The 72,089-nt window shown below is 38.0% G+C and overlaps 1 protein-coding gene and 2 non-coding genes across 3 annotated transcripts; 1 reads left to right on the top strand and 2 right to left on the bottom strand.

The window, feature by feature from the left end:
• The first annotated feature begins 10,385 nt into the window (after positions 1–10,385).
• On the top strand, positions 10,386–12,560 carry LOC112721564 (zinc finger BED domain-containing protein RICESLEEPER 2-like). The gene has a single exon (XM_025772616.1). It carries the CDS (start codon positions 10,386–10,388, stop codon positions 12,558–12,560), a length of 2,175 nt encoding a protein of 724 aa, XP_025628401.1.
• Positions 12,561–28,142: 15,582 nt separating this feature from the next.
• Positions 28,143–28,249, bottom strand: LOC112724363 (small nucleolar RNA R71). The gene has a single exon (XR_003163529.1). It is a non-coding gene; the product is annotated as a small nucleolar RNA R71 (small nucleolar RNA).
• Positions 28,250–34,344: 6,095 nt separating this feature from the next.
• On the bottom strand, positions 34,345–34,451 carry LOC112724209 (small nucleolar RNA R71). The gene has a single exon (XR_003163383.1). It is a non-coding gene; the product is annotated as a small nucleolar RNA R71 (small nucleolar RNA).
• Between the last annotated feature and the right edge of the window lie 37,638 nt (positions 34,452–72,089).

Raw genomic sequence — 72,089 nt, 5'->3', positions numbered from 1 at the left:
CAGAATCCAACAGCATCTGTAGTCCTTTTTCAGCCTCTGAATCAGATTTTTGCTCAGGTCCCTCAATTTCAGCTAGAAAATACCTGAAATCACAGAAAAACACACAAACTCATAGTAAAGTCTAGAAATGTGATTTTTATTTAAAAACTAATAAAAATATAGTAAAAATTAACTAAAACATATTAAAAACTATGTAAAAACAGTGCCAAAAAGCGTATAAATTATCCGCTCATCACATGGCTAGATCTTTACATTATTATACTCTGATACTTTGTTATGTTATATCTATATCTTGTGCTAAAGTGTGTAGTTTGTGGGTACGTTTTACATTTTTTAAATCCTATTTTTGAGTTGTATCCTTCATCGGGCTTCTAGAATATACTACTTTTCCTATATATAAATATGTATTGATGAGGGAAAAATGATTCCACACAAACTCACCGGCAAGTGTACCGGGTGGCATCAAGTAGTAATAACTCACAAGAGTGAGGTCGATCCTATAGGGATTGATGGATCAAGCAACTTTAGTGAGTGATTAGTTTAGTCAAGCTAACAGTGGTGAATTGGGTGAAATTTAACAAACAGAGAGTAAATTGCAAGAATTGTAAATTGCAGAAAGTAAATTGACAGAATCTTAAAGAGCAAGAAATGTAAATTGCAGCAAATGTAAAGGGAATTGGGTGCAGGGATATTTAAATTCCATAGAAATGTAATTCAAGTTCACAGCAAACTCAAATGTAAAATTTCAGAGGAACAGAATTGCAGGAAGGTAAATCGAGCTCAATGTAAACTGAATTGTAAAATTGCAGAAAGGAAAATTTGCAGAAGAGAATTATCAGAAACTGAAATTGCATAAGCTAAATTGAATTCAATACTGAAATGTAAAAGTGCAAAAAAATAAAAGTGTTTCAAGAGAACCTTCTATTCTACTCCTACTCCTACTGCTGCCTACTACTAATGCAGCCTACTGTCCGTGAGAGCTCTCTAATGAAATGAAACTGATGCCTTTATATAGGATTTATAATATGAAAAATGAAATTGCAGACAAATTACAAATAAATGAAATTCCTATTCTAACTGTGTCTTGTGCCTTTGAGTGATGTCAATGGGCTCTGCTTGCTTTGAATTTTCAATTGGGCTTGGAATCAGATTAATTGAGCCAGAGTTGCACTTCCAGGAGAATGGAGCGTTTTCAAATTGAGCGCAGCATTCATTCACCCACGCATACGCGACCCTCACGCTTAAGCGTGCTTTGGCAGTCTGGCATATCGAAGCGTGCACGTCATGTATAATAGTATGGGGTGAACATCAAGTTTCGGCCTCAGAAGTTGGCGCTAAACTTTGGCCTCCAAACAGCCAGCGTTCAAACAAGTGAGCGCCACGTTCACTTTAGTGAGCGTTTTTGGCCTTCCAAACAGTGCGACCATGCCTTCTTTGAAGGGCCATAACTTGAGTTACAGATGTCCAATTGATGCGCTTCTAGTTGCGTTGGAATGCTTACATTCAGAGCTTTCCACCGATATATAGCAATTCATATTTGACATGAAATTGAAGCACAAGTGAAAAGCATCTTTAAGGCCCAAAAATCAACCAAACATGCGCTGGCCAAGGATCGAAGGGGGAGCGCTCAATCAAAAGCAAAGTGCTGCACAAGGGGAGCTTATGGAGTGAGCGTGATAAACCCATATTTCATGAGTTCATTTGTGCTTAATTAGAGTGATTTATTCAACTCTTCACCTACTTATTCACATTAATTGCATGGTTTTACTTTCCCTTCCTTATTATGTCATGATGTGAAAAACATGTTTCCTAAGCTTTAAAAATTAATTATTTTAATTACCTTTATTTCCATTCGATGCCGTGATTAGTGTGTTGAGTAGTTTCAGATTTTCTAAGGCAGAATGACTTAAAGGATGAAAATGGGAACATACTAAAATGGAAGGAGAAAGCAAAACGGAGCTTTAAAGAAACTGGTATCCACGCGATCGCATGGATGACGCGATCGCGTGCCATGCACGAATCAGCAGCGATGCGGCCGCATGACTGACGCGACTGCATGGCAAGGAAAATCTCCGAAGGATGCAACCACGTGACAGAGGCCACGCACCAGAAATTACAGAATACACCCCAGCGAATTCTGAAGCCCTTTTTGGCCCAGATCCAAGTACAGACAGCATAGACCAGAGGTTATAAAGTGTGGGAATGCTTCCTTTCAAGGAGAGCTCGCATATTTTTACCTTTCAATGATTTAGATTTAGTTGAGAGGGAGATCTTCTCTCTCTCTCTCTTTTAGGATTTAGGATTTCTTCTTGTTTTAAGAGTAACTCTGGATCCCAGGTTTAATGTTATTTTATTTTAGTTTTACTTTTATTTATTTATTCCAACATTTGAATTGATCATTATAATTTATGAATTATTCCATGTTACAGACTGTTATTTGAATTAATGATAATTGAGGTATTTTCAGTTTATGATTGTTCTCTTTGATTTAAGTTACCATTGCTTCCCATCTAAGGACCTCTTTATCATTGCAGCAATTTTACTTTTCCCCTTTTGGTTCAGGTTAAGAATTTAGTAACTCAACAGTTATTAAACTCAACATAATTGATAATCGTTATCTTGCTAATTGAGCTGAACTTAAATAATCCCAACCTTTTCTGAGGAAATAATTAGGATTCGAAAGTCAATTTAATTAGTCCCTTGACTTTCCTTTGCCCTGGTGAAGGTTGACCAAGTGGAGTTTAGATTCAACTTTCATTATTGTTGAGAGAGATAACTAAGTTGGACCTCTAATTTCCTTACCTTGCTAAAAGTTGCTTTACAGTTATTATTTATTCTTAATTGCCATTTAATTCACTCGTCATTTAAATTACTTGCTTCTCACCTTCTAAACCCCGATTACAACCTTCATAGCCAATAATAAGAACATACTTCCTCGCAGTTCCTTGAGAAGACGACCCGAGGTTTGAATACTCGGTTAAGAATTTTTAAAGGGGTTTGTTACTTGTGACACCCAACACGTTTTATGAAAGGACTTTTGAAGGTTTAGAAACTATACTTGCAACGAGGATTTATCCGCAATTTTCTAGACCACACAAAAGTTCTCTCATCAAAAATGGCGCCGTTGCCGGGGAACTGCTAACGTGTGCCTTATTATTGGTTATTGTAAATATTTTTTCTTTTGCTTGTTTATTTACTTTTGTTTTTCCTTTTTTTATCTTTATTTGCTACTATGAACTCTCACCCCTCTTGCTTTGAGTTTGGTTCTAATATTATTAAAGGAAATAGAAGTTACAGCAGGAATGTGCATCAAGGTCAGACCAATCAAGGATGGATGGAACCAAGAGGATCTAATCAACCCTTCTGGCAGCAACACCCTCCGAGATATCCTGGATAGAGACCATTCTACCGTGCATACCCAGCTGAAAGACATGGTGGACAACCTTGTAATTACCAACAAGCCCCACCACGTGCATATGAACCATCCTTTCAACATAACCTCGAACCACCACACTCACAAGCTTTTCTTCACCATTCGCCATCATATGATCCTTCCTTACCCCAATACCAATCCAATCGTTCCCAATCATCACCACTTTCCTTTGTATCATGTCCAAGTTTGGCAAACCGCAAAGCAAAGGATCGCCTAAAGGAAACAGTAATTAAATTTCAAACAACCATTCAACAACTGGAGCAAGCACTAATTCAATGGGCCACTAGGCGCTCAAATATACAAGGATCAACCACAGCCCCATGTGGACAGCCCGATGAAGAGCGTAGCATGAAAGAAATACTAGAGACTCCAGTGGACAAGACAGAGAATGAATTCGTACTAGAACAAGTGGAAGAAGCTGTCATTGTTCAAGAAGAAGAGTTGGTTGAAGATCTAGGCGATGCTGAACTTCCTTGGGAATCCAGAATTGAGGAAAACTCCGTCCAAGATGCCACAGTTGATGCTAAGGAGGATACCGTACAATCTCCAAGGCAAGTCGTTTACGAAGAATCAGACGGAATAATCCAAGAAGCAAATTTCCTTGATGATGATAGTCACAAGTCTAGTTCTCCTAGTGATGAACTTGCGTCCGCAAGTGAATTCTCTGAGATCGAAGAATCTTCCCCAAGTGAATATGAAGATGATACGGAGGTAGATTTCTCTCAACCTCCAATCTATGACTCGAGTGATGAGGAAGACATAGAAGGCTTTGACCAGGATACAGATACAATTGAAGATCTTTGCAAGGAAGTGGAAGAATTCACAGAAGAGCACAAGGAAACGGAACTTGCAGAACCACCAAAAACACCTATCCCAAGGCCATTACCACCCAATACAAGCTTCAAGTGGGTACAATCCTTAACTTATAATTTTACTTATTCACTTGAATATGGTTTGCTTGAAACAGATGGCCAACTTAGAGCTCTCTGCGGCTTTAAGAATAAGAGGGAAATAACTCGTATTCAAAGCTGGTGCACTAGGTTCAATAAGGTTCCACGCTTCACCTTGAAGTACACGGATTGGTATCATGCTCAATTGCATGGACCACAGAGAACGTTTGGTCACCACGGTGAGATTCTACTTTTTAAGCCGCCCGGATGGAGACATGTAGACCAAGACGGAGGCGGATTTAAACGCAAGGCTTGGAATCCTGAGGTTTATTCTGACATTTGTTACCCCAGGAGCCTAAAAATTTGTTTGAAGCTGCTCAAAAGCTTTACATGCCTAGTTTGGGACCCCGGAGGCTATTGGCATTCCAAGCACTGGTGGAGATTTTTGGACGAATTTAAACACAAGCCACCATAACAGGATACTCTTCCAATGTCCAACTTAAGGACTTTAACTAAAAGTGCTAGGTGGGAGACATCCCACCATGGTATGGTCGCCTCTTTTTCAACTTATTTCTTGTTAATTGCTTTCATTTTTCCTTTTTCATTTTAATTTATTAAACCTGGAATCATGCATAGAATTCATGTCCATCACTGCATCCTGCATTTTTCAGTAAAAAAAAAAAGGGTTGCACGACGCGACCGCATGCCCCATGCGATCGCGTCATATCGCGAAAAACACCACCCATGCGACCGTGTGACCCACGCGGCTGCGTGATATATATCGGTGTAAGGATCCAACGAACAGAAAGTTGGGCTGGAATCTTGCGGCCCTTGTGCATTTCGCACAAAATAGCCCACGCGATCGCATGCCCCGTGCGATCGCGTCACTTACCCAATACCAATCCCACGGGACCGCGTGAGCGACGCGATCGCGTTGCATTGATTGCACATCACCCCAAAAGGAGACAGAGAGTTGCGCTAAAACGGCGCTGGAGTCGTGCGTTTAGCACAACTTCCAGCAACGCGATCGCGCGACCCATGCGATCGCGTCACCCTTCTTTCCCCCCTCTCATGCGATCGCGCATCCCACGCAATCGCGTCACTCCCATTCTCGTCCCAACCACGCGACCGCGTGCCCCACGCGGCCGCGTGGATTCGAAAATATAACCCCCCCCAGCCCGCGAACCCTATCAGTCGCGAGCCCCCTCCCACCCCCAACCCTCTTCTCCCTCTCTGCTCCCTCTCCCTCCAACCACCACCCAGCACCACCCAGCCGCCACCGCCGGCCACCCAGACGCCGCCGCCACCCCGTACGCCGCCGCCCCAACCCCCTCCCCTCCCTTCTTCTCCCTTCCTCCTCTCCCCTCTCCGCCACTGCCTCCGCGACCACCGCCCCCCACCACCGCCACCCAGCCGCGCCTCCCCACCACCGCCACCCAACCACACCCCCCTTCTTCTATCACCAACCCAAAACCCTCGCCGCCACTGCCCCCTCAGCCACCACCACGTCTCCGTGCACCACCACCACGCCGGACGCCGCCGTAGCCACCTTCTTCCCTGTTCCACCCCTTCCGCTTACCAGGTTCCGCAACACGCAACCTTTTTATCCGTTCGTCACTTTTCTGTATTTTTTATTCCGTTTATGTTCATAATTTGGATAGCTAGACTTGCATGTTGTAGCATATTTTTAGGTTGTTAGGTAGCTTAGGCTGTGGTTAGTGGATCTAGGTCTGTTTACTTGCACTGTTCTTACTTCTGTTTTATACTATGTGCAAATCTGTTGCTGCTATAATCATGATTCACATGCTGCTTTCTTGTATGTTGCTGCTGTTTACATTGAGTTTTTCTGTTTATTTTATATCTATGTACATGCAGCTTGCTTTCTTTTAATTCATATGAACTGATCTGATTGTTGTTTATTTTCCGGGACAGTCCAATTTTAGCCGGAATGCTGCCCAAATTTTTTGAAAATTGTTTTCATTCTTGTTTTGGTTTGGCAACTCTGTTTTACTCTACTTCCCCCAAACTATTTCATGAATGCTAAGGGCCACCTTCTTATCCTCTTTTGCTTTCCTGGTTCATAACATGCATTTGTGATTCACTGATTCCAATTTCTGATTTCTTTATTTCTATTCGAATCAGCATCACCCTGTTTTCTTTATTCAATTATGAGTACTTCTATTCTTACCTGTGAATCCTTGTTATATGGAATTTTTCTATGCCACTTACCTTCCTAACTCACTAATTTTAATTTACCAATTTCTTTTTCAAATCCTAACCATACTAACCCTTTTGATCTCTTTTCTGATTATTTTCACTTTCCTCTAACTTTCTAACCATGGCATATTGCTTATTTTTTTCCATTTAACATAAATTCAATCACATTTCATATACTCATTTTCCTTATTCTATTCATCCCTTACCGCTTTGAGTTTCCTTTGTTTAAACTGCCTATTTGCTTTCCTATTTTTTTTATCCATTCCTGGTTTTCTGTTTTTCAGGATGTCTGCCTCACAGAGGAAAGGTAAAGGCAAGGCTACTGGCAAGCGTAAGAGAGGAGATTCCTCCCAGTCCATCATTTCTCTAATGCACGATTCCTCATGGCGGGAGAAGAATTTCACATAGCAGAAAAAGCTGACCAGCTGCTCCCTTCGACTGATCCTATAAAATTTGCAAACCGGTACTGTGAGCTGAAGTACCCGACTTTTGCAAACTCCAGAAATCTATACCTGGAACGTACCTTGAAGATTCCTGAAGCCCTCCAGCAATACACTACTGAGCAAATCAAGCAAAGGGGCTGGTTCTTTCTGGAGAGATCACTGACAGAGGTCAATGCATCTTGGGTCTGGGAATTCTATTGCAACTACTACCTTACTACCCTAGATGCAGTGAACCTTTTAATTCACGTCCGAGGCACCCTCCCCTTTCCTTACCTGGTTACACGGCTAGGCCGTCAGGCTGATGTGCCTTGGGAGGTTGCCGATGAGCGACCACCAGCAGTGGACTGCAGGAAGATCATCCCGCACAGCAGGAACTTCCTTGCCTTGGGCTACAGACCACCACCTATCACTGCTACTGATGAGACAGCCCCTCCATCTGCTGGACCCTCTTCATCCACAGCTGCCCCAGCTACCCCTGCTGCCACCACTGCACCTCCACCCGCCTCTGAGCCAATTTATCGCCTCGTGCACCGTCTTTTCCGCCAGCTTGATCAGATGGAGCGCCGTAACAGGCGCCGGTATGAGAGATTGGAGCACCGTAGCAGGCGACGCTATTCCCATCTGAAGCTGATGATCAGACAGGGTGCCGACATCCCCTCCGAGCCCGACACCCCTTCAGAGCCATCAGAGGAGGAGGAGGATGAGCACGAGGAGGAGACTCATTCCCAGGCAGAGACTCATCAGCAGGCAGCCATAGAGCAGACTGTCCCGCATCAGGAGGTTATGCCCCAGATTGAGGCTGCAGATTCGGAGATCCCGATCCAGTTAGTCCCCTCTCTACAGCAGCCAGACTCTTCGTCCACCACCGCCACAGAGACCCCAGCTACCATCCCTACCAGTGATGACACTCCTTCACACCCGGCTTGATTGAGCATCGGGAACGATGCTTCCCTTTAAGTGTGGGGAGGTCGCCATCTCTGGCGTTTATTTTGGTGAACTACTACATACTTTTTCTTTTATTTTGGATATTTTTCTTTTACTGTTATTTTCTGAGTACTTATACATTGCTACTTGTGTATTTTATTCTATTTTCTGCATTTTGCATTTTTTGTTCATATTTTAGTCATTTAGTTCATGTTAGTTATTTAGTTTAGTTTGCAATTCTGATTTATTAGTGGATTAATTAGTATAGTTTACCCTTTTTAGCATAAGATAGTATAGTTTAAATAGAAAAATATAAAGGGAGTAAACTAGAAACTTTAACAGAATCAAAACAACCCACACCTTGTATATATAGCATTACATGTTAGTTGACAACATTTCATCAAGGAGGAACATTAAAACTTTAAAAGCTACCCTAAAATAATTTTTTTCAAGAGAATAATGGGAATTTTTAACTAAACCTGCATACAATATATGAATGATATATGATGCTTGAGTTAGAGATCACACAGCCTGTGAGTCTTGAGCTTAAATTGTATGGTTGCATTCAAACCATAATTTCATTTCTGTGTGTTACATTTCTTTTTATTCTGATATTCTTTCCTTTGCTTTAATCTATATGTCCAATTATAGAATATAGAATAGATACATACCAAGAGAATGATTGAGGCCATCATTTGATTTTAACTCACTCACTCCAAATCAGCCTACCTTTTACATCACCCTTGTTAACCCCCTTGAGCCTTTTAAAACCCCTTTATTCTATTTAGCCAAATTACTAGCCTTAAGCAGAAAAACAAAGGAAAATCCCAAGTGAATCCTTAGTTAGCTTAAGATAGAAAATTATGAATAGAGTTAAATGTGGGAAACCTTTTGGGAACATGGGTAATAGAAACAAAAAGGTAGAGAAGTAAAAGGGAATAAAATAAAATTTGGGAAGCATACTCATGAGAAAATCTAAGTGATTCAATCATCATGTGCATAAAAAAAATTTATTTTTCAGCATCTAAATAAAAGGGGATACAAAAAGAAATTCTCCGATGAAAACAATGCACATGGAATAAAAATAAAAAGTGAAACATGAGCATGCAACAATAAGTGGGAAATATGGGAAAATAGGTAAAGGAATTTTATTTTACTAAATATGTATGTTAGGTGAGATCTTAGTCTAATTAAGGATTCACTTATTAGCTCACTTAACCATATACATAAATCCTTACCTTTACCTAGGGCTGGAAGTGAGTCAAGTCAGCTCATGAGCCAGCTCGAGCTCGACTCGTTAACAGCTCGATAAGCTAAGCTCATGAGCTGGTGAGCCAAGCTTGAGCCTGAAATTGAGCTCATAAATTAAATGAGCCGAGCTTGAGCTTGGATAAGCTCAGCTCATTAGCTCGTGAGCTGGCTCGATTATATATATATATATATATATATATATATATATATATATATATATATATATATATATTAATACACATATAAAATATCTTTTATATATTTAATTTATATTTTAATATTATATATACACATTAAAATAATAATATATAATTTTATATATATTTTTTGATTTATTCGTTTGTCAATACAAAAAAAATTGTGAGTTCCCAAAATGAATTTTTATCAAGTTCCTAGTTTCTATTTTTTAGGAACAGAAAATATAATTAATTATACGGTCTACTCATTTAGATTTTTAATAAATTAGAAACCAAAAGACAAAGAAACCTAAAGGGATAAAAATCATGAAATAAGTATTGTGAATTCCCAAAATGAATTTTTATCAAGTTCCTAGTTTCTATTTTTTAGGAACAGAAAATATAATTAATTATACGGTCTACTCATTTAGATTTTTAATAAATTAGAAACCAAAAGACAAAGAAACCTAAAAAGATAAAATCATGAAATAAGTATAGTGTACGTACTACATTTTTTTAAAACAATGGCCAAGCATATTGAACCGAGGAGTAATTGTAATGAGTGCATTACCATAAATATGAAGTTTTTTTATTTAATCTTTTTCTGAAGATTATTTAATTAATATTATAATTGTTTGGTCATTATCAGCTGGATATAAAACTATAAAGACGAAGTTGAAGCGAGTCGTTATAGCCACGAAGAAAATTAGAGGACGCTTTTTGAAAGGTATTTCTCATCAAAATAATCACTCGTTATTGAACAGAGAGGAATAGGAAGAGTTTTTTCCAAAAGAAAATCTCTTTGACTTGCAGTGAATTGTTGATTTACTTCATTCTCTCAAATAGTAAATTGGTTTGTCCATCAATCTACTTTGAAAAATTCGGTTACTTTGAAGTTTGATCTTTCTTTTTCTGGGAATCAATTATCAAGTAAGTTATATTTTTTATGTTCTTTCAATTTTTATTTTTCTGTTTTTGTTGATTTTTTTTAATCTTTAGAGTTCTTTTTTTATTGATTGTTCAACACATTTATTTTTTTACTGACAGTATCATGGAAATTTCTGAACTTGAAAATCAATTGTTAGTGTCTGCTTCCAATGAAAACGCAAATAATATACAAAATGAAGAACTACTTCTTCCTATTGATAGAATATCATCACCAGAAATACAAGTTGAACTTGAAGCAGAAGCATTAGACAACAATGAAGGAGAAAATCAAAGTGGAGAAGATGAAGAGGTAGAAGACAATGAAGATGAGGGTGTTATTCACAAAAATAAAAGGAAGAAAACCTCCTTTGTCTGGCAACATTTTAAAGAAGTGAAATTGTCTAATGGGGTTGTGAAGAATCAATGTGTTCATTGCAAAAGAAAATATGCTATAACTGACTCAAAAGCTACAAGTCAATTGAATAGGCATTTGAAGAATAATTGTCCTGGCTACAGAAAAATGGTGTTGGCAAAACAAAAAAAATTGAACTTCTCTCAAAGCGATTCAGCAGAGCATCCAAATGTCATTGGTCCTATGTTAGTAACTCCTGGTGGAAAGTATGATCATGCAAGACAAAGAGAAGCAACTGCACATTGGTTAATGATGCACGAGCATTCATTTAGCATTGTTGAAGAATTTGGTTTTTCATTGATGATGAAGTGCAATAATACAGCTTATGAGAAGATTGGTAGAAAAACGCTGAAAAGTGATTGTCTCAAAGTATATGAAGCTGAAAAGAAGAAGTTAAAGGCAAGTTTAAAAGATGTGAGTAAAATCAGTTTAACTACTGATTTGTGGAAATCACAGAACCAGAAAATTGAGTATATGGTTATCACAGGTCATTACATTGATACAGATTGGATATTGCAAAAACGAGTTCTTAGTTTTGTTCATGTTCCTCCACCTCGACGTGGTGTTGATATTGCAGATGCCATTTTCAAATGTCTTATTGAATGGGGTATCGAATCAAAGATTTATTCTATATCTGTAGATAATGCATCCTATACTGACTCATGCTTAAGGACATTGAAGGACATGATTTCAAGGCATAGAAAATTGCTTTGTGGAGGAAAGTTGTTTCATGTGCGATGTTGTGCACACATCTTAAACTTACTTGTTCAAGATGGATTGGGGGAAATAGCAGGAACAATTGAAAATATACGTGAGAGTGTGAAGTTTATCAATCAGTCTGAGGCAAGGTTGCGTACATTCTCCGAGATTGTTCAACAATTGCAACTTCCTGGAAGAAAATTGATTCTTGACTGTCCTACACGATGGAATTCAACTTATCAAATGATATCTACAGCATTGCACTTTAAGGAAGTCTTCCCTCGATTCCAAGATCGTGAGCCAAATTATAGATATCTTCCTGACCACGAAGAATGGGATAAAGTTGAAAAAATAGCTGAAGTTCTACAAGTGATCAATTGTGCAACCAATATCATATCTGGAAGTGAATATCCTACTGCCAACCTTTATCTTGCTGAGGTATTTCGCATTAAATTAATTTTGGATGAAGCTGTTAATAGTGGACCTTTTTTCATCAAGGAAATGGCTGCCAAAATGAAACTGAAGTTTGATAAATTTTGGAGTGAATGTAACCTTCTCATGGCTGTTGCTACTGTTTTAGATCCCAGATGCAAATTGACAGGTCTTAAAATGTGCTTTCAGCAGATATATGGGCAAGAAGCTACAAGAAATATGACATTGGTGCATCAAATCTTGACAGAAATGTATCAAGAGTATGTCATTCTATCCAACGAGCAAGAAGGATCAACTTCACTGAGTGCAAGTGGCGAAAGTAATATCAACTCTACAATGCAAAGTTCAAACTCCTCACAAACAGGGTGGTCAATAATGATAAATTTTGTAAAGGATGAAGAAGCAGTTCCAGCTTTAAAATCTGAGTTAGAGACTTACTTGGATGAACCAAAATATTTTCAAAGAGAACATGATGTAACTAGCTTCAGTGCTTTAGAATGGTGGAAGGTAAATCGTGGAAAATATAGGATATTATCTAGAATGGCAGCTGATGTTCTTGCTATTCCAATCTTAACTGTGGCTTCAGAGTCAACTTTTAGTGCTGGTGGAAGGGTAATTGATACATTTCGATCCTCACTAAGTCCGACTACAGTTGAAGCTTTAATTTGTGGAGGAGATTGGCTTCGAGTTTTTTATGGCCTAAGAAACAAGTCTAAGGTTGAAGATAGCTCTGTGGAGATTACATTACCAATTTAAGTTGTCAAATAAATATTCAAAACTTGATAGCTGATAGTTATAAGATGTAATGTTTTAAGTTTGTTAAATATATGGATGCATTGTTTTTTATTTTGTTATATTAAAATTATAATTTTTATATAGAACTATAGATTATGTTCTAGTTATTTGAGCCAGCTCGTGAGCTTGAGCCAGCTCGTGAGCTTTCCGTGAGCTGAGCTTGAGCTTAAGAAATAGGCTCGATTGTTAATGAGCCGAGCCGTGAGCCAAGCTCAATTTTCGTGAGCCGAGCTTGAGCTTTGTCTGGCTCGGCTCAGCTCGGCTCACTTCCATTACAACCTTAATTAAGACCTCATGACTTTTTAGTATGACTATATTCTATAATTGTTGATTGGTTAGATGAAAAACAAAGTTATAGAAAGTAAGAAAAAAAAAAAGAAAAATAGAGTGAATAAACCCAATAAACACTGAGTGACTAGAGAGTAATCATAAAATCCAGTGAGGGTTCAACAACTCATCAACATATATCTGTGCTTAAAATTTACTAATTGTTTTGCAAGTTTATACAATGTTTTCTTTCCCATCTCATTTGCTAAAATGCTTTATTATTTAAGGGTTAGCTATATGTATATACATAACTCCTTGAGAATGTGAATTAACTTAGCTACATGTAAGCTTTATATATGAGTAGATGAATTAGAATTGCATGACCCATTAGGTAGATGCATTTAGCATAGGTTGCATTTCATAACATTCCATCACTTTAACCTTAATTATTTACCATGGATTTAGCATGAGGACATGCTAGTGTTTAAGTGTGGGGAGGTTGATAAACCCATATTTCATGAGTTCTTTTGTGCTTAATTAGAGTGATTTATTCAACTCTTCACCTACTTATTCACATTAATTGCATGGTTTTACTTTCCCTTCCTTATTATGTCATGTTGTGAAAAACATGTTTCCTAAGCTTTAAAAATTAATTATTTTAATTACCTTTATTTCCATTCGATGCCGTGATTAGTGTGTTGAGTAGTTTCAGATTTTCTAAGGCAGAATGACTTAAAGGATGAAAAAGGGAACATACTAAAATGGAAGGAGAAAGCAAAACGGAGCTTTAAAGAAACTGGTATCCACGCGATCGCATGGATGACGCGATCGTGTGCCATGCACGAATCAGCAGCGATGCGGCCGCATGACTGACGCGACCGCGCACCTTAAGCAGAATGCATATGACGCGGTCGCATGATTGACGCGACCGCGTGGCAAGGAAAAGCTCCGAAGGACGCGACCGCGTGACCCATGCGGACGCGTGACAGAGGCCACGCACCAGAAATTACAGAATACGCCCCCAGCGAATTCTGAAGCCCTTTTTGGCCCAGATCCAAGTACAGACAGCATAGACCAGAGGTTATAAAGTGTGGGAATGGTTCCATTCAAGGAGAGCTCGCATATTTTTACCATTCAATGATTTAGATTTAGTTGAGAGGGAGATCTTCTCTCTCTCTCTTTTAGGATTTAGGATTTCTTCTTGTTTTAAGAGTAACTCTGGATCCCAAGTTTAATGTTCTTTTATTTTAGTTTTACTTTTATTTATTTAATCCAACATTTGAATTGATCATTATAATTTATGAATTATTCCATGTTACAGACTGTTATTTGAATTAACGATAATTGAGGTATTTTCAGTTTATGATTGTTCTCTTTGATTTAAGTTACCATTACTTCCCATCTAAGGACCTCTTTATCATTCCAGCAATTTTACTTTTCCCCTTTTGGTTCTGGTTAAGAATTTAGTAACTCAACAGTTATTAAACTCAACATAATTGATAATCGTTATCTTGCTAATTGAGCTGAACTTAAATAATCCCAACCTTTTCTGAGGAAATAATTAGGATTCGAAAGTCAATTTAATTAGTCCCTTGACTTTCCTTTGCCCTGGTGAAGGTTGACCAAGTGGAGTTTAGATTCAACTTTCATTATTTTTGAGAGAGATAACTAAGTTGGACCTCTAATTTCCCTACCTTGCTAAAAGTTGCTTTACAGTTATTATTTATTCTTAATTTCCATTTAATTCACTCGTCATTTAAATTACTTGCTTCTCACCTTCTAAACCCCGATTACAACCTTTATAGCCAATAATAAGAACATACTTCCTCGCAGTTCCTTGAGAAGACGACCCGAGGTTTGAATACTCGGTTAACAATTTTTAAAGGGGTTTGTTACTTGTGACACCCAACACGTTTGTATGAAAGGACTTTTGAAGGTTTAGAAACTATACTTGCAACGAGAATTTATCCGCAATTTTCTAGACCACGCAAAAGTTCTCTCATCAGAGCGCTACGTTCACTCTTTTTCACTTTTTCGGGCTTCCAAGCCAAGGAAGCATGGCAAGGACATACCAAGGAGCACTAGGAGCACTCAAATGTTGCAACGGAGCACCCAAGAGGAGTGCTGGCCAAAGGGAAGCTAGGCGATGTTCAACAAGTTAACGTAGCGTTCACTAATGCAATGCTAAAGGAGGCAAGATGCACACCAACAATGCACGTGAGGAAGCATGCTTGGAGCAAGTGAACGTAGCGTTCACTTTCCTAACGGAGCGCTCCACTGGAGCCTCACTAAAAACACCCTGACCCACCTGATCCAAATTCATCCAAGGCCAAATCCAAATCAATCCACTCTTCTTCAAGCCCAAAGCAAGCAAAACTCATGGACATCACTCAAAGGCACAAGACACAGAGAAGCTAGGATAGGAATTTCATTTTGTAATTTGTTTTTAATTTCAATTTCATTTTCTTTTTTGAAAAAGCCTATAAAAAGGCATCTGTTCCATTTTAAAAAGGAGGCTGGCTCTAATAGAGAGCATTAGGAGTAGGAGTAGAATAGAAAGCTCTTGTAAACACTTTTATTTTTCTGCACTGAATTCAATTTCGCTTATGCACTTTCAATCTCTACAATTCTCTTCTGCAATTTCTTTTTCTGCACTTTTACAATTTTCTTGAGATGAGTTTACTTTCTGTGAAATTTAAATTCTCTGCCTCCTTGCTAATTTCCTTTCTGAAATTTTACATGAGTTTGCTGTGAGCTTGATTTACATTTCTAAGCAATTTAAATTTCCCTACACCTCAATTCCCTTTTCTGTTGATGTAATTTAGTTTTCTTGTTATTTAAGATTCTGTCACTTGTTCTAAGCTTTGATTTACTGCCTCTTTAATTTCCAGCACCAAATTCCCTTTACATTTACTACACTTTACCTTTCTTGTCATTTAAGCTTCTGAAATTTACATTCCTTGCTCTTTACGTTTCTGCTTATTTACTTTCTGCAACATTAAATTTCTTGTCATTTACATTCTGTTATCAAATTTTCATTCAATTTACCAATGTTAGCTTAACTAAACTAATCACTCACTAAAGTTACTTGATCCATCAATCCCTGTGGGATCGACCTCACTCTTATGAGTAATTACTACTTGATGCGACCCGGTACACTTGCCGGTGAGTTAGGTGTGGAATCTAATTTTCACCCATCACTCTTGCAGCGTTCTCTATGTGAGCGTAGCGTTCTTCAATTAAGTGCTCCCCACACGTACGCGTGGGTCTTCAAACATGCCACTTTCACGCTGCCGCTCAGCCCACTTCTCACTCAAATGCTTATTGCCTGAAAATGCATGAAAACCAAGTAAAAACTAATGAAAAAGCTTGTGAAACTAGCCTAAGATGACTTGTCATTATAATACCAAACTTAAATCTTGCTTGTCCCCAAGCAAGCAATAAGACAGAGCAAGAATGAATGAAGACAGAGAAGAGTATGAGTCTTTATTTGCAAAACATTCAATACTGGTTAATGGGGTTTTCATGCATGGTATCTTAGAGATTTTTGTTCTGTGGCTGAGACACCAACACTTCTTTGGATCCTTACTTCAATTACACAAAAAAATGAGACTTGTTATTGCTTGGTCCTTGATTTTTCTTACTTTCTTTCTTTTGACTGAGATTTATTGCTTAGCTGAGGCTTAATGCTATGTGATAAGGCAACTTTTTAGAGTAAGCTTTCAGCTAGCATTCCTGCTCCAGTTGGTTCAAGATGCTAGGTGTTGAAACACCCCTATGGGCTTACTTGCTCAAGCCTCTCCTTAGCACACACATATCACAGGCATTTAGCTCATTTTGTTCTTTTGGAAATTGATGCCCAGCACCTCTTTGGGTCACTAAATGCCTTGTCTCAAAGTAGCTCTTGATGGTGGACTTTCGGTTGGCAATCTCGGGTTAGTTAACCCAAGTTTCCGGGTGATGAAGCACCCCTTAGAGCGTAGTTATCCAAGCTTATCTTTGTACAAGAACATCACAAGCATATATCCAAATCTCAAGCCATTGGTGCCCAGCCTTGTTTATTCCTTTTCGTTTCTTTCTCTTGTATTTTATTTCTTTTATTTTAGACCTCTTTCATTTGTCAAGTCCCATGAACTGTAACTCAAGTTCATATCTCAAAGTCATGCCAACTTCTAGCCTTATTCATAAATCAACTAGTGAACCAGCACATACCACCACATAACCTTATTCTGTCTCATATTAAACCAGACTTTTACTCTTTCTCTGTTTTACAGTAATTTTTCTCTTATTCAAGCATGAGGAACAAAGCATATAATTCAAGCAAGATGAGATGATAAAAGCATCTAGACTAGCAAGCCACTACAGCATGAAATCAAACAAACTAACAGACAGTAAAAAAATCTAAGAAGACACTAATCAACAGGGGATATTTGCACTTTCAATTAGCATGTTTAAGCTAAAGTCAGTCAGAGAACAATACAACCTCTTGGAGTCCATTTGTCTCCTGTGTCATCATCATTGTTGGGTTTCATGTCCTCCCTTTGTCCATCCACATGATGATGTGTCTTTTCCTCCAAAAGATTGAATGACTTCCTACAAGAGATATTGAAAGTTGCTTGTTCCCCAAGCACTTGAGAAATGGTTAGCATGCATGTATGCTTGTGATTCTCTGAACTTAAGTTGGTATGGGAACACCAAACTAAGTTCCTTGCCTACTTCTATATGCAGCAGAATAAATACATGCATGAAACATCAAGTACTTTTATTAGGAAAATAAACTATGAACTAGAAAACAAACTAAAAACTAGAAACATAACAATTATTAAGTAATTTCGCTGATTATTTGGAGCCAATACTAGTCATGCTGAGGGTGCAATGTGTTCTTAATGAAATTTTTGGTGGAACACCAAACTTAGCATCCAACATTCACCCCTTAATTACTTTGGTGTACAACACCAAACTTACCTCTTTGCAATACAGAGAAATCTACTTAACTCCTTTATTGAAATAACTAAGAAAGGAAAACTACTGACAAGTAGCTGATGACTTTCTACCTCTTCTTTCAGTTTGTCAAGAGGAATGACCACAAGGGTAAAGAAGAGCCAGTCAGTGCCCCCTTTCTTGGCCTTTTCCCAACAAGCTTCTTTTTGTAAATGGCTTGATTTAGCTTGCTTGCTGGTGGTTCAGGGGTTGGATTGCTTGTGGTTGCCCTCTTCCTTTTCCTTGATATGATCAATTGTAGCTTAGTCACAATCCTCTCGTCGGTGCTCTTGTTGGTTGCCTTCACTTCTTGGATTTCAAGACATGGTTGTTGTGTGATTGGTGGAGTGTTCTCTTCATCAAAAGCTTCTTGCATTGGTGGTTCAATGAGCCCTTCTTCTATGCAACTTTCTGCCTCACTTGAGTATGGACTTCCTTGATTTTTTCTTCCTCACTTTCTTGTTCTTCCACTTCCTCCTTTGCACTCAACATTTTATTTAATAGCACTTTCATGGAGGAGGTCTGTTGTTCTTCCCAAGATTTCTTCATCTTCTCTTCATATCTTTTAATCACAGATTCAAGTGTTGAGAGTCTTTGGTTCAGGGAAGTTTGTGGGGGTTGTGAGTTTTCATGTTCCTTTGTCGTCTCAAGTGGCTTCTGTGGATATGCAGTTTTAGGGTCAAATACGTCCACCACCTCATTCTTCATTGAAATTTTGCTTGATACAGGGGCCTCTTCATTTTGCTTCTCCACTTCCTCCTTTACATCCACCAATTGATCTTCATCTTCCTTGCTTAGCAATTCTTTGTTTTTCCTTGCTTGCTCTAAATATCCATCCATCTTATTGCAGAGGGTTTCTTGTTCTTTCCAAGAGTCTATGGATATTTGTAGGTATTGTTCAAATCTAGCTCAAGGGATGAAAGCTGCGAATGAGTTTCTGGATATGTGGGCATTGTGGTGAAGTCATTTTGAGAAGTATAGAAAGAATTTTATGCTGAGGCATACTCAAGTGGTGAGGAGTTTTCAAATAAAAAACTGAGAGGTGAGGTTGGACAATTTTGCATGAATGAGTTGAAGGTATGATCAAGTGATGATGGCTCTTGATAAGTGGAGTATGAACTGTCAAATGCTTTCTGGTTTTGATCCTCCCATCCTCAATGTGAATCATTGTTGAATTCATCGAAGTGTGGATCATGTTGTGGCATCGGGGAGCAATCTTCCATGTATGTATTGACAGCACAATCAAATGATGATGTTTCTTGACGAACAGAATATGAAGCATTGAAATTCCCTTCCCAGCCATAATTTATGCCAGTATCATAACAATATGAGTCACTTTGTGGCTTTGGAAAGTAGTTCATTTCACTTGATTGTTCATACTCTCTCATTCCTTGTTGATATTCCCATCCACCATTAGCATAATGACATGAATCATTTTGTGGTGTTGGGCAATATCTCATGAAATTGTCTTGCTCATCTTATGGCTCTAAAGCATATCCTCATTGATTGGATTGCTCAGAATCTGTGACCTTTTGGTGATATTCCCAGCCTCCATTAGAATAATGACTTGAATCATATTGTGATGGTGGGCAATATCCCATGAAATTTGTTTGATCATTCTCTAGAGCACATCCCCACTGGGTAGATTGCTCATAATCTACTAATTCTTGGTGATATTCCCAGCCACCGTTAGGATACTGATATGAATCATTTTGTGGTGGTGGGTAATATCCCATGAAATTGGCTTGATCAAAAGATGAATTGAACTCCATTTGAGTTTTGTAAAACATAATCACCAATGAAAACTGGAATTCATGTCTCAGATGAGATTTGCTTAGTGAGGCAAAAACACAAAAACCTTTGTATCAGCAGAAAACAAAAAATTAAAAGGACAAAAATAAAGAAAATGCTTAATCTAGACTTATCACCCACTTAATCATTGTCGATCTAAATCAATTCCCGTCAACGGTGCCAAAAACTTGATGAGGGAAAAATGATTCCACACAAACTCACCTACAAGTGTACCGGGTTGCATCAAGTAGTAATAACTCACAGGAGTGAGGTCGATCCCACAGGGATTGATAGATCAAGTAACTTTAGTGAGGTGATTAGTTTATTCAAGCTAACAGTGGTGAATTGGGTGAAATTTAACTAACAGAGAGTAAATTGCAAGAATTGTAAATTGCAGAAAGTAAATTGACAAAATCTTAAAGAGAAAGAAATGTAAATTATAGCAAATGTAAAAGGAATTGGGTGCAGGGAAATTTAAATTGCATAGAAATGTAATTCAAGCTCACAGCAAACTCAAATATAAAATTTCAGAGGAACAGAATTGTAGGAAGGTAAATCAAGCTCAATGTAAAGTGAATTGTAAAATTGCACAAAGGAAAATTTGCAGAAGAGAATTATCGAAAACTAAAATTGCATAAGCTAAATTGAATTCACTACTGAAATGTAAAAGTGCAGAAAAATAAAAGTGTTTGAAGAGAACCTTCTATTCTACTCCTACTCCTACTCATACTACTGCCTACTACTAATGCAGCCTACTGTCCGTGAGAGCTCTCTAATAAAATGAAACTGATGCCTTTATATAGGCTTTACAAAATAAAAAATGAAATTGCAGACAAATTATAAATAAATGAAATTCCTATTCTAACTTTGTCTTGTGCCTTTGAGTGATGTCAATGGGCTCTGCTTGATTTGAATTTTCAATTGGGCTTGGAATCAGATTAATTGAGACAGAGTTGCACTTCCAAGAGAATTGAGTGTTTTCAAATTGAGCACAGCATTTATTCACCCACGCGTACACGTCCCTCACGCTTACGCGTGCTTTGGAAATCTGGCATATCGACGCGTGCACGTCCCTTGCAGCGTTCTCTAAGTGAGCGTAGGGTTCTTCAATTGAGCGCTCCCCACGCGTACGCGTCACCTACACGTACGCGTGGGTCTTCAAACATGCCATTTCCACGCTGTCGCTCAGCCCACTCTTGCGCGTGCTTCTTCAGGTATGTCACACCCATGCGTACGCGTCATGCACGCGTACGCGTTGATGGCTGAACTTCCATTACAAATTTAGATTTGCTCGAAAACGCTCACTCATGCAACGTAGTGCTTTCTTTGCAAATGAGCGCTAATTACTTCCACGCGTACACGTGGGTCTTCAAAAATCGTTGTCCGATGCGTTGGCATCTTGTACGCGTGCGCGTAGCGTTCCCGCGCCAAGAGCGCTCTCCTTGTTTAAATCATGGGCCACGCTTTTAAAAACATGGCCTAAGGCTCCAAAGCGTGCTCAAACTTCAAAATGTGTCCAAAATTCTTCCTTTGAGCTTATTTTGTGCTTTCTGCTTCTTTTCCTTCATCTTTTCACCTATCATCAACCAAACAGATACATCAAAGCCTTGACATAATCATCAAATCTTGCATCATTCATATTATCAACTAAATCTTGCAAGAAATCTAATGAAAATGCATAAAATTACTAATGTTTTGTTGAATCAAGACAAGCATGAAATTCTCACTCAAACAATTACTTATTGCCTAAAAATGCATGAAAACCAAGTAAAAACTAATGAAAAAGCTTGTGAAACTAGCCTAAGATGACTTGTCATCATGTATAAGCTTTAGAATTGTCGTAACATTTGATTAACCTTTGCTTTACGACGCGAGGTAAGGCTTAAGCTAATCAGGGTGTTACACTTGTTCTTTCTTGTCTAAGGTTCCTTGGTGTTGCTTGAAAGCCTTAAGAATATGGACCATGTGAAAGGATGTAGTGATCAAAGTGGATTGCAAATTCTATAAATTATTTGGAGTATTAAATTGTTAATGAACATATTATGAAATTATAAAATTCTATAAATTTCATGTATTCGATATATATACAGGTGTGCTCTCATGATCATAACTTACATGCATCAGACTCTCTAGCTACTCCTGCACCAATTGAATTATTTAGTGATATGGTTCTCTCTCTCTCTCTCTCTCATATATATATATATATATATATATATATATATATATATATATATAATGGCTAGTTAATTTTGAGCAACTATTATATGTGTGTTAAATTTTGATCCCCTTTATTTCAGTGTGTGCATCCAAATATCATGAAGGATATTGCATATCATGAATACACCAGGCCAACTTCTATCCAAGCATAGGCCATGCCAATTGCTCTCAGTGGAAAGGATCCACTTGGTTTTGCTGAAACTGGTAGTGGGAAAACTATAGCTTTCACAATTCTTATGATACAGGTCCAAAATTATTATAGCTTTCATGTTTGACTTAACCATGTAATGTTTTCTTAGATATTATGTTCTGAAAAACCAACCTAATTTAATCATCCTTTTTTTCCTTTCAAATTTACAACATTGCATGGCTCAATCTCCTATTTGGCGTGCTGATGTTCCTCTGGCATTATTTTTGGCTCCTACTAGAGAACTTGCTCAACAAATAGAGAAAGAGGTGATATACATAATTTTATTTGGGTTATGACTTATGTGGGAGGAGTTTCTTCTTAATTTCTTCAATTAGAGTTGATAAGTTGATAATTCTCTGTTGGATCAAATTTTTTATACAGCTTAGTTCACATAGTTCTTGAGATATGATTCACATGAAGTTTTTGCTTTTTCATTTCCTTTTGAGAAGAATTATTCTATACTCGATAGTGTTAGAGAGAGTTCATGCTTAAGTTAGTTATGAGGCCTATTCTAGACTCTTACTTAGCTCCCTCTATTAATACTTTTTCTATTGAAAGGAATGGTCAACTACTTTCCTGTTATGTCCATTCTTGTTCAAATGATTTCTATTATTTATTTTGGATGCTTAATGATGAGCGGATAATTTATACCCTTTTTGGCATTATTTTTACATAGATTTTAGTATGTTTTAGTTACTTTTTATTATATTTTTATTAGTTTTTATTCAAAAATTACATTTCTGGACTTTACTATGAGTTTGTGTGTTTTTCTGTGATTTCAGGTATTTTCTGGCTGAAATTGAGGGACCTGAGCAAAAATCCAATTCAGAGGTTGAAAAAGGACTGCAGATGTTGTTGGATTCTGACCTCCCTGCACTCAAAGTGGATTTTCTGGAGTTACAAAAGACCAATTGGTGCGCTCTCAATTGCATTGGAAAATAGACATCCTGGGCTTTCCAAAAATATATAATAGTCCATACTTTGCTCGAGATTTGATGGCCCAAACTGGCGTTTAAAGTCAACCTAAAACATCTTGGCGTAAAACGCCCAAACTGGCTCCAGAATTGGAGTTAAATGCCCAAACTTGCACCAAAGCTGCCGTTTAACTCCAGGAACAGCCTATGTACGAAAAAGCTTCAATGCTCAGCCTAAGCACATACCAAGTGGGCCCCGGAAGTAGATTTCTGCATTATCTGCACTTAGTTACTCATTTTCTGTAAACCCTAGTTACTAGTTTAGTATAAAAACTACTTTTAGAGATTTATTTTACATCTTTGGACGTTTAGTCCTTAGACCTTAGCATCGATCTTTGGAACTTGTATGTTCATGTTTGGAGGCTGGCCTCACGGCCATGCCTAGACCTCTTTTCACTTATGTATTTTCTACGGTGGAGTTTCTACACCCCATAGATTAATGTGTGGAGCTCTGCTGTTCTTCAAGAATTAATGTAATTACTACTGTTTTTCTATTCAATTCACACCTACTTCTTCTCCAAGATATACTCTCGTACTTAATTCAGTTAAGTTAGAATAAAGGGGTGACTGATAAACCCATATTTCATGAGTTCTTTTGTGCTTAATTTGAGTGATTTATTCAATCCTTCACCTACTTATTCACATTAATTGCATGGTTTTACTTTCCCTTCCTTATTATGTGATGTAAATGAAAAACATGCTTCCTAAGCTTTAAAATTAATTAATTTAATTACCGTTATTTCCATTCGATGCCGTGATTAGTGTGTTGAGTAGTTTCAGATTTTCTAAGGCAGAATGACTTAAAGGATGGAAAAGGAAACATACTAAAATGGAAGGAGAAAGCAAAACGAAGCTTTTAAGGAAACTGGTATTCACGCGATCACGCGCCTTAAGCAGAACGCACATGACGCGGTCGCATGACTGATGCGACCGCGTGGCAAGGAAAAGCTCCGAATGACGCGATCGCGTGACCCACGCGGACGCGTGACAAAGGCTACGTATCAGAATTTACAGAATATGCCCCCAGCGAATTCTGAAGCCCTTTTTGGCCCAGATCCAAGTACAGACAGCATAGACCAGAGCTTATAAAGTGTGGAAATGCACCTATTCAAAGGGAGCTCGCATATTTTACTTCTCAATGATTTAGATTTAGTTGAGAGGGAGATCTTCTCTCTCTCTCTCTCTCTCTCTCTCTTAGGATTTAGGATTTCTTCTTGTTTTAAGAGTGACTCTCAATCCAGGTTTTATATTTCTTTGTTTTAAACTTCCCTGTCACTTTATTTATTTATTTCAGTATCTGAGTTGGCTATTTATCTTTATAATTGAATTTATGAATATCTCCCATGTTGCAGACTGTTATTTAAATTAATGATATTTGAGGTATTTTCAGTTTATGATTGTTCTCTTTGATTTAAGTTACCATTGCTTCCCATCTAAGGATATTTTTATTATTCCAGCAATTTTACTTTTTCCCCTTTTAGTCCTGGTTAAGAATTCAGTAACTCAACAGTTATTAAACTCAACATAATTGATAATCGTTATCTTGCTAATTGAGCTGAACTTAAGTAATCCCAACCTTTTCTTAGGAAATAAATAGGATTCAAAGGCCAGATTAATTAGTCCCTTGACTTTCCTTTGCCCTAGTAAAGGTTGACCAAGTGGAGTTTAGATTCAACTTTCATTATAGTTGGGAGAGATAACTACGTTGGACCTCTAATTTCTCTTACCTTGCCAAAAGTCTGCTTTACAGTATTTATTTATTTTAACTGCCATTTACTTTACTTGCTTCTCATCTTCTAAACCCCAATTACAACCTTTATAGCCAATAATAAGAACATACTTCCTCGCAGTTCCTTGAGAAGACGACCCGAGGTTTGTTACTTGTGACACCCAAAACGTTTGTACAAAGGGATTTTTGTCGGTTTAGAGACTATATCTACAACGCAACTGTTTCCATGAATCTCTTTACTGGTAAAAATCCTGACGTCAGTGACCCGTGACAATCACCCAATCTTCGTTACTCGCTTAGCCAAGGTCGCGTGCCTGACAACCACAAAGCGATCTACATGATGTTCAATGTAGTCATTGGATGACAGCTGGAGTATATTCTCTTGGGTTTCTAATCTAAGATTAGAACCTTCCTGGTATAGGCTAGAATTATTGGCAGCCATTCCTGGGATCCGGAAAGTCTAAACCTTGTCTGTGGTATTCCGAGTAGGATCTGGGATCCGAAAAGTCTAAACCTTGTCTGTGGTATTCCGAGTAGGATCTAGGAAGGGATGACTGTGACGAGCTTCAAACCTGCGAATGTGGGGCACAAGTGACAATGTGCAAAAGGACAATGGTCCTATTCCAACGCTAGCGGGAACCGACAGATGATTAGCCCTACGGTGACAGCACAGATGGATTTGTTTTCATCCGAGAGGATCATACAGCTTGCCATGGAAGGAGGTAACGCATGGTTGGAAGAAGGCAATAGGAAAACAGAGATTCTGAAGCAACAAAGCATCTCCAGACGCTTATCTGAAATTCCCACCAATGAATTACATAAGTATCTTTATCTTATTTTATATTTTATTTATATTTTAATTATCAAAACTTCATAGCCATTTGAATCTGCCTGACTGAGATTTACAAGGATGACTATAGCTTGCTTCAAGCCGACAATCTCCGTGGGATCGACCCTTACTCACGTAAGGTTTATTACTTGGACGACCCAGTACACTTGCTGGTTAGTTGTGCAGAGTTGTGAAAAAGAGTTGAGACTACGATCGTGCGTACTAAGTTGTTGGCGCAGTTGAGATCACAATTTCGTGCACCAAGTTTTTGGCGCCGTTGCCGGGGATTGTTCGAGTTTGGACAACTGACGATTCATCTTGTTGCTCAGATTAGGTAATTTTATTTTATTTTTAAGCCTTTTATTTTTGAAAAAATAAAACAAAAAAAATAAATTATTCTATGTTCTTCAAAATTTTTAAGAATGAATTCTAGAGTTTCAGATGATGCTTTTATCATCATATGAGCTAGTTGATTCCCATCAATTTGGCTGTTGTATGTAATGTCCTGCTGAAACTTGGCTATCTATGTCTAATCTTTTTAGACTGAAGCTTTAGACTAACATTACATGATTCCTGGAATTCTTATTAAAAATTTTGAAATCCTTGTTTTTCTTTTTCCAATTAATTTTTGAAAAATTACAAAAAAAATTTTAATAAAATCATAAAAACCAAAAATTTTGTGTTTCTTGTTTGAGTCTAGTGTCAGATTTTAAGTTTGGTGTCAATTGCATCCTTTTTATTTTTCTTTAAATTTTCAAAAATTCATCATTGTGTTCTTCATGATCTTCAAGTTGTTCTTGATGATTTTCATTATTTGATCTTTGCATTTTCTTGTTTGGTGTCTTTTCTTGTTTTTCATATGCATTCTTGAATTATTAGTGTCTAGAGAATAAAAATTTTTAAGTTTGGTGTCTTGCATGTTTTTCTTTTCTCAAAAGTTTTCAAATATATTCTTGATGTTCATCATGATCTTCAAAGTGTTCTTGGTGTTCATCTTGACATTCAAAGTGTTCTTGCATGCATTATTAGTTTTGATCTTAATTTCTTGTGTTTTGCATCATTTTTTTTGTTTTTCTCTCTCATCATAAAAATTCAAAAATAAAAAAAAATATTTCCCTTATTTCACTCATAAATTTCAAAAATTTGAATTGATTTCATAAAATTTTAAAATTTGGTTGTTTCTTGTTAATCAAGTCAAAGTTCAAATTAAAAATTCTATCTTTTTCAATCTTTTTCAAAAATCAAATCTTTTTCATTTTTTTAATATTTTCGAAAATTCTAAAAATTTTATTTTCAAAATATTTTTCTTATTCTTATTTCATATTTTCGAAATTAATGCTAACATTTAATGTTTAGATTCAAAAATTTTCAAGTTGTTACTTGCCTATTAAGAAAGGATCAATCTTTAAATTCTAAAATCATATCTTTTAGTTTCTTGTTAGTCAAGTAATCAACTTTAATTTTCAAAATCAAATCTTTTTAATTTCCAATTCAAATCTTTTTCAAAATGATTTTCAATCATATCTTTTTCTATTTCAATCATATCTTTTTCAAAAATTAATTTCAAAATCTTTTCTAACTTCTTATCTTTTTAAAATTGATTTTCAAATATTTTTCAATTAACTACTTGACTTTTATTTTGATTTTAAAAGTTTTCTATTTCAATCATATCTTTTCTCTAAAATTTTAAAACTAAATAAATTAATTACTATTTCTTATCTTTTTTTCAAATTTTATTTTATTTTTCTTTTTAATTTTCGAATACTAACCAATAATTAAATAAAAATAAAAATATTTTCATTTTATTTTAATTTAAATTCGAATTCTCTCTCTCTCATCACTTTCTATTTATTTATTTATTTACTAACACTTCTCTTTTTCTTAAAAATTCGAACCATCTCTCCCTCTCTGTGTTCGAATTTCTCTCTTCTTATTCTTCTATTATTCTCTTCTTCTGCTCACATAAAAGAATCTCTATACTGTGACATAGAGGATTCCTATTCTTCTCTGTTCTCTTCTTTTTCATATGAACAGGAGCAAGGATAAGAACATTCTTGTTGAAGCTGATCCGGAACCTGAAAGGACTCTAAAGAGGAAGCTAAGAGAAGCTAAATCACAACACTCTAGAGAGGACCTGACAGAATTTTTCAAAAAAGAAGAAGAGATGGCCGAACCCAATAACAATGGTGGAGATGCAAGGAAGATGCTTGGTGACTTTATTGCACCCTCTTCTGACTTCTGTGGAAGGAGCATCTGAATTCCTGTAATTGGAGCAAACAATTTTGAGCTTAAGCCTCAATTAGTTTCTCTAATGCAGCAGAATTACAAGTATCATGGACTTCCATTGGAAGATCTTCATCAGTTTTTAGCTGAATTCTTGCAAATCTGTGACACTGTTAAGACCCAGGGGGTTAATCCTGAGGTCTACAGACTTATGCTCTTCCCTTTTGCTATTAGAGACAGAGCTAGGACATGGTTGGACTCATAACCTAAAGAAATCTTGAACTCTTGAGAAAAGCTGGTCAACGCTTTCTTGGAAAAGTTCTTTCCACCTCAAAAGTTGAGCAAGCTTAGAGTGGAAGTCCAAACCTTCAAACAGAAGGAAGGTGAATCCCTCTATGAAGCTTGGGAAAGATATAAGCAATTGATCAGAAGGTGTCCTTCTCACATATTTTCAGAATGGAGCATCAGATGTCTGTCTGAACTGTCCAAGATGTCATTGGACCACTCTGCTGGAGGATCTCTTCATCAGAAGAAGACGCCTGCAGAAGCCCAGGAACTCATTGAAATGGTTACAAATAAACATTTCATGTACACTTCTAAAGAAATCCTATGAATAATTGGACAACTCAGAAGAAAGGAGTTCTTGAGATTGATACTCTAAATGCCATATTGGCTCAGAACAAAATATTGACTCAGCAAGTCAATATGATTTCTCAGAGTTTGTCTGGAATGGAAGCTGCAACAGACAGTACTAAGGAAGCTTCCTCTGAAGAAGAAGCCTATGACCCTGAGAATCCTGGAGTGGAAGAAGTGAATTACATGGGAGAATCCTATGGAAACACCTATAATCCTTCATGGAGGAATCATCCTAATCTCTCATGGAAGGATCAAGAGAAGCCTAATCAAGGCTTCAATAATAATAATGGTGGGAGAGCACGGTTCGGCAATAACAAACTTTTTCCATCATCTTCTCAGCAACAGACAGAGAATTCTAAGCAGAGCCACTCTGACTTAGCAACTGTAGTCTCTGATCTATCTAAGACCACTCTCAGTTTCATGACTGAAGCAAGGTCCTCTATTAGAAATTTGGAGGCACAAGTGGGTCAGCTGAGTAAGAAAGTTACTGAACTCCCTCCTAGTACTCTCCCAAGTAATACAGAAGAGAATCCAAAAAGAGAGTGCAAGGCCATAAATATAACCAACATGGCCGAATGCATGGAGGAGGGAAAGGTAGTGATTTCCAGTGAGGAAGACCTCAATGGACGTCCACTGGTCTCCAAGGAGTTCCCTAATGAGGAACCAAAGGAATCTGAGGCTCATATAGAGACCATAGAGATTCTATTGAACTTACTGTTGCCATTCATGAGCTCTGATGAGTATTCTTCCTCTAAAGAGGATGAAGATATTATTGAAGAGCAAGTTGCTCAATATCTAGGAGCAATCATGAAGCTGAATGCCAAACTATTTGGTAATGAGACTTGGGGGGATGAACTTCCATTGCTCATCAATGTACTAAATGATCTGGTTTAACTGAAATTACCTCAGAAGAAACACGATCCTGGAAAGTTCTAAATACCTTGTACCATAGGCACCATAACCTTTGAGAAGGCTCTGTGTGACCTTGGGTCAAGTATAAACCTCATGCCTCTCTCTGTAACGGAGAAACTAGGGATCTTTGAGGTGTAAGTTGCAAGAATCTCACTAGAGATGGTAGACAATTCAAGGAAACAGGCTTATGAACTTTTAGAGGATGTCTTAGTAAAGGTTGAAGGCTATTACATCCCTGCTGACTTCATAATCCTAGACACTGGGAAGGATGAAGATGATTCCATCATCCTTAGAAGACCCTTCCTAGCCACAGCAAGAGCTGTGATTGATGTGGATAGAGGAAAGTAAGTCCTTCAATTGAATTAGGACTACCATGTGTTTAAGGCTCAAGGATCTTCTTCTGTAACCATGGAGAGAAAGCATGAAAAGCTTCTCTCAATGCAGAGTCAAACAGAGCTCTCACACTCAACTTCTAAGTTTGGTGTTGGGAGGCCAACACTAAGCTCTAAGTTTCTGTGAAGCTCTCTAAGAGCTTCACTGTCAAGCTATTGACATTAAAGAAACGCTTGTTGGGAGGCAACCCAATGTTATTTAATTATATTTATTTATTTTTCATTGTTATTTTATATTTTCTTTAGGTTGATGATCATGTGAAGTCACAAAAACAAATGAAAAATCAAAAATAGAATGAAAAACAGCATTAAAAATAGCACACCCTGGAGGACAGGCTTACTGGCGTTTAAACGCCAGTAAGGATAGCAGAATGGGAGTTTAACGCCCAGCCTGGCAGCATTCTAGGCGTTAAACGCCAGAATGGGCAGCACTTTGGGCGTTTAACACCAAAAAGGGCTGTCTGGCACAGGCTGGCATTAAACGCCAGAAATGGGCATCTGGCTGGTGTTTAACGCCAGAAATGGGCAGCAGACAGGCGTTTAACGCCAGGAAAGGTAGCAGAGCTGGCGTTAAACGCCAGAATTGGCACAGAATGGGCGTTTGGATGCCAGAATGGTATAGGGACTCAAACTCCTTGACACCTCAGGATCTGTGGACCCCACAGGATCCCGACCTACCCTACCTCTTCTTCTCTTCTCTTCACACCTTTCCATAACACTCTTCCCCAAACACCATTGACCAATCCCATCAAAACCTCTTCCCCAAATACCCTTCACCTATCAAATCCTACCCTCTTCCCCACAACCTCTTCACCACTCACATCCATCCATCATTAAACCCCACCTACCTCACCATTCAAATTCAAACCATTTTCCTCCCAAACCCACCCATACATGGCCGAAAACTCCCTCTCTCTTATCCTATAAATACCTCTCCTCACCACCTTCATTTTCACACAACATACACACTTCTCTCCACCTTGGCCGAACCTACACCAACCCTCCATCTCCTCTATTTCTTCTTCTTCTACTCTTTTATTTCTTCTTTTGCTCAAGGACGAGCAACCATTCTAAGTTTGGTGTGAGAAAAGCTAAAGCTTTTTGTTTTCCATAACCACTAATGGTACCTAAGGCCGGAGAAACCTCTAAAAAAGGAAAGGGAAGGCAATTGATTTAACCTCCGTGTCATGGGAGATGGAGAGATTCATCTCAAAGGTCCATCAAGACCACTTCTATGAAGTTGCAGCCAAGAAAAAGGTGATCCCCGAGGTCCCCTTTAAGCTCAAAAAGAGTGAGTATCTGGAGATCCGACATAAAGTTCGAAGAAGAGGTTGGGAAATTCTCACCAACCCCATTCAACAAGTCGGGATCTTAATGGTTCAAGAGTTTTATACCAATGCATGGATCACTAAGAACCATGATCAAAGTGTAAACCCGAACCCAAAGAATTGGCTCACAATGGTTCGGGGGAACTACTTGGATTTTAGTCTGGAAAATGTGAGGTTAGCATTCAACTTGCCAATGATGCAAGGAGATCCTCACCCTTTCACTAGAAGGGTCAATTTTGATTAAAGGTTGGACCAAGTCCTCTTGGACATTTGTGTGGAAGGCGCTCAATGGAAGAGAGACACAAGAGGCAAGCCGGTTCAACTAAGAAGGCTTGACCTCAAACTTGTGGCTAGGGGATGGTTGGAGTTCATCCAACACTCAATCATTCCTACTAGCAACCGGTCTAAAGTTACTATAGATCGGGCTATCATGATCCATAGTATCATGAATGGAGAGGAAATAGAAGTTCATGAGATCATATCCTTAGAACTCTACAAGGTGGCGGACAAGTCCTCTACTTTGGCAAGGTTAGCCTTCCCTCATCTCATTTGTCACCTCTGCAATTCAGTTGGAATTTTCATAGAGAAAGACACCCTCATTGAAGAGAACAAGCCCATCACTAAAAAAAGGATGGAACAAACAAGAGAGCCCACTCATGGACCTCAACAAGAGCATGAGGAAGTTCCTCATCATAAAATCCCTGAGATGCCTCAAGGGATGCACTTTCCTCCATAAAATTATTGGGAGCAAATTAACACCTCCGTAGGAGAATTGAGTTCCAACATGGGACAACTAAGGATGGAGTACCAAGAGCATTCCATCCTCCTCCATGAAATTAGAGAAGACCAAAGAGCCATGAGGGAGGAGCAACAAAGGCAAGGAAGAGACATAGAGGAGCTAAAGCACTCCATAAGATCTTCAAGAGGAAGAACAAGCCGCCATCACTAAGGTGGACCCATTCTTTAACTTCCTTGTTTTTATTTTTCTGTTTTTTGAATTATATGCTTTATGTTTTGTCTATGTGTGTGTCTGATGAGCGGATAATTTATACGCTTTTTGGCATTGTTTTTAACTAGTTTTCAGCATGTTTTAATTACTTTTTATTATATTTTTATTAGTTTTTATTCAAAATTCACATTTCTGGACTTTACTATGAGTTTGTGTGTTTTTCTGTGATTTCAGGTATTTTCTGGCTGAAATTGAGGGACCTGAGCAAAAGTCTGATTCAGAGGCTGAAAAAAGAACTACAGATGCTGTTGGATTCTGACCTCTCTGCACTCGAAATAGATTTTCTGGAGCTACAGAAGACCAATTGGTGCGCTCTCAATTGCGTTGGAAAGTAGACATCCAGGAATTTCCAGTAATATATAATAGTCCATACTTTGCCCAAGTTTTGACGACGCAAATTGGCGTTTAACGCCAATTTTTTACCCTATTATGGCGTTAAACGCCAGAAACAGGTTGCAAACCAGAGTTAAACGCCAGAAACAGGCTACAACCTGGCATTTAACTCCAAGAGAAGCCTCTACACGTGTAAAGCTCAATGATCAGCCCAAGCACACACCAAGTGGGCCCTAAAAGTGGATTTCTGCACTATCTGCACTTAGTTACTTATTTTTTGTAACCCTAGCTACTAGTTTAGTATAAAAACAACTTTTAGAGACTTACTATGTACCTCATGACATTTTACACATTTCATATTGTATTTCTGACGGCATGAACCTCTAAACCCCATGGTTGGGGGTGAGGAGCTCTGCTGTGTCTCGATGAATTAATGCAATTACTTCTGTTTTCTATACAATCACGCTTGTTTCTGTTCTAAGATACTCGCTTGTACTTAACTGTGATGAATGTGATGATCCGTGACACTTATCACCATTCTCAACCTATGAACGCGTGCCTGACAACCACTTCCGTTCTACCTTAGATTGAGTGTGTATCTCTTAGCCTCTTGGTTCATGATCAGAGTCTTCGTGGTATAGGCTAGGATTATTGGCGGCCATTCCTGAGATCCAGAAAGTCTAAACCTTGTCTGTGGTATTCCGAGTAGGATCTGGGATGGGATGACTGTGACGAGCTTCAAACTCACGAGTGCTGGGCGTAGTGATGATGCCAGGGCATTTTGGCCAGTTTCACTGACCTTTTCTTTACAGTTTTAGGGTAGTTTCATGCATTTTCTTAGTTAATAAGCAAGTTTTGGGTAGATAATCACTTACATCTTGATTCAAGCAAACATTGTGAATTTTATATGATTTTATGAGAATTATGCATGAATTGAATGATAAAATGGATGATGCATGATCTCATGAGTTAGAACCTAGCTTTGATGCACTTTACTTGTTTGATTTCAGGACAAAGGAAGCAAGGAAGATGCCACGTTAATAGCCACGTTAGTCTAACTAACGTGACCATTAACGTGGAATAGGAGCTAGCTTGCAACGTTAATGAGAAAAGTAATCGTCAATAAGGCTTTCGAAAGCCATCATAGCCCACGTTAGTTGCCACGTTAACTACATTAACGTGGAAGCTAACATGGAGGAAAAGTAAAGCTCCAACGTTAGTGGTAAAAGTGAATACCACTAATGTTGGAAAAAGGGGCACACTTAGCCACGTTAAGAGTCACGTTAATTACATTAACGTGAACTCTAACGTGGACGGAACAAAGAAGTGCCAACGTTAGTGACACTCACCTTTGTCACTAACGTTAGACCACGCCACTATTAGCCACGTTAGTTGCCACGTTAATTACATTAACGTGAAAGCTAACGTGGAGGAAAGAAATGATTAGCCAACGTTAGTGACACTCACCTTTGTCACTAACATTGGAGATGGCAATCACCACCAGGTTAGTGGCCATGTTAATACAATTAACATGAGGTACTAACGTGAGAAAGGGCATTTGGAGCATTAGTGAGAAAGGTAAGTGTCACTAACGCTCTCGAAGTTGAGGCATGCCTACGTTAAGGGTCACGTTAGCTACACTAACGTGGACTCTAACGTAGGGAGGAAGGACAACAAGCAAACGTTATTGGAAAAGGTGAATGCCAATAACGTTTGCGAAGGACCAAGAGGCAACGTTAGTTGTCACGTTAGTGCCACTAACGTTGAAATTAACGTGGACCATCTTGGGTTAGGAACGTTAGTGAAAAAATGTGATTGTCACTAACATGGCTAGAATCTAAATGGCTAGAATCTTTCCCGAAGGAGAGTTTAATAACCTGGGAAGATGTGGTGAACAAATTCTTGGCGAGATTCTATCCTCCTCAAAGAATCAACAGGTTGAGAGCTGAGGTACAAACCTTCAGGCAACAAGATGGTGAAACTCTATATGAAGCATGGGAGAGGTTTAAGGACTTGACAAGAAGGTGCCCGCCAGATATGTTCAATGAATGGGTGCAGTTACACATTTTCTATGAAGGTCTTTCTTACGAATCAAAGAAGGCAGTAGACCCCTCATCTGGGGGATCTCTGAACAAGAAGAAGACCATTGAAGAGGCTATAGATATCATTGAGACTGTAGCAGAGAATGACTACTTCTATGCCTCTGAAAGAGGCGACACTAGAGGAGTAATGGAGCTAAACAATGTGGATGCACTGCTAGCCCAAAACAAGATGATCACCAAGCAGCTGGCTGACCTTACCAAGAAGATGGAGAGGAACCAAGTAGCAGCAATCACCACCTCATCAGCAGGTCAAGAAGGAGTGAATGAAGAAGCAGAGGGTGATCAGGAACAAGCCAACTACATTGGAAATTCACCGAGGCAGACCCATGATCCATACTCCAAAACTTATAATCCTGGTTGGAGGAACCACCCAAACTTTGGGTGGGGAAATCAACAAGATCAAGGCCAAGATCAGAGACGTCACAACCCCAACAATAATGCAGTTCACCAACATTCCACACAGAGATCATATCAGCACCCACCTAACAACACCTCTCAACATCCATACCAAAACCAAAATAGCCCTTCTCATCCGTCCAATATTAACTCACCATCATCCGAAGATAGACTCTCAAGGATTGAGACTCTACTTGAAGGCATATGTAAGGAACTCCAAGATAGTAAAATGTTCCGAGAGGAAGTGCAGTCCAATATGCAGAATCAAGATGCTGCCATCAAGAAACTTGAGACACAAATTGGCTACTTATTCAAGCAAGTCCCCAGCAATAACCTGTGCAGCAACACTGACTCAAACCCAAGGGAGGAATGTCTGGCCATCACCCTCAAAAGTGGGAAGGAATTGAAGGAAACTCCCAAGAAACCACAAGAGAAGAACTCGAATGAAAGGGAAGAGGAACGAGATGAAGCCCAAATTCCCACTCCCAGTTCACAGCAAAAAGGAGAAATGTTGAAGCCAGATGTCCTAAAAGCTCCATACCCTCAACAATTGAAAAAGAAAGGGGATGACAACCAATTCTTAAGATTTTTGGAAATCTTCAAGAAACTACAAATCAACATACCCTTTGCTGAAGTAATAGAGCAAATGCCACTCTATGCCAAGTTTTTAAAGGAATTAGTGACCAAGAAGAGAAGATGAAAGAGCAATGAGACTGTGATACTAACCGAAGAATGTAGTGCCATCATACAGCACAAACTACCCCAGAAATTGAAGGATCTTAGGAGCTTCTAGATTCCTTGCATTACAGGGGAAATCACGGTGGAGAAGGCCCTATGTAATTTAGGAGCCAGCATAAATCTGATGTCAGTAGCTATGATGAGAAAAATGAGGATTGAGGAGGCCAAGCCAACAAAAATGGCCCTACAACTGGCAGACCGATCGTTCAAGTTTCCTCATGGCATAGTAGAAGATTTGCTGGTGAAGGTAGGAGATTTTATCTTCCCAGCAGACTTTGTAGTGCTGGACATGAAGGAGGAAGCCAAGGTCTCCATCATCTTGGGAAGACCATTCTTGGCCACTGCTGGAGCTATCATTGATGTCCAAAAAGGTGAACTTACCCTGAGATTACACAATGAGAAGATGACATTCAATGTGTTCAAGGCCATGAGCTACCCACAAGAACCATTGGGAGAATGTATGAGGTTGGATTCACTGGAAGATGCAGTATAAGATATTTTTGAAGAAGAAGAACTGGTTAACAGAAGAGGAATCAGCATCTAGCGAAGAGGCTGCAATAGCGGAGATTCATGTTCAGGGTTCACCAAAGGAGGAGAATGAAAGAAAAGAAGCACCCAAACTTGAACTCAAAGCACTGCCACCCACTCTCAAATATGCATATTTAGGAGAGAATGAAGGTTACCCAGTGATCATAAACTCAGTCCTCGGCCAAGATCAAGAGGATGAACTTCTCCAAGTATTGCGAAAGCATAAGGATGCCATTGGATGGACCCTCGCTGACCTGAAGGGAATCAGTTCGGCCATATGCATGCATAAGATACTGTTGGAAGATGATGCCAAACCATCCATTCAACCCCAAAGAAGGCTGAATCCAGTCATGAACGAAGTGATACAGAAAGAAGTCATGAAGTTATGGCAGGGAGGAGTGATCTACCCGATCTCAGACAGCCCATGGGTCAGCCCCGTGCAAGTTGTCCCAAAAAAGGGAGGAATTACTGTAGTCCCCAATGAGAAGAATGAACTAATCCATACAAGGACCGTCACAGGATGGCGGATGTGCATAGACTACAGAAAACTCAATGAAGCTACAAGAAAAGATCATTTCCCCTTCCTTTCATGGATCAAATGTGGGAAAGACTTGCAGGACATGCATATTACTGTTTTCTCGATGGCTATTCAGGATATAACCAAATAGTGGTTGATCCAAGAGACCAAGAGAAAACCTCATTCACTTGCCCATATGGAGTGTTTGCCTACAGGCGCATGCCATTTGGGCTATGTAATGCACCTGCAACTTTCCAATGCTGCATGCTCTCCATTTTCTCAGATATAATAGAGAAATTCATTGAAGTCTTTATGGATGACTTTTCAGTATTCGGAGATTCCTTTTCTAATTGCCTAAATCACCAGGGCATTTTGGCCAGTTTCATTGACCTTTTCTTTACTGTTTTAGGGTAGTTTCATGCATTTTCTTAGTTAATAAGCAAGTTTTGGGTAGATAATCACTTACATCTTGATTAAAGAAAACATTGTGAATTTTATATGATTTTATGAGAATTATGCATGAATTGAATGATAAAATGGATTATGCATGATCTCATGAGTTAGAACCTAGCTTTGATGCACTTTACTTGCTTGATTTCAGGACAAAGGAAGCAAGGAAGATGCCACGTTAATAGACATATTAGTCTAACTAACGTGACCATTAACGTGGAATGGGAGCTAGCTTGCAACGTTAATGAGAAAAGTAATTGCCAATAACGCTTTCGAAAGCCATCATAGCCCACGTTAGTTGCCACGTTAACTACATTAACGTGGAAGCTAACATGGAGGAAAAGTAAAGCTCCAACGTTAGTGGTAAAAGTGAATACCACTAACGTTGGAAAAAAGGGCACACTTAGCCACATTAAGAGTCACGTTAGTTACATTAACGTGAACTCTAACGTTGGACCAAGCCACTATTAGCCACGTTAGTTGCCACGTTAATTACATTAACATGGAAGCTAATGTGGAGGAAAGAAATGATGAGCCAACGTTAGTGACACTCACCTTTGTCACTAACATTGGAGATGGCAATCACCACCACGTTAGTGGCCACGTTAATACAATTAACGTGAGGCACTAACGTGAGAAGGGGCATTTGGAGCATTAGTGACAAAGGTAAGTGTCACTAACGCTCTCGAAGCTGAGGCATGCCCACGTTAAGGGTCACGTTAGCTACACTAACGTGGACTCAAACATAGGGAGGAAGGACAACAAGCAAACGTTATTGGAAAAGGTGAATGCCAATAATGTTTGCGAAGGACCAAGAGGCAACGTTAGTGGTCACGTTAGTGCCACTAACATTGAAGTTAACGTGGACCCTTGGGTTAGGAACGTTAGTGAAAAAGGTGATTGTCACTAATGTTCTCGAACCTACATTTTCACTTAACGTTAACACCACTAACGTCCTAACTAACGTCCATGTCTAACTCACACTTTCTCTGCAAGCAAAGCTGAGCCCACTGAAGACTGCAACTGCTTCAACTCAAAGATCCAAAGGCCCATATCCAAGACATGAAGATCCAACTAGAAGATCAGAAGAGTAGTATATATAGGAGTAGTTTTGAACTAGAAGAGAGAGCTTTTGGCCATTGGGAGAACTACTCTTTGTGTAATTTTACTTTCTCTGCAACTTCTAGTTTTACTTTTAGAATGTATTTTCCATCTTTGCTTTTCATTCCCAGAGCTATGAACAACTAAACCCCTTTCATTGGGTTAGGGAGCTCTGTTGTAATTTGATGGATCAATAATAGTTTTCATAATTCTTCTTCTTTCTTTTCTCTTGATTTTACTAGAAAGCTTTCAATCTTCATCCAATTTTGTAGTTGTCTTGGAAAAGAAGCTATTCATACTTGGATCTCTTCGGAACCTTGGAAGCGGAATGAGGAGATCATGCTAGAAATGCTTTCTCATGTTGGACCAAATTGGGGTTTGGATGGATATGGTGACATATAATCCTACCAACACTCTGATTTGGGAATACATGTGGTATAATCAGTGACTATACTTCATCTCTTCTCATAAGCAATTAGACCAAGGAATTGGCTATTGATCAAGATTTGAGAGATTGGGTTGCCAAGGAATTGGAATCAAATCACTTAAGATTGCCAAGGAGATCAATGAATGCATTAATTGAGGAAGAGATGAGAATGAACTTGATCCAGAGAATACAACATCTCCTGAGCCCAATGAATCCCCCCTTTCTAATCTTACCCATTCTCTTTACCTTCTGTCATTTACCTTTATGTTCATTTCCTCAAATCCCCATTTAAGATTCTACAATTTATTTTCTGTCATTTACATTCCGTCATTTACTTCCAGCAATTATATTTTCTGTTATTTACTTTTTTGCAAATCTCAACTCAATTCCTGCTTAGCTCAACTAGAACATTCCTCTGATTAAAGTTACTTGACCAATCAATCCCTGTGGGATTCGACCTCACTCTATTGTGAGTTTTTACTTGACGACAATTCGGCATACTTGCCGAGGGAAAATTGTTGAGAGACAAGTTTTTGTGCATCAAGTGACAGACGCAAAAGGATCAATGGATCCTATTCCAACATGAGTGAGAACCGACAGATGATTAGCCGTGCGGTGACAGCGCATTTGGATCATTTTCACTGAGAGGAAGGATGGTAGCCATTGACAACGGTGATCCACCAACATACAGCTTGCCATGGAAGGAGCCTTGCGTGCGTGAAGAAGAACACAGTAGGAAAGCAGAGATTCGAAAGACAGAGCATCTCCAAATCCTCAATCTGTTCTCCATTACTGCATAACAAGTATTATTTAATTTATGCTATTTACTCTTCATAAATATATCACTCCTATCATTGATTTCCTGACTAAGAATTACAAAATAACCATAGCTTGCTTCAAGCCGACAATCTCCGTGGGATCGACCCTTACTCATGTAAGGTATTACTTGGACGACCCAGTGCACTTGCTGGTTAGTGGTACGAGTTGTGAAAAGTGTGATTTACAATTCGTGCACCAAGTTTTTGGCGCCGTTGCCGGGGATTGTTCGAGTTTGGACAACTGACGGTTTATTTTGTTGCTTAGATTAGGAATAATTTATTTTTGTTGGTTTAGAGTCACTAGAATTGCATCTGCTATTTTCCTTTCAAAAATACTATTTTCTTTATTAATTTTTAATTTTTCTTTGAGTCTTCTGTTTGAGTTTAGATTCATATTTTAAGTTTGGTGTCAATTGTATGTTTTTATTTTCCTTTAAATTTTTGAAATTTGTGTTCATTGTTCTTTCTTGATCTTCAAGTTGTTCTTGCTATTTTTCTTGTTTGATCTTTAGTTTTTCCTATTCTGTGTCTTTTCTTGTTTTTCTTGTGCGTTTTCAAATTATCAGTATTCAAAAAATTTTATATACATTAAATACCTTTTTTTAAAAAACACGTTAAATTTATAGCTCAGTTGGCTAGAGCGTTGTGCTTATGTTCTTGGTAATTGGGTATCTTCCTTTTAAAACTTTTTCAAAAATAATTTTTCTTTGATTAAATCTTGTGTCAAACTTTTAAGTTTGGTGTTCTCTTGTTATTTTTCTTTAATTTTCGAAAATTTATTTTTAGTTTTCTAAAAGTTTTAATTTTGGTGCTCTTTTTATGTTCTTGAGTCTTTGAATTTTATTCTTGTTGTTCTTGTGAGTCTTCAAGGTGTTCTCGAGTCTTCTTTATATTTTGATCTTAAAATTTCCAAGTTTGGTGTTCCTTAGTGTTTTTCCTCCAAAATTTTCGAAAAACAAGGAGCATTAGATTTAAAAATTTTAAGTCTTGTATCTTTTGTGTGTTCTTCTCTTTCTTCATAAAATTCAAAAAAAAATATCATTTCCTTTAATTGCTCATTATTTTCGAATTCATTAGGTTGATTTGGTCAAAATTTTTAAAATCATATCTTTTTCAAAATCTTATCTTATCTTTTCCAATCTCGAATTTTAAAATCATACCTTTTTCAAATATTTTTAATTTAATTACTTATTTTAATTTTCAATTTCATTTTTATCTATTTTTCTAATTTTCGAAATTATAGTTAATTTTTTTATTTTATTTTATTTTATTTTCCTTTTAATTTTCGGTATTAAAAAAATAAAATAATTTTTTATTACAATCCACATTATCTCCCTTTCTCCATCATGGATCTAAGTGGAAATGAACAGTCCAAAAGGACTCTGGAGTCATATGCTAATCCCACTACTGCTGCATATGGGAGTAGTATCTGTATACCTCCCATCAAAGCAGGTAGTTTTGAGCTAAATCCTCAGCTCGTTGTCATGGTGCAGCAAAACTGCCAGTATTTCGGTCTTCCACAGAAAGAACCTACTGAGTTTCTAGCACAGTTCTTGCAAATTGCTGACACAGTACGTGACAAGGAAGTAGATCAGGATGTCTACAGATTATTACTGTTTCCATTTGCTGTAAAAGATCAAGCTAAGAGGTGGTTAAATAACCAACCTACAGCAAGCATAAGAACATGGAAACAGTTATTAGACAAATTCCTGAATCAATATTTCCCTCCAAAAAGGATGACACAGCAAAGGCTGGACATCCAAAGCTTTAAAAAAGAGGATGATGAATCCCTTTATAATGCCTGGGAGAGGTACAGAGGGATGCTAAGGAAATTCCCCTCTGAAATGTTTTCAGAGTGGGTGCAGTTAGACATCTTCTACTACGGGCTTACAGAAAAAGCTCAGATATCTCTAGACCACTCAGCTGGTGGATCTATACACATGAGAAAAACTATTAAAGAGGCTCAAAAGCTTATCGACATAGTTGCTAGAAATCAGCATCTGTACATAAGTAATGAGTCCTCCATGAAAGAAGAAGCCAAGGCAGTATCAACTGACTTTAGTCCTCAGGAACAAGTTGCTGAACTCAATCAGCAACTATCTTCTATAACAAGGCAGTTAGCAGAAGTTAAGGAGATGCTACAAGAAACCAAAAATGCTAACAAGGATATGGAATCACAATTGAATCAAACAAAACAGCAGTTATCAAAACAGATAACAGAGGAATGCCAAGCAGTTCAATTAAGAAGTGGAAAAACGCTAAACACTTCAACTCAAAGCAGCAGAAAGCCAAAAAAAGAACAGCTGATAGAGGAGGAGCAAGCTGCAACCCAAAATCCCTCTGAGGACAGTAAGAGCCCAGAGAGGAATATGTCTGGCGATCAAACGCCAGAAACAGGTGAAAAAATTGTGTTAAACTCCAATTCCACATCCAGTTCTGGCGTCCAAATGCCAGAAAAGGGTAGGAATCTGGCCTTAAATGCCCAATCCATGTCCAGTTCTGGCGTCCAGATGATGCCAAGGCATCTTAGGCTAGTTTCACTAGTATTTTTCTGTTAGTTTTAGTGGTTTTACGCATTTTCTTGAGCTTAAAGTAACCAAGAATGGTTAAATGAATAACAAAGCAATGAACCATCCAAACAGTATGATTTTGATGCAAATTCCATGAGTTTTTAGTTATATTACTTGAATGCTATGAATGGAAGATTTCTCATGAAATTTTGCAAGACTTTGATGCAATTGTTTGGATGGTTTCAGGGAAGAAGAGGCTAGGCAAGGAAGCAACAAAGTCAATAAAGGAAGCTTGAATATCACATGTGGAGTTTAAGTTCCAGTTTAAGTCTAAACTGGAGCTTAAACGCCAGAATCATGAAGGCTAAGAAATGCTGAAACTGAAGTTTAACCTCCAGTTTAACCTTAAACTGGAGGTTAAACGACAGAATGAAAGTCTCACCAAAGAAGCATTTCCACGTTTAACCTCCAGTTTAACCTTAAACTGGAGGTTAAACGCCAGAATGAGAATGCCACTCAGGAAGCATTTCCACGTTTAACCTCCAGTTTAACCTTAAACTGGAGGTTAAACGCCAGAAATGGGAAGTGCACCAGGGAGCCATTTCCACGTTTAAGCTCCAGTTTAACCTTAAACTGGAGCTTAAACGTGTTCGACCAAGTTTTCTCCTCCAGGGTTGCTTTCTCCATTCCCACGTTTAAGCTCCAGTTTAACCTTAAACTGGAGCTTAAACGTGTTCGACACCTCCAGGGCTACCTTTCTCAGCTTCCACGTTTAAGCTCCAGTTTAACCTTAAACTGGAGCTTAAACGTGTTCGACCTCCCAGATGGCTTTCTCTATTTCCACGTTTAAGCTCCAGTTTAACCTTAAACTGGAGCTTAAACGTGTTCGACCTCCAGGGCTGCCTTTCCTATCTCCACGTTTAAGCTTCAGTTTAACCTTAAACTGAAGCTTAAACGTGTTCGACTAAGTCACCCTCCAGGGCTGCCTTCTTCCATTTCCACGTTTAAGCTTCAGTTTAACCTTAAACTGAAGCTTAAACGTGCTTCCACAAATGGCATCACTGGAAGTGTCTGGCGTTTAAGCTACAGTTTAAGCTTAAACTGCAACTTAAACGCCACTCTTGGAAAAGGTTTCTGGGCCAAAAATATTGCGGTTTAAGTTAGTATTTGAGCACAAACATTAACTTAAACTTACTCTGGTATGAAACCCAATTGAATATCATGGTTTATGGGATTGGGCCTGAAGGATTGATGAGTCTGAAATTTCAAATTATTGAGTCATGTGTCATTATTTGATTATCACTAAGTTGGCTCAATGAATGTTACAGAATTTGGATCAACAGCCTCATCAAGATTATGGATCATAAACCCAAGGCAAAAGGAAAGCAGGGAGAGGCCTCAAAGCCCAAGAAACACAACAGAAGCTCAATATAGAAAGTGTATAAATAGGATAGAATTTAAGTTAGGAAGGACTTTTACCTTTACCTTTGGCTAGTTTTCATATCTTTGTAATTGAATTCAGAGCTATGACTCACTAAACCCCCTTTCATTGGGTTAGGGAGCTCTATTGTAATTCAATGAATCAATAATAGTTTATCTTCTTCTTCAATCTTTTCTCTTGAATTTTGTTAGAAAGCTTCTCGATCTAATTCCATTGGGTAGTTGTCTTGGGAAAGAAACTACCCATAATTGGAATCCTTCGGAACCTTGGGAAAGGAATGGAGGATTCATGCTAGAGAAGCTTTCTCACAGTGAATTGGATTGGGGTTTGGATGGATATTGTGACATGTAATCCTACCAAATTGTGGTTCATGAAACTGTGTGGTATAATCAGTGATCGAGCATCATCTCTTCTTATGAACATTTAAACCAAGGGATTGGGAATTTGTTTGTTTTTAGAGAGAATTGGTGAGCCAAGGGATTGGGATCCAATCATATAAGATTGCCAAGCAAAATTCAATGAATGCATTGCTTGAGGAAGAGATAAACATGTTTTGATTCGGAGATCTCAATATCTCCTATAACCCAATGAATTCCCCATTTCTGATTTCCACTTTCTCTTTACATTCTGCAATTACATTCATGCAATCACCCCCATTCCCTTTTAATTTCAGCAATCTAGCTTCTGCTCTTTAATTCATGCAATTTAAGATTCCGCCATTTAAATTTCTTGTCATTTACGTTTCCCGCCAATTTTACATTCCGCAATTCTCATGTAAATCTTGATTCCGCTCAACTAGAACAAACTTCTAATCCGAATTGCTCACTCAACCAATCCTTGTGGGATTCGACCTCACTCTAGTGTGAGTTTTTACTTGACGATAACCGGTGCACTTGCCGGAAGGAATTTTGCCGATCGTGCAATTTCCTAAATCGTAGCATAACAAGTTTATGCGCATCACCAGACGCCAGTGAGGGATCAGACACCTGCAAGTGATGATACTAACTCCCTTAAGAAGGCTTCTCAACCTGCCTCTGTAGGAAATCAACCTGCAACAACTAAGGTTGAAGAATACAAAGCCAAAATACCTTATCCTCAGAAACTCCGCCAAGCGGAACAGGATAAACAATTTGCTCGCTTTGCAGACTATCTCAGGACTGTTGAAATAAAGATTCCGTTTGCAGAGGCACTTGAGCAAATACCCTCTTATGCTAAGTTCATGAAAGAGATCTTAAGTCATAAGAAGGATTGGAGAAAAACAGAAAAAGTTTTTCTCATTGAAGAGTGCAGTACAGTCATCCTAACAAGCTTACCAGAGAAGCTTAAGGATCCCGGAAGCTTTATGATACCATGCACATTAGAGGGGACTTGTACCAAGACAGCCCTATGCGACCTTGGGGCAAGTATCAATCTAATCCCTGTATCTACTATCAGGAAGCTCGGCTTGGTTGAAGACGTCAAACTAACCCGGATATGTCTTCAACTTGCTGATGGCACCATTAAATATCCATCAGGCATAATTGAGGACATGATTGTCAAGGTTAGGCCATTTGCCTTTCCCGCTGACTTTGTAGTGCTGGAAATGGAGGAGCACAAAAGTGCAACTCTCATTCTAGGAAGACCCTTCCTAGCAACTAGACGAACCCTCATTGATATCCAAAAAGGGGAGGTGACCTTAAGAGTCAATGAGGACGAGTTCTGTAACGACCCAACTTCCAATACGTCATGATCGTACCAAAAGTAAGGCGTTACTGACCTGTTTTCCTTATTAACTATTTACTATTAAGCCTTTAGTTCGATATCGCGATTCAATTTTAGTAAAAATACCAGAAATTTTTGTTTTTATTAATTAAAATCTAATAGCAAACATCACCAAGTAATAATAATCACATAATTATTAATAATAGTAATATTATACAAAAGAATTTAAATAAAATTCAGGTACAACTCCTATCCCTCTGCATAAAATAAAAACCTTAAGCAGTAAGGGCGAGGGAACTCTATGAAAGAATCTCAAGTCATAAACTTAACTCGTAAATAAATTCTAGAATCGCCCGCAGCTTCAAACTGAATCTTCGTACCTGTGTCACTGAAAGGGTGGAAGATTTTGGGGTGAGAACAAACTACACGTTCTCAGTAAGGAATGGGAATGCCGTAAAAGTAATGATTTACATGCAAATAATTAACTCAAGTTTCCAATGCAGTTTTCTTTACCAAACCTTTTCAAAAATTTCTTAAGACTTACTTGAAACCGTTTAAATCCCTTTCTTTAAATCATATTACTTAAATAAAGTCTCAACCGCATTAGCAATTCTTCAGCTACAAATAGCATTCCTCAACCATCACAATAACTAAGTAAATCAGCAACATAAATAATATACTCAAACCTCACTTCACAAATACCATTCCTCAATACTTCACTAAGTTCAAAGCATCAACAAAAATATCTAATCAAACACACAAGCAAGTCACCAAGACAAACAGCACAATCACAAAGAAACAAGACAAGCAACACGATCAAATGCATATGCACAAACAATATGATGCATGTCTGTCCTAAGCAGGCCATGAGCTCACGTGTTGGTTTACACCCTGCAGCCCAACATTACCTAGGAACAAGTCCCAGATATGGTTTCCCTTTGTGTCCTTAGTGCATATATGTCGGTGGTAAGAATACCACTCCTTCGTGACTACCGGCAGTCGGCGCAAAGCCCGACCCCATAATATACGCACAAGGGGAAACAGTGATCCTCAGTTCGTGGGCATCCCCGAGATCATTTCACAAACAAAACAGAGATCTTCAGTTTGTGGGTTATTCCCCGAGATCAATACACAATAACATAGCGATCTTCAGTTCGTGGGTTATACCCGAGATCAGCATACAACAATTCATGGGTTATTCCCGTAATCAATGATTATCAGTCCGTGGGTTTTCCCCCGCATATAAAACAAATAACAATTTATAGGTTTCCCCGAGATCAATGATCATTCAGTTCGTGGGTACTTCCCGATTTTAACCAATTATCAATTCGTGGGCTTTTCCCCGTAGTTAAACAACTAACAGTTCGTGGGATTTTTTTGCCTTTTATCACTTTTCATTATCCTTTCTAAAACGCAACAATCCACATATCAATTCGTCATTCTCTTTTTCCCTTTGAGTTCTTAACATTTTTCTTTAAACCTTTCTTAACTTTCTCAGGCATTTATCCATAAAAATCTTAACCATCAAGCCAGTCATAATCTCTACTTTAGCAATCTTGACTCAAGCCAACTTTAAAACTATTTTTCAGTTTAGTCCTCTATCAAAAGACTCAAGAAAATCATTTATTTTAATTTCATTAAACCTTTCAAAACATAACCTCTCATTAGAAGTAATCAAATAAAACTTAAATAATCATTTTTCAAATCCAAATATTCTAAAATAACTTCTCACATAAAACCTCAAATTTTATAAAATTTCGGCAGCACCTCCCCTAAAACTTGGACTTAGCCACCCTTACGGGTTCCCTCTTTCTCAACAAGTCTCATCAAAGCTTTCTCAACAATTGCCACAATAATATATTCTCAAAAATATTTGATAATAGTATAGAAAATCTATTTCTCAAATTCCATATCCTAGTAATTACCAAAACAACATCGGCAGTCTAATTTCAGTTTTATTTTAAAAATATCAAACGAATTCGGAATTACGCAAACCTTATATCCACACGTCCGTCTCGGATTAAGTTTCCTATTAAACTAAAAATCACAGTTTTTTACTGACTCTAGCTTCGGGAATATAAGCAAAACCGTGACTGCTCTATAGTGCCTTAAAACCAGAAGACAGCAGCAGCGTACAACATTCGAAATTTCATATAAAATCCAAATTAAATCCAACAACTTTCAAAATTAATTTGGTTAAACATAACTTATCCAAATTTCTTTTTCAATTGATTCCAGGGTCATACCATTTTTAATGAAGGACTTACGTAGCTTGGAAGTTAGGTAATTTTCTGCTGAAGTCTGTTTTACAAATCATTAAACATAACCTCTTCCAAGTCCCCTAACTCACTTATTAAAACATGGAATACCCTAAAATTTAAATCATATATACTAAACTTACTCAAATTTCACCTCCAATTAGTTGCATCTCAATATCATTCCAGAATTAAAAATTATAAAGGCTCAAAGTTACTGACATAGAAAATAAAACCTGATCTTTACTGCATAATACATCTTACTTTAAAAATTCATATCTTTAAAACCACAATTCTAACAATTCTAAATTTTTATGAAATTAAAGTACTAGGACGAGGGTTTCATTTAAAATTGGTTTCATTTCAAAATTCAAACTGGAGAATTTTTAACAGAGGAAGCAAGTTGCTGCTGTCTTAAGCGTCCTGCAGAAAACCAGATTTGGCATTCCTAATTCAAAAATTTACCATAAATCATAAACTTAATAAAAAAGCCTCAAATTCACTAGTCCAGCTTCCTATATCTCAAAGCTTAATCCAGATTTGGTCCCACGCAATTCCGATCATCACAGAATTAGTTATAGATTTTGAAAGTCTTCGGCTTCATTTAAAAGTAATGCAGAAAATCAAGTTTTACATTTTAACTTTGAAAAATCTTAACTAGTTCTATAGTTAATTCAAACTTCCGAAAATTGAATTCCAACAACAACTTTAATTACAGTTTACTCAGCCTTTACTCTCATATCATTTCGATTATCATTGTGAATAACTAATTCACTCCCAAAGTCATCTTTTAACCTCAAAAATCAGATTTTCAGCAACTAGTTCAACATTTTAAGATTCAATCTTCCAATTATTCCTTAAGCCCAACTTCAATTAATCGCTAACTAAACCCATTACAATAAACCAACTCAACAGCAATAGTTTCAATTTGACCCATCAAAAACCGAAATCACAATAATCTCTCATCAAACAATTTATAATTCAATCTCACAAAATCAACAAATTCAACCAACGTACCAATCAAAAATCTCAATCATTCCAATCATAATTTCAGCCACACAACTCAACTAATTTAGTATAATCGCATAGAGTCAAAACTTTTCAACAATTCCATCCATATCAGAGAAAATAATATCAATTACAACTTCAAACACTTACAACAAAGCCCAAAGACATTCACAGCCTTAACCTGAATTCAATAATCCAATTGAAGCACTAACACATCATCAAACTTACTCCAAATTTCACAACCTCAACCATCATCACAATAACCCCAAACCAAACACAAATCTAACTCAGTTCATCAATTATCATTACGACAAGTTTTCACCAAACACAAATCTATATCATGACAATTGAGAAACCCTAACCCTAACCCTAATTATATTTCTATAAAATATAGTTTAAACTCAATATTAATTATTCAAATTAAATAATATAACTTCTCATTAATTTTCTATCTCTAAAACATTAATTTCAATTTATAAAATAACTAATTATAATAAAAATTGTACACAAATATTAATTGACTTAAACTTAAAGTATTTATAAATATCAATCTAATCATTTCTAATAAAATAATTTCTGAGAGTTCAAATTAATAACATAATTCATTTAAAATAGAATTTATTTAAATTAAATTATACAATTCTTCTTATTTTTCAATTATCAAAATTATAATTTCAATTATACCAAATATCCAATAAAGATTATATAAAAATTCTAATTAATTTAAACTCCAATTATCATGAAACTCCATTTAATTACCTTTAGCAAAATAATTTTCTTAAAATAAATCACAAATAATTAATTATTTGATTTTCAAAAACTAGGGTTGTTACAAGTTCAAGCTGAATGCTGTTGAGGCAATGAAGCATCCAGACACATCAAAAGACTGCATGCGTGTTGATATTATTGTCTCCCTGGTAGAGGAGATCAACATGGCTAAGAGTCTCGAATCAGAGCTAGAAGATATCCTTAAAGATGTCCAGCCTGATCTGGAGGAATCAGAGGAAATAAAAGAGCCTCTGAAGTTTCCTCAAGAAGAGGAGAAACCTCCTAAACCCAAGCTCAAACCACTACCATCATCCCTGAAATACGTATTTGTGGGAGATGGTGACACTTTTTCGGTGATCATAAGCTCTGCTTTAAATCCACAGGAAGAGAAATCACTACTTCAAGTGCTAAGGACACACAAGGCAGCCCTTGGGTGGTCTATAAGTGATCTTAAGGGCATCAGCCCAGCAAGATGCATGCACAAGATCTTATTGGAGGACGATGCTAAGCCAGTGGTTAAACCACAGAGGCAGCTAAATCCATCCATGAAGGAGGTGGTGCAGAAAGAGGTCACCAAGTTACTGGAGGCTGGGATTATTTATCCCATTTCTGATAGCCCCTGGGTGAGCCCTGTCCAAGTTGTCCCCAAGAAGGGAGGCATGACAGTGGTTCATAATGAAAAAAATGAACTGGTTCCTACAAGAACAGTTACAGGGTGGCGTATGTGTATTGATTACATAAGGCTCAATACAACCACTAGGAAGGATCACTTTCCTTTACCATTCATAGACCAGATGCTAGAAAGACTAGCAAGTCATGAATACTACTACTTTTTGGATGGCTATTCAGGTTATAACCAAATTGCAGTAGATCCTCAAGACCAAGAGAAAACAACATTTATATGTCCTTCTGGAGTGTTTGCTTACAGAAGGATGCCTTTTGGTCTATCCAATGCACCTGCAACCTTTCAGAGGTGCATGCTTTTTATCTTCTCTGATATGGTAGAGAATTTTCTGGAAGTCTTCATGGATGACTTTTTAATATTTGGAGACTCATTCAGCTCCTACCTTAACCATCTAGCACTTGTTCTGAAAAGATGCCAAGAGACCAACCTAGTTTTAAACTGGGAAAAATGTCACTTTATGGTGACTGAAGGAATTGTCCTTGGGCATAAAATTTCAAACAAGGGAATAGAGGTGGATCAAGCTAAAGTGGAAATAATTGAAAAATTACCACCACCTACCAATGTTAAGGTAATCAGAAGCTTTGTGGGGCATGCAGGATTCTATAGGAGGTCTATAAAGGATTTTTCAGAAATTGCAAAACCTCTGAGCAATCTGCTAGCTGCTGACACGCCATTTGTGTTTGACACAGAGTGTCTGCAGGCGTTTGAAACCCTGAAAGCGAAGCTGGTCACAGCACCAGTTATTTCTGCACCAGATTGGACATTACCATTCGAACTAATGTGTGATGCTAGTGACCATACCATTGGTGCAGCACTGGGACAGAGGCATAACAAGCTTTTGCATGTCATTTATTATGCTAGCTGCGTTTTAAATGATGCCCAGAAAAATTACACAACCACAGAAAAAGAATTGCTTGCAATCGTTTATGCCATTGACAAGTTTAGATCATACTTAGTAGGATCCAAAGTGATTGTGTACACTGATCATGCTGCTCTTAAATATCTACTCACGAAGCAGGATTCAAAACCCAGGCTTATAAGATGGGAGTTGCTCCTACAAGAGTTTGATATAGAAATAAGAGACAGAAAAGGGACAGAGAACCAAGTGGCTGATCATCTGTCCCGGATAGAACCAGTAGAAGGGGCGTCCTTTCCCTCTATTGAGATCTCTGAAACCTTTCTGGATGAGCAATTGTTTGCCATTCAGGAAACACCATGGTTTGCAGACATTGCAAACTATAAAGCTGCAAGATTCATACCCAAGGAGTACAGCAGGCAACAAAAGAAAAAATTAATTACTGATGCAAAGTACTACCTCTGGGATGAACCATATCTCTTTAAGAGATATACAGACGGAATAATCCGTAGGTGTGTGCCTAGAGAAGAAGCACAGAAGATCTTATGGCATTGTCATGGATCACAATATGGAGGACATTTCGGAGGTGAGCGAACAGCCACAAAAGTCCTCCAATGTGGCTTCTACTGGCCCACTCTCTATAAAGACTCCCGAGAGTTTGTGCGTAACTGTGACAGGTGCCAAAGAGCTGGTAATCTGCCTCATAGTTACGCCATGCCTCAGCAAGGGATCATAGAGATTGAGTTGTTTGACGTATGGGGTATTGACTTCATGGGGCCTTTCCCACCATCATACTCAAACACTTATATTCTGGTGGCAATCGACTATGTATCCAAATGGGTAGAGGCCATTGCAACACCCACTAATGATACTAAGACAGTGCTGAAGTTCCTCTAGAAACATATCTTCAGCAGGTTTGGTGTCCCTAGAGCACTAATCAGTGATGGGGGCACTCACTTCTACAACAAACAGCTTTACTCTGCTATGGTCCGATATGGAATTAGCCACAAGGTGGCAACTCCATATCATCCACAGACAAATGGGCAAGCTGAAGTCTCTAATAGAGAACTAAAAAGAATCCTGGAACGGACTGTAAGTACCCGTAGAAAAGATTGGGCAAGAAGCTTGGATGACGCTCTGTGGGCATACAGAACAGCATTTAAGACTCCTATAAGGACCTCTCCATACCAGCTTGTGTATGGTAAGGCCTGTCATCTGCCCGTGGAACTGGAGCATAAGGCCTACTGAGCAACCAGGTTCCTAAACTTTGATGCCAAATTAGCTGGAGAAAAAAGATTGCTCTAGATGAATGAGCTAGAGGAATTCAGACTCACTGCTTTCGAAAATGCCAAGCTTTACAAAGAGAAAGCAAAAAGGTGGCATGACAGAAAGCTATCATCTAGAGTCTTTGAACCAGGACAAAAGGTTCTGTTGTTTAACTCTAGGCTCAGATTATTCCCCGGGAAACTAAAATCCTGATGGAGGGGACCATATGTGATTACAAGTGTGTCACCATATGGCTATGTGGAGCTTCAAGACATTGATTCTAATAAGAAGTTCATTGTTAATGGACAGAGAGTCAAGCATTATCTTGAAGGCAATGTTGAGCAAGAATGCTCAAAGTTGAGACTAGATTAAAAGCTCAGTAAGGTCCAGCTAAAGACAATAAAGAAGTGCTTATTGGGAGGCAACCCAATTTTTACTTATCTATGTTAATTTTCTGTTTTCCATTTTTATTTAATGTTTTCTTTAGGATGATGATCATGTGGAGTCACAAAAATCAAAGCAAAATCAAAAATAGCATTAAAAACAGCTCACCCTGGAGGAAGAGCTTACTGGCGTTTAAACACCAGTAAGAAGCATCAGACTGGCGTTTAGCGCCAGAAACAAGCACCAACTTGGTGTTAAATGCCAATAAAGGGAGAAAAGCTGGCGTTTAACGCCAGAAACAAGCAACAGTCTGGCATTAAATGCCAGGATTGCACTCTAAGGGCATTTACACGCCTAAATGGAGCAGGGATGCTAAGTCCTTGACACCTCAGGATCTGTGGACCCCACAGGATCCCACCTATCCCACCCTCTTTTCCATACTATCTTCACCACTCACATCCATCCATCATAAACCCCTCATACACACTATCACACTCCCTTGGCCGAACCCACCACACATCTCCGTCTCCTCCTTTCTTTCTTCTTTTGCTCAAGGACGAGAAAACATTTTAAGTTTGGTGTTGAAAAAGCCCCGCTTTTTAATTTTCCATAACCATATGGCACCTTTCATGAGATTAGAGAAGATCAAAGAGCTATGAAGGAGGAGCAACAAAGGCAAGGAAGAGACATAGAGGAGCTCAAGAGCACCATTGGTTCTTTAAGAGGAAGAAGACGCCACCCTCACTAAGGTGGACCCGTTCCTTAATCTCCTTGACTATTTATTTTTCTGTTTTCATTCTCTATGCTTTATGCTTATTTATGTTTGTGTCTTTATTAATGATCATTAGTGTCTAGTGTCTATGCCTTAAAGCTATGAATGTCCTATGAATCCATCACCCTTCTTAAATGAAAAATGTTTTAATCACAAAAGAATAAGAAGTACATGATTTTGAATTCATCCTTGAAATTAGTTTAATTATATTGATGTGGTGACAATACTTTTTGTTTTCTGAATGAATGCTTGAACAGTGCATATTTTTGAATTTGTTGTTTATGAATGTTAAATTTGCTGGCTCTTGAAAGAATGATGAAAAAGGAGAAATGTTATCTGATAATCTGAAAAATCATAAAATTGATTCTTGAAGCAAGAAAAAGCAGTGAATAACAAAGCTTGCGAAAAAAAAAAAGGGGCGAAAAGAAAAAGAAAAAGCAAGCAGAAAAAGCCAAGAGCTCTTTAAACCAAAAGGCAAGAGCAAAAAGCCAATAACCCTTTAAACCAAAAGGCAAGGGTAAAAAGGATCCAAGGCTTTGAGCATTAATGGATAGGAGGACCCGAAGGAATAAAATCCTGGCCTAAGCGGCTAAACCAAGATGTCCCTAACCATGTGCTTGTGGCGTGAAGGTGTCAAGTGAAAAGCTTGAGACTGAGCGGTTAAAGTCAAGGTCCAAAGCAAAAAGACTGTGCTTAAGAACTCTGGACACCTCTAATTGGGGACTTTAGCAAAGCTGAGTCATAATCTGAAAAGGTTCACCCAGTTATGTGTCTGTGGCATTTATGTATCCGGTGGTAATACTAGAAAACAAAGTGCTTAGGGCCACGGCCAAGACTCATAAAGTAGCTATGTTCAAGAATCAACATATTGAACTAGGAGAATCAATAACACTATCTAAATTCTGAGTTCCTATAGATGCCAGTCATTCTGAGCTTCAAAGGATAAAGTGAGATGCCAAAACTGTTCAGAGGCAAAAAGCTACTAGTCCCGCTCATTTAATTGGAACTAAGTTTCATTGATATTTTGGAATTTATAGTATATTCTCTTTTTTTTATCCTATTTGATTTTCAGTTGCTTGGGGACAAGCAACAATTTAAGTTTGGTGTTGTGATGAGCGGATAATTTATACGCTTTTTGGCATTGTTTTTAAGTAGTTTTCAGCATGTTTGATGCCAGGGCATTTTGGCCAATTTCACTGACCTTTTCTTTACTGTTTTAGAGTAGTTTCATGCATTTTCTTAGGAAATAAGCAAGTTTTGGGTAGAATTTCACTTACATCTTGATTCAAGCAAACATTATGCACTTTACATGATTTCATGAGAATTATGCAAGAATTGAATGACAAATTGGATGATGCATGTCTCATGATTTGGATTAGAACTTTGAGGCACTCTATTGCTTGATTTCAGGACAAACGAAGCAAGGAAGAACCACATTAGCAGCCACGTTAGTCTAACTAACGTAACCACTAACGTGGAATGGGAGCTAGCTTGCAACGTTAATGAGAAAAGTAATCGCCAATAACCTCCTCGAAGCCATCATAGCCCACGTTAAGAGTCACGTTAACTAAGTTAACGTGAACTATAACGTGGAAGAAGAAAATGAAGCCAATGTTAGTGACACTCACATTTGTCACTAACGTTGGACCAAGCTCATATTGGCCACGTTAAGAGCCACGTTAACTCAGTTAACGTGGACTCTAACGTGGGAAAGCAAAAGAATGGCCAACGTTAGTGACACTCACCTTTGTCACTAACGTTGGACTAAGCCAGTTTGAGCCACGTTAGTTGCCACGTTAACTTAGTTAACGTGGAAGCTAACGTGGAGGGAGCAAGAATCGCCAACGTTAGTGACATTCACCTTTGTCACTAATGTTGGAATGAGCCACTATGAGCAACGTTAACTCCCACGTTAACTTAGTTAACGTGGAAGCTAACATGGATTGAAGAATGATGAGCCAACGTTAGTGACATTCACCTTTGTCACTAACGTTGGAGATGGCTATCACCACCACGTTAGAAGCCACGTTAACCTAGTTAACGTGAACTCTAACGTGGGAAGTAGGGGCATTTTGAAACGTTAGTGACAAAGGTAAGTGTCACTAACGTTTTCGAAGATTTGGCAAGCCTACGTTAGAGGTCACGTTAGCCACACTAACGTGAACTCTAACGTAGGGGAAGGGAGGATTCTCAACATTATTGGAAAAGGTAAGTCCCAATAACGTGTGTGAAGGACCAAGAGGCAACGTTGGTGGTCACGTTGGTACCACTAACGTTGAAGTTAACGTGAATTATCCTTTGGTGAGGAACGTTAGTGAAAAAGGTGACTGCTACTAACGTTCTCGAACCCACACTTTCACTTAACGTTAACGCCACTAACGTCCTAAGCTAAAAGTCCCTGCCCACATCATACTTTCTCTCTGCAAGTAAAGCTAAGCCCACTGAAGAAGATAACTGCTTCAAACTCAAGATCCAAAGGCCCATATCCAAGTTTTGAAGAACCAACTAGAAGATCAGAAGAGTAGTATATATAGGGGTAGTTTTGAATTAGAAAGAGGGTTGGAAATTTGAGAACTACTCTCTGTATTTTACTTTCTCTGCAGCTTTTAGTTTAATTCTCAGAATGTACTCTCCATCTATGCTTTTCATTCCCAGAGCTATGAACAACTAAACCCCTTTCATTGGGTTAGGGAGCTCTGTTGTAATTTGATGGATCAATATTAGTTTTCATTATTCTTCTTCTATCTTTTCTCTTGATTTTACTAGAAAGCTTTCAATCTTCATTCAATTGGGTAGTTATCTTGGAAAAGAAGCTATTCATACTTGGATCTCTTCGGAACTTTGGAAGAGGAATGAAGAGATCATGCTAGAAATGCTTTCTCATGTTGGACTAAATTGGGGTTTGGATGGATATAGTGACATATAATTCTACCAACACTTTGATTTGGAAATACATGTGGTATAATCAGTGACCATACTTCATCTCTTCTCATGAGCAATTGACCAAGGAATTGGCTATTGATCAAGATTTGAGAGATTGAATTACCAAGAAATTGGAATTCGATCACTTAAGATTGCCAAGAGATCAATGAATGCATTGATTGAGAAAGAGATGAAAATGAACTTGATCCGGAGAATGCAACATCTCCTAAGCCCAATGAATTCCCCATTTCTGATCTTACCCATTCTCTTTACTTTCTGCTATTTACTTTCATGCTAAACTCCCCTTCCCCATTTAATATTTTGCAATATACTTTCCGCTATTTACATTCTGCTCTTTATTTCCAGCATTTACATTTCTGCTATTTACTTTCCCGCCATTTAATTTTCTGCAAATCTCAAATCCAATTCTGCTTAGTTCAACTAGAACATCCCTCTAATTAAAGTTGCTTGACCAACCAATCGCTGTGGGATTCGACCTCACTCTATTGTGAGTTTTTACTTGACGACAATTCGGTATTCTTGCCGAAGGAAAATTGTTGAGAGACAAGTTTCCGTGCATCAAGTTTACTTCCCAGCCATTCCCCCCATCTCAGCTTACTTCCCAGCCATTCCCCCCATCTCAGCTACCTAATGTTTTTACCATCAACAGAGTTCTCTCCTTAGAACATGTGGAGATCCTTGATGAAGCCAATGGAGATAGATTTACTGCAAGGGGGGAGGACTTGAAGCACTACCAACCACCCTGACAAAGGAAAAGCGTCAAGCTAGTGACGCTAAAGAAGCGCTTCATGGGAGGCAACCCATGCTTTATATGCTTTTAGACTAGTTAATAATGCAAAATTCATGAATTCAAAACCAACCTTGACATACACTTGAAGGAATCCTTTATTGCAGCATATAGTGAGGAATAAGTTTGGTGTTCAAGGCATACTAAGAAAGCATGAATGCAATTCATATCATGTTACTCTTAGAGCCTTGAAAAAAACTTTTTCATCACATGGCCACAAACTAAGTTTGGTGTCACCCATGGTGTCACTAATGTTGCATACATGGACATTCAGTTAGTCAGTTGGTTTGTTCTCATGAATAAGCAAAATTGTTTATCTTTGCCACCACTATCCACACATTTAATAATCACATTTTTGTTATTTTGTAGGAAAATTGATGGGACAATTGAAAGGAGAAGTTTCGGCCACTTCATGAAGGGAGAGTACACACTTGTCTTAAAAGGGAATACATTGGAAAATGTGGCTATGCAACATTGGAAAAAGGATACCCTTGGAGACCGAACCAACTCCTTCATAAAGTTGATGATCCTTGTCCTCTTTCTATGCTAAACCCCAACCGTCCATCAAACAACCACTCCATCAATCCACACCTTTCATTCACTCACCACCTCTCTATATAAATGATCCTTGTTCCGTACCCCACCTTCACATTCCACTCTCACTCTTCACATCTATCATTTTCGGAGCCCAACACCTTCACATAACCAAAATCACTCATGGCTTCATCAAGCTCTAAAAGAAGAAAGGGAAAGGAGCCTATGGAGCAACGCCCTTTTGATGAAAAGAAATTTAGAACATTTCACCATGCATTACAGTATGGATGGATGGTTGATAAGGAGATCATCTATGAGCTGGGCTTTCAAGTCAGAAAAACTGAGTGTCCCAAAATCACGAAGAAGGTAGAAAAGAGAAGATGGGAGCTCCTCACTGACCCGGTCATTAGGGTAAATGCAAATCTTGTAAGAGAGTTCTATGCAAATGCGGTCCGATATGATAAGGCAGATGAGTCCTATACAAGTTTTGTAAGAGGAAAGACCGTGGATTTCAGTCCCATGAGTGTCATGAAGGCATTAAAGCTACGGTCTATACCATTTGCAGAAGAGAGCTACCATTCAAGAATTGATAACAGCCCCAATTATGACCAGATTGTGCAAGATATTTGTGTACCAGGAGCTGACTGGGTACGAGATTTCGAAAGGAAACCAAAGTTCATTAAGAGAGGAGACCTCACTCCTGAAGCAAAGGGGTGGTTCGAAATCGTAAGGAGATCCATCCTCCCCGCCGGAAATAACTCAGAGGTAAATCTCAAGAGAGCCACAATGGTGCACTGCATACTCAAAGGAGGAGAGATCAAGGTTCATGAACTCATAGCCGAAGGCATTAGGAAGGGAGCCGAGAAAAGCGACTCTAGAGGAAAGTTAGGCTACCCCAGCACTATTTTCTGACTTTGTGACAAAGCTGGAGTGGTGTTTGACGATGAGGACCCCGAGTGGATAAAAGAGGGCATTCCAATTACAGTTCGACGGATGCATGATGTTGCATCTCCCCTACCTCAACAGATGCCAAGGAAGAGGCCAGCCCATCAAGTAGTAGAAGGACAAGACCTAGAGGAGCAAGCTCCAGCCACTTTGGATATGCACCAACTACAGGAAGCCATTGATGGTCTATCTAGACAATACTTGGAAAGCCAAGGAGCACAGAAGGAGCTTCAACTGCAAATGATGGAGCAGCAATTGGAACAAGAAAAACAATGGGGTGAATCCTTCCATAGGATAGAACAAAGGCAAAATGAACAACAAGAATCTATCCATAAGCTAATCAACATCCAAGCACATCAAGGTGCACACATACATGAGATGCATCGAAAATAATTAGAACAAGCAGAACTCTTTGACGAGCACAGGGCATTCTCGGAAGGGGTTTATAGGAGTGAGACTGGGAATCATATAAACACCCAAGACAGGCTCGGATACTTAGTTAGACAGCTACCTATATTGCATCCAGGAATCATAAGGTATGAAGAAGTGAAGGATGAATTTGCACGAGAAGAAAGAGAAAGGGTGGAAAAGAGTCATGAATCAGTAAGGAAGGCACTTGAGGATTGGAAGAAAGCGAGACTGGCAAGGATTCGAGGAAACACAAGTAGACACAAAGAGGACAAACAAGAGGGAGAGCATGGGCAACACCATGATTAAAAGGTGGTGGAGTTCCCTCTTTAATCCATCTTTTTCAAGTTTTAAATAAGGAAAATCATGTATGAAATAGAACATGCTTCCATGGTAGTTTAGAATTTTTAATTATGTTTTTAGTATTCTCCTTGCTTAGGTCTATGATTGCTAGTCAAATTGCCTGTTTTCAATTCCATCTTGCTTATTTTATGCTTGTCTTTTTTTTAAGCCAAATAAAAAGAGAATGTTTGTTATAAAAGACTAGAGTGGAAGCCATATTGTGGAGTAAGTTCCTAATTTTGTGGTGTGGTAATAGATTAGCTAAGTTGGTTCACCAATAAGGTGGGAAGGCAACTATCGGTGCTGAATTATATGCTTGAAACACACCCCATGAGACTAGCTAAATAACAAGATCCTAATAAGAAAAAGGGGAAAAGAAAATGAAAGTTGAAAAATAAAAGAAAAAGAGTAAGAAATAAGGCTAGGCACCAAGGATTTGAATCTTGAGGCAAGTGTCTGTGGTGCTCCTGTGTAAGGGATTTACTTGGATGAATAAGCTCTTAGGGGTGCCTTATCACTTGGTAACTTGGGTTAACTAACCCGGGATTATCAGCTGAAAGTCCACTATCAAGAGTAACATTTGCTACAGAACACTTAGTAACCCAAAGAGGTGCTGGACACCAAGGTCTCAAGAAAGAAAATAAACAAATCATGTGCCTATGGTGTGTATGTATGGGGGAAAGAGACTTGAGGGAGTAAGTCCTTAGGGGTGTCTCAACACCTAGCACCTTGAACCAACTGGTTCGGGAGTGCTAGCTGAAAGCTTATCTTAAAGAGTCGCCCCCTCACAGAGCACTTAGCCTAAGAGCACAATCAAACCCTGAAAATAACAAAAGGATCAATGAATAAAAGTCTCATAGGGTGCAATCAAGTGAGTATTCTAGGACATGATAAAGGTCTGAAAGTGAGTGAAAGAATGAACCTAAGTTGCTATGCATGAAACCACCATAAAACCAAGGACATGACTTCCACAATAATGACTCATTTCTCTTGGCATTTCATTCATCATTCTCTTGTTCCAGTACTTGCTTAGGGACAACCAAGCTTTAAGTTTGGTGTTGTGATGCCAGCGCATTTTGGCCAGTTTCACTGACCTTTTCTTTACTGTTTTAGGGTAGTTTCATTCATTTTCTTAGGAAATAAGCAAGTTTTGGGTAGAATTTCACTTACATCTTGATTCAAGCAAATATTGTGCACTTTACATGATTTCATGAGAATTATGCAAGAATTGAATGACAAATTGGATGATGCATGTCTCATGATTTGGATTAGAACTTTGAGGCACTCTATTGCTTGATTTCAGGACAAAGGAAGCAAGGAAGAACCACGTTAGCAGCCACGTTAGTCTAACTAACATAACCACTAACGTGGAATGGGAGCTAGCTTGCAACGTTAATGAGAAAAGTAATCGCCAATAACGTCCTCAAAGCCATCATAGCCCACGTTAAGAGTCACGTTAACTAAGTTAATGCGAACTCTAACTTGGGAGAAGAAAATGAAGCCAACGTTAGTGACACTCACCTTTGTCACTAACATTGGACTAAGCCAGTTTGAGCCACGTTAGTTGCCACGTTAACTTAGTTAACGTGGAAGCTAACGTGGAGGGAGCAAGAATCGCCAACGTTAGTGACACTCACCTTTGTCACTAACATTGGAATGAGCCACTATGAGCAACGTTAACTCCCACGTTAACTTAGTTAACGTGGAAGCTAACGTGGATTGAAGAATTATGAGCCAACGTTAGTGACACTCACCTTTGTCACTAACGTTGGAAATGGCTATCACCACCACGTTAGAAGCCACGTTAACCTAGTTAACGTGAACTCTAACGTGGGAAGTAGGCGCGTTTTGAAACGTTAGTGACAAAGGTAAGTGTCACTAATGTTTTCGAAGATTTGGCAAGCCTACGTTAGAGGTCATGTTAGCCACACTAACGTGAACTCTAACGTAAGGGGAATGGAGGATTCTCAATGTTATTGGAAAAGGTAAGTCCCAATAACATGTGCGAAGGACCAAGAGGCAACGTTAGTGGTTACGTTGGTGCCACTAACGTTGAAGTTAACGTGAATTATTCTTTGGTTAGGAACGTTAGTGAAAAAGGTGACTGCCACTAACGTTCTCGAACCCACACTTTCACTTAGCGTTAACGCCACTAACGTCCTAAGCTAAAAGTCCCTGCCCACTTCATACTTTCTCTCTGCAAGTAAAGCTAAGCCCACTGAAGAAGATAACTACTTCAAACTCAAGATCCAAAGGCCCATATCGAAGATTTGAAGAACCAACTAGAAGATCAGAAGAGTAGTATATATAGGGGTAGTTTTGAAGTAGAAAGCAGGTTGGAAATTTGAGAACTACTCTCCGTATTTTACTTTCTCTACAGCTTTTAGTTTAATTCTCAGAATGTACTCTCCATCTATGCTTTTCAATCCCAGAGCTATGAACAACTAAACCCCTTTCATTAGGTTAGGGAGCTCTGTTGTAATTTGATGGATCAATATTAGTTTTCATTATTCTTCTTCTATCTTTTCTCTTGATTTTACTAGAAAGCTTTCAATCTTCATTCAATTGGGTAGTTATCTTGGAAAAGAAGCTATTCATACTTGGATCTCTTCGGAACTTTGGAAGAGGAATGAAGAGATCATGCTAGAAATGCTTTCTCATGTTGGACTAAATTGGGGTTTGGATGGATATAGTGACATATAATTCTACCAACACTTTGATTTGGAAATACATGTGGTATAATCAGTGACCATACTTCATCTCTTCTCATGAGCAATTGACTAAGGAATTGGCTATTGATCAAGATTTGAGAGATTGAATTACCAAGAAATTGGAATTCGATCACTTAAGATTGCCAAGGAGATCAATGAATGCATTGATTGAGGAAGAGATGAAAATGAACTTGATCCGGAGAATGCAACATCTCCTAAGCCCAATGAATTCCCCATTTCTGATCTTACCCATTCTCTTTACTTTTTGCTATTTACTTTCATGCTAAACTCCCCTTCCCCATTTAAGATTCTACAATTTACTTTCTGTTATTTACATTCCGCTCTTTATTTCCAGCATTTACATTTCTGCTATTTACTTTCCCGCCATTTAATTTTCTGGAAATCTCAAATCCAATTCTGCTTAGTTTAACTAGAACATCCCTCTAATTAAAGTTAGTTGACCAATCAATCCCTGTGGGATTCGACCTCACTCTATTGTGAGTTTTTACTTGACGACAATTTGGTATACTTGTCGAAGGAAAATTGTTGAGAGACAATTTTCCGTGCATTAATGTTTTAATTACTTTTTAGTATATTTTTATTAGTTTTTATTCAAAATTCACATTTCTGGACTTTACTATGAGTTTGCATATTTTTCTGTGATTTCAGGTATTTTTTGGCTGAAATTGAGGGACCTGAGCAAAAATCTTATTCAGAGGCAGAAAAAAGGACTGCAGATGCTGTTGGATTCTGACCTCCCTGCACTCGAAATGGATTTCATGGAGCTGCAGAAGACCAATTGGTGTGCTCGCAATTGCGTTGGAAAGTAGACATCCAGGGCTTTCCAGCAATATATAATAGTTCATACTTTGCCCAAGTTTTGACAATGCAAATTGGCGTTTAACGCCAATTTTTTACCCTATTCTGGCGTTAAACGCCAGAAACAGGCTACATCCTGGTGTTTAACTCCAAGACAAGCCTCTACACGTGTAAAACTCAATGCTCAGCCCAAGCACACACCAAGTGGGCCCCGGAAGTGGATTTCTGCACTATCTGCACTTAGTTACTTATTTTCTGTAACCCTAGCTACTAGTTTAGTATAAAAACAACTTTTAGAGACTTACTATGTACCTCATGACATTTTACACGTTTCATATTGTATTTCTAACGGCATGAGTCTCTAAACCCCATGGTTGGGGGTAAGGAGCTCTGCTGTGTCTCGATGAATTAATGCAATTACTTCTGTTTTCTATTCAATCACGCTTGTTTCTGTTCTAAGATACTCGCTTGTACTTAACTGTGATGAATGTGATGATCCATGACACTCATTACCATTCTCAACCTATGAACGCGTGCCTGACAACTACTTCTGTTCTACCTTAGATTGAGTGTGTATCTCTTAGCCTCTTGGTTCATGATCAGAGTCTTCGTGGTATAGGCTAGGATTATTGGCGGCCATTCCTGAGATCTGGAAAGTATAAACCTTGATTGTGGTATTCCGTGTAGGATCTGGGATGGGATGACTGTGACGAGCTTCAAACTCATGAGTGCTGGGCGTAGTGACAGACGCAAAAGGATCAATGGATCCTATTCCAACATGAGTGAGAACCGACAGATGATTAGCCGTACGGTGACAGCGCATTTGGACCATTTTCACTGAGAGGAAGGATGGTAGCCATTGACAACGGTGATCCACCAACATACATCTTGCCATGGAAAGAGCCTTGCGTGTGTGAAGAAGAAGACAGTAGGAAAGCAGAGATTCGAAAGACAAAGCATCTCCAAATCCTCAATCTGTTCTCTATTACTGCATAACAAGTATTATTTAATTTATGCTAATTACTCTTCATAAATATAATCACTCTTATCATTGATTTCCTGACTAAGAATTACAAAATAACCATAGCTTGCTTCAAGCCGACAATCTCCGTGGGATCGACCCTTACTCACGTAAGGTATTACTTGGATGACCCAGTGCACTTGCTGCTTAGTGGTACGAGTTGTGAAAAGTGTGATTTACAATTCGTGCACCAGTGTCTTTATTACATGATCATTAGTGTTTATTGTCTATGTCTTAATGCTATGAATATCCTATGAATCCATCACCTTTCTTAAATGAAAAATGTTTTAATTACAAAAGAACAAGAAGTACATGGTTTTGAATTATATCTTGAAATTAGTTTATTTATTTTGATATGGTGGCAATACCTTTTGTTTTTTGAATGAATGCTTGAACAGTGCATATTTTTGAATTTTTTGTTTATGAATGTTAAAATTGTTGGCTCTTGAAAGAATAAAGAAAAAGGAGAAATGTTATTGATAATCTGAAAAATCATAAAATTGATTCTTGAAGCAAGAAAAAGTAGTGAAGAGCAAAAGCTTGCAAAAAAAAAATTGGCGAAAAAAAAGAGAGAAAAAGAAAAAGAAAAAGCAAGAAGAAAAAGCCAATAGCACTTTAAACCAAAAGGCAAGGGTAAATAAAAAGGATCCAAAGCTTTGAGCATTAATGGATAGGAGGGCCCAAAGGAATAAAATCCTGGCCTAAGCGGCTAAACCAAGCTATCCCTAACCATGTGCTTGTGGCGTGAAGGTGTTAAGTGAAAGCCTGAGACTGAACGGTTAAAGTCGTGGTCCAAAGCAAAAAGAGTGTGCTTAAGAGCTCTGGACACCTCCAACTGGGGACTCTAAGACAATCTGAAAAGGTTCACCCAGTTATGTGTTTGTGGCATTTACGTATCCGGTGGTAATATTGGAAAACAAAATGCTTAGGGCCACAGCCAAGACTCAATAAGTAGCTGTGTTCAAGAATCAACATATTGAACTAGGAGAATCAATAACACTATCTGAATTCAAAGTTCCTATAGATGCCAATCATTCTGAACTTCAAAGGATAAAGTGAGATGCCAAAACTGTTCAGAAGCGAAAAGGCTACAAGTCCCGCTCATCTAATTAGAACTAAGTTCATTGATAAGTTCGGAATTCATTGTATATTCTCTTCTTTTTATCCTATTTTGTTTTCAGTTGCTTGGGGACAAGCAACAATTTATACCCTTTTTGGCATTGTTTTTACATAGTTTTTAGTATGTTTTAGTTACTTTTTATTATATTTTTATTAGTTTTTATTCAAAAATCACATTTCTGGATTTTACTGTGACTTTGTGTGTTTTTCTATGATTTCAGATATTTTCTGGCTGAAATTGAGGGACTTGAGCAAAAATCTGATTCAGAGGCTGAAAAAGGACTGCAGATGCTGTTAGATTCTGACCTCCCTACACTCAACGTGGATTTTCTGGAGCTACAGAAGCCCAATTGGCGCGCTCTCAATTGCGTTGGAAAGTAGACATCCTGAGATTCCAGCAATATATAATATTCCATACTTTGCCCAAGATTTGATGGCCCAAACTGGCGTTCAAGGTCAGCCTAAAACATCTTGGCGTAAAACGCCGAAACTGGCACCAAAATTGGAGTTAAACGCCCAAACTGGCACCAAAGCTGGCGTTTAACTCCAAGAATAGCCTATGCACGAAAAAGCTTCAATGCTCAGCCCAAGCACACACCAAGTGGGCCTCGGAAGTGGATTTCTGCATTATCTGCACTTAGTTACTCATTTTCTCTAAACCATAGTTACTAGTTTAGTATAAAAACTACTTTTTAGAGATTTATTTTACATCTTTGGATGTTTAGTCCTTAGACCTTAGCATCGATCTTTCGAACTTGTATGTTCACGTTTGGAGGCTGGCCTCACGGCCATGCCTAGACCTCTTTTCACTTATGTATTTTCTACGGTGGAGTTTCTACACCCCATAGATTAAGGTGTGGAGGTCTGCTTCATGAATTAATGCAATTACTACTATTTTTCTATTCAATTTATGCCAACTTCTTCTCCAAGATATACTCTCGTACTTAATTCAGTTAAGTCAAAATGAAGGGGTGACCCGTGACAATCACCCAATCTTCATTACTCGCTTAGCCAAGGTCGCATGCCTGACAACCGCAAAGTGATCTACATGATGTTTAACGTAGTCATTGGACGACAGCTGGAGTATATTCTCTTGGGTTTCTAATCTAAGATTAGAACCTTCGTGGTATAGGCTAGAATTATTGGCAGCGATTCTTGGGATCCGGAAAGTCTAAACCTTGTCTGTGGTATTCCGAGTAGGATCCGGGATCCGAAAAGTCTAAACCTTGTCTGTGGTATTCCGAGTAGGATCTGGGAAGGGATGACTATGATGAGCTTCAAACCTGCGAATGTGGGGCACAAGTGACAGTGTGCAAAAGGACAATGGTCCTATTCCGACGCTAGCGGGAATCGACAGATGATTAGCCCTACAGTGACAGCGCAGATGGATTTGTTTTCATCCGAGAGGATCATACAGCTTGCCATGGAAGGAGGTAACGCATGGTTGGAAGAAGGCAATAGGAAAGTAGAGATTCTGAAGCAACAAAGCATCTCCAGACGCTTATCTGAAATTCCCACCAATGAATTACATAAGTATCTTTATCTTATTTTATATTTTATTTATATTTTAATTATCAAAACTTCATAACCATTTGAATCTGCCTGACTGAGATTTACAAGGATGACCATAGCTTGCTTCAAGCCGACAATCTCCGTGGGATCAACCCTTACTCACGTAAGGTTTATTACTTGGACGACCCAGTGCACTTGCTGGTTAGTTGTACGGAGTTGTGAAAAAGAGTTGAGATTACGACCGTGCGTACTAAGTTATTGGCACAGTTGAGATTACAATTTCATGCACCACTTAACTTCAAAGCTATTTGCTGGCATCTGCCAAATTTTTTTTAAATATTGAATTTTTGTTATCATGTTTCTGTTTAGAGTAAGGATCCTTACAAAAATAATTTTCTCCATGAATAGAAGAATCTTTCTATCATATTATTAAGTATCTCTATTGGTGTTCTGAATTTTGGGTAGGTTAAAGCTTTTAAAAGATCTCTTGAGTCATTGAAAACTGCTATAGTTGTGGGTGGAACTAACATTGAAAAGCAAGTAACTAAAGACATATTTCTGGTCTGATGCCCCTTTTGGAAAGTTTAATTATCAAGGAATGCTGGTTATCCCTTGTCTGGTTTGCATTTAAAAATTCTTTTGGTGTATCATACAAGTGTTTTTGTCAAAATTGGTATTGCATATTGCTTGATGATCATTTTTATTTGTATTGGATAGGAGTTAAAACTTCTGTTTTAATATAAATCGTTCCATTGGTTGGTTCATGTTAAGATGCATGCTTTATGTATGCCTATTTTGGAAAGATTCTCCCAGCATTGTCTTATTGTTTTAACAAACTATATCTTTGGGACACAAGGGTCAATAAAGCTTTTTCGTTGTAAGTTTATAGTTCTAGGATTCCAGCAAGTTTGCTTAGTTTCTATTGTGTACGACAGAGGTCTGAGCTAAGAGCAGGAGTTGAAATTGCTATTGCAACCCTTGGAAGATTTATTGATCATTTACAACAAGGTAATACTTCCCTTTTTAGAATTTCTTTTGTTGTTCTAGATGAAGCAGATAGAATGCTTGGTATGGGTTTTGAACTACAGATACGAGAGATTAGTAGTATTGGTATTTTACTTCTATATATGAAGTATCCTTTTATCTATTTCATGGAGACTCACTTCCCTAATGTAGATAACTATTAGGATCTTCACTGTAGCTTTTATGCTCTCTTTCACAGTTTTTCAAATTATATTGTTCCATACTCCCTCCTGTTTTTCTCTTTTGTAGCTTGTAGCAGTTTCATTTGTCTGCTGCTTATACAAGTTGGGTTTTGTCATATAACTGTGCAATACTTGAATATTTTATTCTTGATTATTGTATACATATGTTCTCTGGAGAATAAATTTAGCATTAAATAACCTCTGTGTGCTAATGCTTGGCCAAATAACAAAATCTACTTCATTCTCTATTTACCTCTCATATTTACTGGCAGCTTCCTAACTATTGCTTGATCATCCATGTTAAATTTTATATACATCTTTTGTGATTCAAGTGTTATTCTTTGTTATTTAGCTCTTATTTAGCTATTTATCTTTTTACATACTGTTTTCTTCTTTACAATTAAAATAATTAACTGATATCACTAGCAATATTTTACATTTTGTTGTAAGCTTAGTAATTGAAAGAATTTTTTTGAAGTTCACCAATCTATTCTCTCAAATTTTAAGAACACTTGGTTAATCCTATACAAGTGAAAGTTGGGAAAGTCAGTAGCCCAACAACAAATGTTTCACAAAACAGTTGTGAAGGTCTCTGAAAATGAGAAGGTACATCTACACAGGTGATAAATTAATTATAGTTTTGTTTAGATCTGAATTAGTAAATAGCAATGTATTGTAGTTTCTTGTTTCTAAGAATATTTGTTATCATTAATTTTTCTGAATATTTGTTAGCAAGGCACATTTATATTATGTTATTTCAAATTTTCTATAGAGACTGATGCAACTTCCCAAAATCTAGCCTTAAGATCCAAGTCGTCCAAATAATTATACATGAATCCTTGCTAAAATGAGTTCCCTACTCAATTGATGGTATAACTTGTTATTTTTCATGGTTGCTCTTGTAATTAAGTAAAGATTTTGAGAGGCTTATGCATTTCTCCTTATCATTGGCAGATATTTGCAGTAGGGCATGGGAAGGTCCGTTCAATATGAAAAAGCATAGATGGTGATCTATCTTCTTTGAGAACTGAGAAGCACGCCCAGATTGTTTGGTCAACGTATGTGTCTCATTTACTGAACTTATGATTCCTATTTGACACTGAGGTTCAAGTTGGTGTTTACCTGCACCATTTTTAACAAAATTCATTGCAACTTGATACTGGTAGTAACCTTTTCTCTTGTTCCTTTTTTTTCCCATAGTTTTGAAGGTGTCATTGTTGACTCCCTAGAAGAAAAAGAAGCCATTTCAAGTAGGGGTGTTCATAAAAAAAACCAAAATGTGGTTAACCGGTTAAAAAATCATAACCACATTGTGGTTAACCAGTTTAATAAAACAATTTTAAAAACCATATCCATATTTTTTAGAATTGGTTAACCAAAACCAAATTAAAAAAACCAGTTTTTAACCGGTTAACCAAAACCAAAACCAAATTAAAATCAAAACCTAATTTCAAAACCAAATTACATACTATTTCTCTCTCTCCCCCTTCTTCTCTCTTTCTCTCTCCCTCCCTTCTTTCTCATCTCTCTCTCCTCTTTCTCTCCTTTCTCTCTCTCCTCCTATCTCTCTTTTTTCCTTCTTTCCCTCCTCTCTCTCTCTCTCATTTTCCTCTTTTTCCTCCTCTTTGTCCTCTCCTTTTCTCTCTCCCCCTCCTCTCTCTCTCTCTATTCTCTCTCCCCTTGTCTCTCTTCTTTCCCCCTATTTCTCTCCCCTCTCCCTCTCTCTCCCCCTTCCTTCCCCCCTCTCTCTCACTCATTTTTCTCTTTATCTCCTCTCCCATTCACTCTCTCCTTTCTCTCTCTCCGCTTCTCTCTCTCCCTCTTTCTCCTCTCTCTCTCTCTCTCTCCCTTTCATCATCTCTTCCTCATCTCTCTCTCTCTCTCTCTCTCTCTCTCTCTCTCTTCTTTTTCCCTCTTTCTCTCCTCCTCTCTCTTTCTCTCTCTCCCCCCCCTCCCCCCTCTCTCTCTCTCTCTCTCTCTCTCTCTCTCTCTCTCCCCTTCCCCTTTTTCTCCACCTCATCTTTCTTTCTCTCTCTTGTCTCTCTATCCTTCTCTCTGCTCTCTCACTTTCTCTCTCTCTCCTTGCCCTCTTTCTCCCTCTCTCTTCTCTCTCTTCCTCTCTCTCCTCCTATTTCTCTCTCTAATCATCTCTCCCCATTTTTCTATCTCTCCTTCTTTTCTCTCTCCTCTCCTATCCTTCTCTCTCTCCCATATCTCTCTCATTTCTCCTCTCTTTTCCCTTCTCTCTCTTTCTCTCTCTCTCCCCTCTCCTTCCTCTCTCTCTCTCTCTCCTTTTTCTCCCCTCTCTTTTTCTATCTCTTTTTTCTCTTTTCTCTCTCTCGCTCCTCTCTATTTCTTTTTCTTCTTTTCTCTCTCTCCTCTTTCTTTTCTTACTATCTCTTTTCTCTTTCTCTCTCAACTTTCTCTCAATCTCAATCCCTCTTCTCTCTCTTTTCTCCTCTTCTCTCTAAAGTGAGAGAGAAGAGAGAGAGAAGGAGAAGACAGAGGAGGAGAAAGAAAAAAAAGAGAGAGATAAAAAGCGAGAAGAAGGATAGGAGAGAGAGAAGAAGAGAGAGAAAGAGGACAAAGAGGGAGAAAGAGAGAGGGAAGAGAGAGAGAGAGAGAAGGAGAGAGACAGAAAAAGAGAAAAAGAAAGAGAAAAGAGAGGAGGGGAGAGAGAAGGAGAGAGAGAGAGGAGGGTAGAGAGAAAAAGGGACGGGGAGAGAGAGGGAGAGAAGGATATAGAGAAAGAAAGGGGAGGGAAGAAAGAGGAGAAGGGGGGAGAGATAGATAGATAGAGAAGAGGGGGAAAGAGAGAAAAAAAGAGATGATGAGAGAGGTGGAGAGAGAAAAGAAAGAGAAGAGGAGAGAGATGGGAGGGGGAGAGAGGGGAGAGAGAGGGGAAGAGAAAGAGATGGAAGGGGGAGAAAGAGGAGAATGGGAGAGAGAGAGAGAGAGAGAGAGAGAGAGAGAGAAGGAAGAGAGAAGAGGAAGGGAAGAGAAAAGGAGAGAGATGGGAAGCAGGAGATAAGAAATAGTTACTCGTATCATTTAGAAAGAAAATTATTTATATTAGAAAAAATTATTTATAGAAAATGCTGAAAAGAGATAAAAAAGAAAAAGGAACAAAAGCAATGGAAGGGATTTCATTAGTTACAAATGTTACTCGTATTATTTAGAAAGAAAAAAATTAGATTAAAAAATTCAATTAAAAAAAAGTTTAAAAATTTGGGTTTTTGTATGTAAAAATATTAATTTTTGTGTAAAATATTTTTACATGTAAAACCAATTTTTTAGTATAAAAACTGATTTTTTTATGTAAAACCGGTTTTTAGTGTAAAACCGGTTTTTTAATGTAAAAACTAATTTTTTAATATAGAAATTGGTTTTTCTATATAAAAACCGGTTATTTTTTAAAAATCGGTTTAATTTAATAACCGATTAAAAACCAGTTTCATTATGCAAAATCAATTTGGTTAATTAACCAATACTATATTTTTGGTTAACCAAAAAACTGATTTGGTTTTTGGATTAACCAAACCATGAACACCCCTAATTTCAAGGTGGGTTTTGTTTTTTGTTTATCCTATTCAGTTTTAAAGTAGCAAAATTTTGACTTAGGCTGGGTTTTCAATTTGGTCGGATGTAGTTGAAAAGTGTTGCCATTCTTTGTGTGTTTTCCAGTATTTTTTAATTTAATATAAAACCCGGTGCCTGGTGGACTCTTGGACCGTATGTGTAATCATCTAAGCATGCTTTACAGTGACATATTGCTTCAATGAAATCACTCTGTAGTAAATTTTGTGCACTATACTATTATCTTTTGAGCCGATCTTAGTGGATGGTAATCCCGAACCGGGTATGTTTATGCAAAGCTTTGTTCAAATAAATTTATTATTCTGCTTAGAAGAAAACTGCATATATTTTTTCTGTTGTATGGTTGTCTTGCTATTCATTTAAACTCACCTTCAATTACATATTTCGTAATGCTTGTTATATTTCAGTAGCTAACTAATCTAATACATTTATCCTCAGGGCTATTCCAATAAATGCATATCTTATTTAAGAAGGATGATTTGAATGGAAGGCAGAATATTCATCTGGACAACTTATTAGCTGGTAAAACACGCAAGGAAGCATCAAGGATGTATATATAAAGGGTATTTTAGAAATAAAAATTTGTGTACCAAAGCCATCTTAATTCTCGATATATAATGTAGATTTACTCTTAAATCCTTTTTTTTTATAGTAGTTGTGTTATTTAAATTTGTATTATGCTTTATTATTTTTTAAGAGTAATTTATGTATAAATATTTTAAAATTAATAAAATATTTTATTTTGTAGTAATTAATTTTAGTATATTTATATTATGTACAATAATAATAATTGTTGGTAAAAATAATTTGAAATTTTAGAAAAAGGATAGGTTGTTATTTCTAAAAAAGTGAGTATAATTAAAAAAGTTTTAAGATTTTAGCGGCAATAATAATGGCAACTAAAAGTGAATAACATTATAATTTTCGAATTATTTTTTGTGGCCATATAAATTACTGGTAAAATGGGTTTTGGCGGCAATAGTAATGGGTACTAAAAGTGAATAATATTGCAAT

Source organism: Arachis hypogaea, chromosome 11 (assembly GCF_003086295.3).
Source record: "Arachis hypogaea cultivar Tifrunner chromosome 11, arahy.Tifrunner.gnm2.J5K5, whole genome shotgun sequence".
Classification (NCBI taxonomy): domain Eukaryota; kingdom Viridiplantae; phylum Streptophyta; class Magnoliopsida; order Fabales; family Fabaceae; genus Arachis; species Arachis hypogaea.
The sequence above is the reverse complement of the archived record's forward strand: the minus strand, read 5'-3'. Positions and strand labels throughout refer to the sequence as shown.

Coding starts and splice junctions, on each gene's coding strand:
- LOC112721564 (XM_025772616.1), top strand. CDS start 10,386: ATGGAAATTTCTGAACTTGAAAATCAATTGTTAGTGTCTGCTTCCAAT.